The 72,089-nt window shown below is 46.5% G+C and overlaps 1 long non-coding RNA gene across 1 annotated transcript; it reads right to left on the reverse strand.

The window, feature by feature from the left end:
* Nucleotides 1-34,278: 34,278 nt before the first annotated feature.
* On the reverse strand, nucleotides 34,279-36,655 carry LOC308524206. The gene is made up of 3 exons (XR_013996388.1): nucleotides 36,594-36,655; nucleotides 35,953-36,028; nucleotides 34,279-34,291 (listed from the first exon to the last, which is right to left on the reverse strand). It is a non-coding gene; the product is annotated as an uncharacterized lncRNA (long non-coding RNA).
* Between the last annotated feature and the right edge of the window lie 35,434 nt (nucleotides 36,656-72,089).

Consider the following 72,089-nt stretch of genomic DNA (forward strand, 5'->3'; position numbering starts at 1 on the left):
GGTGGCTTTCCTCAGAGTCACGTCTATTGGTACCCTAATGTCAGCAGGGACACCCCACTCCTGTTGCTGTGTTTAGTTATTGGAGAGAAGTCACCAGGCCCAGCCTGCAGCCGGGGCCAGAGCTTGCAGGAACATGGGAATTCCTAGAGGCAGGGACGATTTGGGGCCAGTGTAGAGGCTCCCACGATACCTCTCCCCCTTCCACAGCAATTTTCAGAGACCTGGAAACATTAAGTCCTCTCAAGTCAGGACTGTGTCTTGTTCACCGTTGCATCCCCTGCCCTTAGCATGGAGCAGGCGGGGGAGGACCTCAGCTGTCAGCTAAGACCCCGCCTCATAGAGCCTAGTGGCTTGTAAGGGTGTTTATATCACAGTGGGATCCATGGTCTGAGGTCTAGAGTCATCCCTAAGCTGGGCATGGAGCCATGAACAACCGTCTCTATTTATTCATTCTGTTCATTACCTGATACTCCTCCTCTTCCAACTCCCAGCAGCTCCTTGGTGAAAGGGAGAGACTTCAGGAGGTATCACATGGCTGCAATGAATGTTAAGAAAGCAAGAAGGCAGGACTAGAAGAGAAACAGAAGAGAGAATAAAGAGAGAATCAAAAGATAAAGCACCCCAGCTGCTACCTTATGTAAAATAAGATGCAAACATTTATTACACATATACTATGCACCACTTTCTCACATTCATTCATTTAATCCTCACAATAAGTTTTCAAGGTGAGCATTTTTATTTACTTCTTATAGTTCAGAAAATGGACGTTCACAGAGGTCCGGTGACATGCTCAAGTTCCCACAGCTGGTAAATAACACAACTCGAAGTCAAGCCCAGGCTCTCAAGTCCCTTGGTGTTCCTCCCCTGCTAACGGGTGGAAGATGGTGGAGAGGAGGGAGTGTCAGTCTACTGACACCAGAGCTAATCCCACAAGGGCTGTGTGTGGTGGTGGTGGTTGTTTAGAGTTCAACAATGGCTGTGAATTACACAACTGGGGAGAGGATATGGCTAAGCATGTTCCCATTGTAGAAAACAATGACAACTAGACAAAGACTAGAAGAGACAGGCTAATTACCAAAGAGCCACACGTGGTTTGTGGTCAAAACCAATCCAATTCCTAGCAAACCTCCCTCCCTAAAGGCAGACTTGGCTCTGCATGACCTTGACTTAGTCCCAAAGTTACAGCTGAAGATGTCCGCTGAGGAGCCAAAAAGGTCCCAAAGATGGCGCGGGCAGCGCAGCCCTCGGCTGGAGACGGTGGCAGCGGCTCTCGAGATAATGAAGCGAGCAGAGCACGGCCCCTGTATGTAAAAGTCCTGGAGTGTTTGTTTCTAAAAACTCACTTTCATTACCACCGACACACATGGCTAAGCTCACGACAGGAGAAGGAGTCCCTGATTCTCTCTAGAAGGGATTGAAATAGGAGGGAGGCTGGTGGGGTTGGGGAGGAGACTGTGGAGGGAAGAACACCTTTTTTACTGCCCTGCATGCCATTTTGCATTCTACACACACACACACACACACACACACACACACACACACACCACCCACCCACATCTGAAGACTTTCTCTGTCTTTTCCCTGTGTGGTAGGTGTTTTCTTGTAAATATTGGGGTTCTTTTTCCTACACTTGCTTCCCTGAGGCCCAACAATCTGGTAGCTCCTGCGCACACCCACCCACACACACTGGGCAGACGGCCGCAGCCACTGGGCATGGTCTCATCCAAGGGCGGAAGGAGACCTCTAGTGGCCACCACCCTGCTCCTCGCCTTGCTTCCGCAGAGATGGTGCCAAGCTCACCGCAGGCAAGGCGGGCCCAGCCTCTGCCACCCTTGGTGGTGAGCTCCAGCACCTGGAAGTTATTTCTTTGGATCTCACCAACTGGAATAGAACTTCAGATGTGCTGAGGCGAGGGAGAAAGATGCATTCTTCTACAAATAAAACATAGTGATAAACACAATAAATGACTAGGGATCTTCTTTTAAAAACTTAGCAAAAGTTAGAAGATAAACTAGTTTGGAAACAATTTATACACTGAGCACTAGCTATTAGATGCACACTGAATCCGCCACTATTTGTCTCTTGCAATGAATTCTCTCCCCGTTGCCCTTGCCCATGAGCTTTGGAAGATGCAGAAGAGGACAGAGGGGAGTTCAGGAGGCCAGGGTTCACATCGGAACTTGTCTGCCATCATCCACTCATGGTATCCGCATGCCCAACAGAAGACGTGGGCTGAGCCATGGCTGAGCTGCCATTCCGCTGGTTCTAAGAATGATGCGTATGCACTGCCGTGACAAGGAGCTGAGATTACTGCAACCATTGGGTATGTCATCCCTGTCAGGGAGACGTGCCAGGCCTCACCTGGGCTGTTCAGAGAACACAGTTGGCAGGTGCCTGAGCTTAACTTGTAGCTCCCAGGAGCTGGCTGTCAAGGAGAGCTCAGTGCTACTGCCAGTCCTTCGGAACCATTGACACTGGATCGCTGCAGAACCCCCACAGAAGGCCCCTGCTGCTGGCCCCATCAGGGTCTGCTGCCATTTTGCTGGCTCATCAAGCGGTCCTGTCCAGTGCTAATGGCATTCAACACAACAACGCCGCCATGACAAACAGAGAGCAGCCCTCCAACCTCCCAGGCTCAGAGCACCAATCAAATCCATCTCAACCTCCTGCTTGCAAATCCGCTGCAGGCCACTTGGACCAGAATGCTTAGGGCTCCAGGAGAGCAGTACTCCTCCCCTGCCCCACAGGCAGATCATGTGATGACCCATCAACGAATTCCACCAGATAGTGAATGGCCAGGGACAGAGTGCTGGAGTCAAGAACAGTGTGGGAGTGGGGGCAGTGGGCACTGGTCTTCCTACCCCAATTCTTGAGGGGAAAAAAGTGTCCACTTCCATCAACGTCTGGCAGCCCCTTGAACATGTACAGCTTGTGTAAGCTAGGGGATCAAAGCTATATTTCTCTTCTGGAGTAATGAGAGACAATATACGTATCAGGATAATCAGGATCAGGTGGTCGGTGTTGTAGGGAAAGAGAATTCATCATGAAAATGGAGGGTTTGTGCCCACAAATGGGGATCCAGGACACACTGCCCACGCTGGGAGCTTTGCTGTCCTGTTTCCAGCACCCCCGGTGGTTTTGCTTCCTGCTCTTGGCCTTTGCGCATGCTCCAAAATGTCCTCTCTTCCTTTTAAATGTTATCTCCTCGTTTACGAAGGAGTGCATCCATGTACACTTGTCTATGAATCAACTTGTGGGGACTTGACGTCTTTCTCACAGTCAGTCATCACCTTTTTGTGCCCAGCACTGCACCCTTACCCACACAGTGTAACTTAACACACCCTTTTGGTTTCTGGCTGTGGTTTATCCACAGGTCATTGGGGCAGGGACTCTATGTTATTTCTTTCCCGTCCACAGTGCATACACACACATGTGCTCATACCACCCATGGACTCAATAAACAGCTGAGTGCATTAGTGAGGAGTAAACACTCTGAGTTTTTGCGTAGATGGTTCGCCCTGAGCTGTGGTCACAGCCACGTGAAACAGGGTGTAGCTGCTTGGTAACCTTGTCTTACGATGTGGGTCCAAAGTTATACCCCATGTCTTCTCCCCCAGTGTATAGTGGGCACACCAGGCACCCTCTAGCATCCCAGGAACACTGCTCTCCCTCTGGCCAGGGGGACAGTCTGTTGTCTGGCTCTGAGCAGTTATAGGACCTAGTAAACTCCCAGAGTTATCCATCAGGACTGGTTTAGGAGCGAGTGGAAGAAATACATCCATTAAGGCAGCGCTGAGTCTCAGTAACTGCCCTGTGGTTTGAATAATCGATTGCCATTGCCCAACATCCAATCACCAATGGAGATGAAGGCATTTCCTCCCCCCTCTCTTCACTTCGTCCCGTCCTGATTTAATAAGATGGCTCATGATACTCCATCTCCCCACGCAGCCCAGGAAACATCATAATCAAGTGTCGTCTCTCGTCCACTGGATGCTCCCAGTCAGATGAGGGAGATTTACAGTGAGAGCCATCTGGGGGTCTGGATCCCTGACGCAGCAGCCCACGCCTCTGTGTGCGCCATGCTGGAGGCCCTCTTCAGCACACTTCTCACTCCTCGGGAAAGCACCGCGTCAGCCATTTCTCCTAGACAAGAGAGAGACCCGTTTCCAAGATGCCTCCTGGTTTCTACAACCCACCCTCCCTCCTTCCTGAAGCCCAGTGCAATCTCTCCCCTGCAATATAATAAATATTTCACTTTCAAATCCCGATTCATTAAACGAAGCCCAGGAGGGAGAAATAATAAGGTGTCACTTTACAGCCCAAATAAAACAGTGAAAGATATATTCTATAATTTATACTTCCGACTTTAGGTTGAGATAATTCATATATCATTTTCAGTTAGGGACCCCAAATGCTGCTATGTCAGCATATCGGCTGAAAAATAACTTTCTGTATTATTTTATGCCTTTCAGTAACGTGCCCTGGTTATCATACATCAACACGAGGCTGAGTTCCTGTGTCTCAGCAGCTCCTCCTAAGTCATTCTCTTCCCTAACCGGCGTGGCTTTCCTCCCTGAATACAGATGCAGCCCCGAGGCGGCACACACATCCTCCCAGGCTCAAAAGCTGAGCTCCACCGACTCAGCTTGACTGGAGCCATTTCTCTCGCCATTATGACCACAGCCTTGCTATTCTTCACCGCTGAAGACCAGAGACCTGAACAACCCCCAGCTTTAACATGCTGCATGGTATCTTCCAACAGAAATACAATCTTACACACGTGTAGTGTGCATGCTCACAGCTAGGGGTTTGGTGGGGAAAGCATCAGCTTTGGGATGGGGGCAAAGGCATGTGCTCAAATCTCAACTCTTTCCCTTACTGGGTGCCCTCAAGCATGTTACCTTCCCCAAGCTTCAGTCTTCGCATCCATAAAATGGGAAGAATCATAATAGCTACTCAAACAGATTTTGATAGTTTTCATTGAGGTGACAGTAATAATTGAATCATGGTGGGCCTTGATTGCGTGCTTACTACGTGTGTGTATTACACACATCCTATCTAATAATAGATAATAATAGAGAAACATGGTAATTAACCATAATTTCGCTACCCTTCCCATTGGCTAATCAGCAAGATATGCAAATTAACTGCCAACCAAGATGGCTGCCAGCAGCCAGGCAGCTGAAGTGAACAGGAGGCTTGGTTGCCCCAGCAATGGAGGAAGCCAAGGTTCCCTGCCTGCCGCTGCCAGCCTCTGAGCTGCACTCTAAGAAACAATGTTGCAATTATAGAACCCAAACAAACCCCAGAAACCTGCTTTCAGCCAGCCAGGCCTCAGAGCTGGAGTTGCAACAGTGTTTCAATTATAGAAGCTAAACAAAGCCCAGATACCTGCTTTCAGCAGCCGAGGTCTCAGAGCTGGAGCCGAGCCTCAGAGCTAAAGCTGGCTCTCAGCTCCAGTGACAGCCATAGAAGGTAAATAAATCCCAGAATAAAAAAAGAAAAAAAAGAAAAAAAGGAGAGGTTGGGAGCTTCAGTCACCCGCCAGCCTGAAAACGGCCCTCAGCCCCTCACCCAGACTGGCCAGGCACCCCAGTGGGGACCCCCACCCTGAAGGGGGTGTGACCAGCTGCAAATAGCCATCATCCCCTCATCCAGGCTGGCCAGACACCCAAGCGGGACCCCCACCCTGATCCGGGACACCCTTCAGGGCAAACCAGCCGGCCCCCACACATGCACCAGGCCTCTATCCTATATAGTAAAAGTGTAACATGCAAACTGACCCTAACAGAAGAAAGACTGGGAATGACTGGTCACTATGACACACACTGACCACCAAGGGGCAGACGCTTAATGCAGGAGCTGCCCTCTGGTGGTCAGGGTGCTCTCACATGGGAGGAGCTCTGCTCAGCCACCAGCCAGGTTGATGGCTGCCAGTACAGCGGTGGTGGTGGGGCTGCAGTTTAGGCCTGCTCCCTGCTGGCAAGTGGACATGCCCTGAAGGCTGCCGGGCTGCCAGAGGGATGTCTGATTGCCATCTTAGGCCCAATCCCCCGGGGAGCGGGCCTAAGCCAGCAGGTGGTCATCCTCTGAGGGGTCCCAGACTTCGAGAGGGCACAGGCCAGGCTGAGGGACCTCCGCTCCCCCCCAAGTGCACGAATTTTTGTGCACCAGGCCTCTAGTATATATATATCGTCTTCCCAACAGTCTTTTGAAAGGCACTTGTACATCATTTTCTCAGGTCACTACATGGAGACCCACAGAGCTAAAGTGATCTGGGCTGACATAGTCAGTGTTGGCCCCAGAGCTGGAGCCCAGAACCCTGGTTCGTCCTCTCCCTTCAGTGTGCACCCTCCATCTCAGTCCTAAACAAGCCTCTGCAGCAGCCACAACAGCAGCCCTGGAGTCGGTAACCATGACAGTAGCAGGGGAAACAAGAATGACCACAGTGAGGGGCCGGAGCTGGTGGTCAGGCTCTGGTTTGATTCTCTCTATGTATTAGTTAAAAATGAGCTACCAGGCCAGGCACAGACAAGGAGGCTAAGTGCATATTGCGAAGTGGAAGCACCAATCCGGAGAGGGTACATTCTTCATCCTTCCAACCACACGGTGTTCTGAAAAAGGCAAGACTGCAGAGACATACAGTGACCGGGGGCTGCCATGGCTGGAGAAGGAGGGGGTAAACGGGTGAAGCGCAGGGCACATTCAGGGCAGCTGCTCTGTATGGTGGGGACAGAGCATTTTGCATTTGTCAAACCCACACGCTGTACCACACAAGGAGGGGACCACATTGTAAACTGTGAACTTTAGTCAGTAATAATGTACCAATATTGGTTCATCAGTTGTAATAAGTGTACACAGTAGTGCAAGATGTTATTAATGGGGAAGCTGTGGGTGTGCGCATGCGAGGGTGGGGTGGGTGTATCGGAGCTCTCTACTTTCTGCTTAACTTTTTTTGTACCCTAAAACTGATCAAAAATAAAGTCTATTATTAAAAACAAAACAAAAACAACTTTCCAAGGTTACTTGGTTAGAACGTGGGCAGCCAAGATTTAAACTAAACTTTCCTGGCTCTAAATTTCATGCTTTCAGATTTTAAGTCAAAGGATTCAACAGGCCTTTATTTTGACCTGGTATTTAAGTTCCAGTTTTCTCATCCCTAAAATGGGAATAAAAAACAATAATACTCACTCAGAAAGAACCAGCAAAATGGTTTGCTGTAAAGAGTAGGTAAACATTCTCTGGAAACTGTGAAGAGCTATGCAAGTCTAAGAAATGACCATCATTGATCTGAAATCCTGTCCACAAAGAGGATGCAGCTCTCACCCTGGCTGGTGGCTCAGTTGGTTGGAGCATTGTCCCATGCACCAAAAGGTTGTGTGTTTGATTCCCAGTCAGGGTACACACCTGGGATGCAGGTTGGATGCCCAGTCAGGGCGTGTGCGGGAGGCAGCTGATCGATGTTTCTCTCTCACATTGATCTCTCTCTCTCTTTCTCTCTCTCTCTCTCACCCCCTTCCTCTCTCTCTATAAACAATGGGCATATCCTTGGGTGAGGATTTAAAAGCAAAGAATGTGGTTCCCGGGGAAGCTGTGTGAAGAGGCTCATTATCTCCCTCCTCTTTTCTGGGACATTGGCCTTAATTGTTTGGGCTTAAAGGGAGGACCGAGTCTCCTAGCCAAAGGGGTGGAACAGCTAAGGATGCAGGCATGAGCCGTGGCTCCGAAAAGCTCTTGGAGGAGAGAGGGAGAGAGAGAGTGAACGGCAGCATCCGCAGGCTCATTTATCATAAGAGCGATTTCCCTGTTAATAAAGTGACCTTGTGTAAACAGCTCAGCTTCTCACAGCTCGCATCATTAGGAGAGGGACACCCACCGATCGATCGCGACCGCGTGGCTGCTGAACCAGGGTGAACTGCCACCATGGAAAGAATTATAGGTAACTCAGCCCGGGCTCTGAATCACAGCGAGGGGCAGAAGTGGGGGGAGCTCCTCACCAAAGCCATTGTGGGCAGAGCAGCAGACTTGATGGGAGGCGGTGGTGAGCCAGGGACAGAGACGCCCCCCAAGATCTCTGCCCTAAAGGCAGGGGTGCCCATGAGCGGGGAGCTGCCTCCCAAGGCTTGCTGTGCCCAGAACCTGTTCTGCTGCCCCAGAAAGTGCCTACAGATGGCTCTTTGCCAATCCCCAGAAACAGAGGTTCAGGGTAGGCAGGGCCCTAATTCCTGGGCCTGTAACGTGAAAGTGGCTTCGGAGCTTCCGCCTCTCTGTGTCCCCGGCCCAGCATGGCATGACTCCTAGTTGGAGGCTCCCCTTGTAGCATTAAAGCCACCGAGAGCAGTGGAGGCATCTGTGTCTCAGCCCCAATAGAGGGGAGACAGGTGAGCCAGCACCTCTGTAGTGGAACCGGGAGAGAGAGCTGGGCAGGGCCGGTGGGTGCTGTGTGCTCCGGGCCCGGAACTGCGTGTGATCTGGGTGCCTCGCTTCACCGCTCTGAGTGAGGGTGAGACCAGTTGATCTCCAAGGTGCCATCTGGTTCCAAGAGTTCCAATGTGTGTGGGGCTTCTCTTCACTAAACAGACAGATTAATATCTTTAATAAGCAACTTTACAACGAACAGGATGAGCAGCCGGAGTGGAAAGCCGTCCCCATGAATGCAGCCCTCTACTCCCTTTGCCAGTTGTTTTTCTCTGCCCCCCTACCCCCCACGGAGCTGAGATACGGTATTTGCCAATGTTTGAAATTATACAAAATGATCTTATTTCCTACACGACAAAGACATCTTTTTAACTTCCTTTTCATGACTTCTCAGATCTTAAACCCTAAGTGAGGGAAGCCTCATCTTCCAGGAAAAAGAGGACGTTATACAAGAGAAGCGAACCTCCACCCCCACCCCGATCCCTTTGAGCAGAAGCTCCATTTCCAGGCCTTGCTCGAAGCCCTGGGATTCACCCACTGTGCTGCGGAGCCGCCAGCCTGGACACCGACAGGGCAAGCAGAGGTTTTCTGATGCACAGACACGATTTGGTGAACATATTTCTTTCTTTCTTTTCAACAGAATCACTCCTCCCTTTTGTCCCAATTCTTTAAGGCAGCTGCTCTCAGCCCAGCTATCATTGAAGCTTTGCCAAGGCGGCAGTTTAAAAAAAAAAACTCGAGTTCTTTCCCCTCCCAGCAGTATCTGTATTTTAACAGGGGACACTTACAGGCTAAAACCCTCAGTGTCAAGGAATAAATCTCTAGAATTAGGACTGATGATGGGAGGGCTCCTTTGTGGCTGAGAGAGACACGGGGACAGTATCTTTTCCATCTACTCACACTGGCCCTGCTCACATGGCCCATTGTGTGACTTGGAGAGATAGAGGCTGCTTCTCACTCAATAAGGAGAGCAACCGGCTATGCACCATCCCACAGTCCTCCTCTCCTCCATCACAGGGCGAAGGGCGGGGCTGCACCTGAAGAATGCCCGACCAGGGAAAAAATGAATTCCAGAGCCGATGAGGGACCACCTCTCTTGAGAATCTGTAAGCCCATCAGGATGAGGCGAAATGGGGATGCCAGGCCTGAGGGCTGGCCTTGTTGGTGCTATTTCTTAAAATATATACAAGGAAACGTAAAAGGTGCAGCTTGTTTCAGCCAATGATCATTGAGATCCATTCGTTTAAGAGAGACGACGCCAGGTGGGAAGCAAGGGGTGGAGAGTTTTGTTTGGAGGAAGACACTATTATTGTCTCTGAGACACTCAAAGTCTAGTGGCTAAGACGGCCACGGACATGGCACAGCGTAATCCCACGTGTGGAATGTTAGGTGCAAGGAGTGCTGTGGGAGCCCAGAAAAGGGCAGCTAATTCCACAGGGCGTCGGGAGAAGTCTCAGGAGACATTCGAAATGCATACTGAAGAATGGATGAGGGAAGGGACGTGAGCCGAGTCTCTCCAGAGGTAGGAGCCATAAGCACCAAAACATGGCCAGCTCGGGACTACAGCAAAGAATCCCTTGCCTAACTAGAGCGATATTCTTCTTAAATGGGCCCTTGCAAGCTTCTCTCCTTCCTCCAGGGAAACACCTGTGCGTGTGCCACGGGCATGGCCATTGCTGTGGCAAACTTAAAGGCAGCTCCTTTCAGCTTCTCCCACAGGCACACAGCACACAGCACACAGCACACAGCGGGGGCAGCAAGGAAAACCACACACTAGTAGTTTTAGGAAGTTCTTGCTGCAATAGAAAAGCCCTCAGAGTCTTGGTTCTATCTTCAAAATTCTTGCCAATTTTGGTTCTCTGTTTTAATTTAGCTGTTTCTTTTAATACAAACAGTATTTACAATCCCTTTCTAGTGAGTAAAATGAAGATGGACCATGTTTATCTTATGGCTTCTCTTACCCTAACACACAGCCAAATCCCTTGTGGAGTTCTACTGCCAGCTCAGAGGCATGCTGTGAGGGCCAGGCATGTAACGCTCAGGTGTGAGCATTTGAAAGGAGGCGGTGGGAAGAATGAGACCAGAGGAGGAAGACCAAGAAGAGTTAGCATTGCTAAGAGGAGCAACACTGATAGAGATGAAGAGGAGAGAACACATAGAAAGGAGATGATATTTTTTTAATAGAGACTTGATTGGACTTGGTAACTGTTGAAACTTGAGTAGGAGAAACGAAATTCCCAGACATCAAGTTTTCTCCCACGGAACTTCTTGCAGTCACTGTTGCTGGGTGACAAATGATCCCGTAACTTAGCAACTTCAAACAACCGTTTTGATTACGCTCACAGATTCTGTGAGTTAGGAACCTAGAAGGGCAGAGCAGGGATGGCGTGTGTGGGTGGCAATGCCTGGGCCCCAGCTGGGGAAGACTGGAGTGACTCCATAACTGGAGCAGGACTCACCTGGAGGTCCCTCTACTCCCATGTCTAATGGTTAACACTGGCTGTCTGTCTGGACCTCAGCTGAACTGTGGCATGAAGCCTGTGGCTAGGTTTGGTTTGGGCTTCCTCACAATATGGTGACGAAGCTTCAAGAGTAAGCATGCTGAAGGAGCATGTGCACGGCCTTTTACCTGGCCTTGGAAGTCACAGAGCATCACTTCCATTGCTGGTGAAGGCAGCCACAAAGTTCTGCCCACGTTCAATAGGCTGTCAGTGTCATAGACTCCACCACTGGATGGGAAGAATGTCAAGGTCACTGTGCAAGAAGAGCATGTGGAATGGGAGATTGTGTGTGATCATCCTTGGGAAAGACAGTCTGCCACTATGCCCTATCAGGAAACCCTTCCGTTGATTTTCACTCATCGTTACAAGCCCACCTTGTACCTGTGAGCAGTGAGAAAGAATTCTTGTTGCTTTCACCATTGCCTCCCCCCACAGCATCTAGCACCACGTCTTGTTTTCAGAAGGGGTTAGTAAGAATTTGTGAGATGAATAAATAAATGAATAAACAGATGAATAAATGAATGAGAATTGGACGGCTGAAACGTCTCCACGGCCCCTGACACAGACATCTGCTTAGAGAAACTGGAGCTCCTTGAAGGAAGGGACCACTTAAGGAAAGCTGGTTTTATTGCTCTCACATCCCTCCTGTATGTTCTCGGCTAATCCAGCAATCCATTATTTATGTGTAGCCTAATTAAGGTTGTGAGTGGCTTGATCCTTGTTTACTTAAGTCTATCCCGGAAGATTGCCAAGATTAAATAAAATTACCTCCAGGCAGGCAAGCCTCTCAGGGGCTTGGGGTAGAGGAGAGAGTAGGGACTGGCGCTGCACCTCGGAAACCTTCATCTCTCTTTCCCACACAGGCACGTCACGCACCTATGCCACATTCCCCACCCAGAGGCACAGTGGACCACACACGTGCACGGCACCCATGAGCACACCTGCATGCACACAGGGCTATGCTGCTTAAATGCACTCACACAAATGTTACTGCTCCTGAGGTTGCTGCCAACTCCAGCTTCCCTAATAAAGATTCAGATAATAGAGACCCAACGAAACTCAGTGAAGTCTGAAACGAACTAATCAAAAGCGATTAGCTCCTCTCAGCTCTGACTCTACCCTTTTCTTGTAAAACCAAAGACAAGTTCTTATTTGGATGCCTGCCTTGTACATTTAATGAAGAGAGAAGGTTGGCTGGGGTGACAGGGATAGGTTAATATTTTTGAATGATTCATAGAAAATTATAAAACATTTCAAAAGGCCATTTATGTTTTTCCTCCACCCCTGAGCCTGTTCTTCTGTGGAATAGTAGTGAACCCATCAGTATCCAACGTATACTCAGAGTTAACAGGATGCCTCATTCATGGGAAAACTTGGGGATTTGCTCACAAAGGCTATAGGGGACCCCAGGGTTTCAGAGAAAGAAGGGTATCCTGCCACCACTCTTAATCCTCCAGTTGTGCCAAGAGAGCCATTTGCAATGGGTTAACCAGAGTTGAGGCCTGGGGGACAGCGATGAAGACGGGGTCGTACATCAAGAGTAAATGTACAAAAAAGAATGAGCTTTCTCGGTATTGAGGAGGTATAGACACATTTCACAACGCACTCATTTATTCTTTTGGTTAACAACCAGCAATTCCTACACCAGGAATTGTGCCAGTCTCTTTCCTGTAGTTACTCCCAGTTTAATGGGGGACATAACTAACCGGATGAGTTGATTATAGGAAGACAGGCTGCAGTGCAGTGTGGCACAGGCGGTGAAGAGAATGCACAAAGGGGCCGTCTTAGCCAGGGTCAGGTGTGAACAGGCTTGGTGACAGCTGGGAGTTGGTGAGGGCTAAGCTCTGAGTTCATTGATTTCGTGGTGTGTGTGTGTGTGTGTGTGTGTGAGTGTGTGTGTGTGTGAGTGTGTGTGTGTGAGTGTGTGTGTGTGAGTGTGTGTGTGAGTGTGTGTGTGAGTGTGTGTGTGTGAGTGTGTGTGTGAGTGTGTGTGTGAGTGTGTGTGTGTGTGTGTGTGTGAGTGTGTGAGTGTGTGTGTGTGAGTGTGTGTGTGTGAGTGTGTGTGTGTGTGTGAGTGTGTGTGTGTGTGAGTGTGTGTGTGTGAGTGTGTGTGTGTGAGTGTGTGTGTGAGTGTGTGTGTGAGTGTGTGTGTGAGTGTGTGTGTGTGTGAGTGTGTGTGTGTGTGTGTGGTGGCAGAGAGAGTGGATAGGAATAGAGGATGGGTAGGGGAATGGAGGATAGAGGGATGGTATTCTAGAGAAGTCACTGCATGAACAAAGATGTAATAATAACAATAGTAGAAGTAGTAATGGCACCACTACCATAAACCATAAATAACTGACATGATATAAAGCACCTTGTATGTATTATTGCATTTAATCTTCAAATAAATCTAAATTCTCCCCACTTTACACCAAATATAACTTAGCCACACTTAGATTAAGAAATTTTCCCAAAGTACGAGGTGATGAAGTTGGAATGTAGTGGGGCTCCAGTGTGCACACTCTTCGCCTCTGGCTCTTCTACCAAACAGTAGGGCAATTGTTCTGTATCCTATAAGCAGTGCTGTTTGTGGAAGGATTTTAAGCAGGAAAGGGACATAGTCAGATTTGTGTTTTAAAGGCCAGACTGGACGCCTGGGATTTAGAAAGGGACTTGAGGGTAGTAAAGCTGGAGGTAAAGTGACTAATTAGGAGGTTGCAAGTTCCAGGTGAGAGAATATGAGTGTCTAATGGGGTTGGGGACAAGAAGGAAGGGTCACCTTTGAGAAACGTTTGAGATAAAAACTTGAGTAATATCAGTGGCTTTTTGAAAGCGAAGGGTACATGAGAAGAAGGAACAAAGATCCCCCAATATATGGGCAGAGCATGTGGAAGCACCATTAAGCTGTATAGAAAATGCTGGAGACAGGTAGGTTAGGGGGCCTAAAGGTAAAGGGAAGCGGAGACAGACACTCCCAGGATCTGAAGTGCTGTGGGACATGCAAACTGATGCACAGAGGTCACCTGAATGAGTAGAAGTCGCCTGGATGAATAGACGTCACCTGGATGAGAGAACTGAAAGCGGAGCTGAGACGGTAGAGCTGAGAGCCATCCACACAAAGCTGGCAGTTAAACCCATGGGAGGTGATGAGGTTTTCTAGGGAGGGCAGCTGTGTGGGAAGAGAGGAGGACTACCCAGCACCTACATTTAAAGGGCAGGCAGACAAGAGAAGCTGGAAAGTTGTCTATGTGGGGAGGGGGGTGGGGAATCCAGGAATTAGGAGGAACATTTAGGAAAAAAAATAGAACCATAAAAAGGAGCAGAAAATTTCAAGAAGGAGGGAGTGGTGGTTACGTCTAATGATACAAAGAAGTCCAGGAAAAGGACTGAAAAGTGTCCCCTGGTTTAATAAGTGACCTTTGACAGAACAGTTCAGTCAGGTCATGGGGCAGGGGCAGGGAGGGAAGTAACCAGGTTTCAGTGAATGGAGTGAATGGGAGTCTTGAGAATGGGCAGGGTGGCTAATCTTCTAAGCAACTGTCTAGACTGCAAAATAAAAATACAAAGGACCCAGGATCAAGGAATTGCTGTTCAGAATTTCAGAAATCTGTCTTTTTTTAAAAATATATTTTATTGATTTTTTTTTTTCAGAGAGGAAGGGAAAGAGAGAGTTAGAAACATCGATGAGAGAGAAACATCGATCAGCTGCCTCCTGCACATCTCCCACTGGGGATGTGCCCGCAACCCAGGTACATGCCCTTGACCAGAATCGAACCTGGGACCTTTCAGTCCGCAGGCCTACGCTCCATCCACTGAGCCAAACCGGTTTCAGCCAGAAATCTGTCTCTTTATAGGATGACAAAAAGGAATAAGTAGAAAGAAGTTGGCGATGGAGGAGAGAGAAAGAACAACAAGGAAATGAGGCCCAGGGTTGATGGGAGAGGATGAGATCAAGGTGTGTTGTGCAGTGAGCTGTGAGCAGGAAGAAAGATCCTTCCTGATGGGGGGGGGGGGATGAATCAGGGGAGAGGTGTGGGGGTCTAAATGGTGAGGATGAAGAGACGTCACTTCAACTTTCGAATTTTTTAAATGAAGTGATGGATGAACACATCTGCTTAGAGGATGAAGGGAGATGGTTGGAAGGAAGTTTGAGAAGAGAGAAGGGGATGAGCAGTGGGGAGGGAAGAGTGAGTGACAAAACAATGGGCCAGCTGTGCTGCTGAGCTCAGGGTGTCCTTGGGTATGGAGTTTCCCCTTAGAGTTCTCGGCAGTGCAGGTGCAGAGGCAGCGGGTAGACACATTGTGGGAGGTTGCCAACCGAGTGGAGTAACAAGAGTCCATTAGGGAAATCAACACTCAGGCTGCTGGTGACTTGAGGTCGCTGTATCCGTTTTGCATATTAAAGGAGCTAAGGCATGTAAGGCCCCAAATACAGCAATGGGCACGTAATCAGCCCTCAATAAATATTGCCTCTTGTTAGTAGCCATTAGTTGGTGATCTCCCAGGTCATTCCCTATCTCAGATGATAAAATCTAATATTCTATTCCACCAAAGGATGGGGACACAGGCTAATCTCTTAACAGGAGAGCTCTCGGATTAAACCCAAAGAGATTTCCAACAGGACGGCCTGAAAATGCCCATAAAGGCTATGGAAGAAGATGATAGAATCCTGGATGAAACGAAGATCAAGACAGATTCCTATGCATCTGGGACAGGTGTGAGGCAGCCTCTCCTTGAGGCCGGAACAATCCCACTCATCAGGGTGGGTCTTTCTTCTCTGCGTGGGAAGAAATGACGTTGACTCGTAATGTTAAATCCACTACTAATCGGGTGCCTAGGGCACTGCCAGGAGAGGCAGGAGATCGCGGGTCATGTCTGCCACAGCTCGAGGGGCAGGCAGTGTGTTTGTTTTCCCTGATCCAGCCCGAACTTCTTCCTCGGTCTGTGAAAAAGCTGAGGTCTAGTAACGCAAAGGCCCCGTGCGTAGCTTTTTAGTGGACTCTGGACCTCCCGCCAGGTGTTTCAACTTCCAGCCCAGATTCTACCCCGCACACCGTGCTGCCATTTCCCAGACACTCACAAACCATGCAGACATGGCGCCAATGACCACTGAGGGCCTGGAGACTGTAGGGCAGACCCAGAAGCAGGAGAGTTATGAATCGAGGCCTGCTTTCACATGTGGGCACAGGGGAATCATCATTTAGCATAAATAAGCCGGAGCATAACCAGAGTAATCCTTGCAAAAGCCAAGTGCTGAGGGAGCCGGGCCCCCGCTGTGAAACACTAAGTGTGCAGTTTAAGCTGATTTGAAGCATGTACAGGCCTCAGGGCCTGCACATGGGCTCCAGTCGCTGGAAGGAGCGGCTATTTCAGCTGGAATAACGCTGTTTGGTACCTAATGCTTATCAAGCACCCAGGGTGGCAGGCCCAATTACTGAATTAACATTGCTCATATCTGCTCAGCCAAATAGAGAGTAACTGCTCCATAAAGGGGCCAGGCATGTAAAATTAAACAGGGGAGGAGAGCCCTCTAATTGCTCTCATTTTTTGCCCAGAAGCCTGGTGCCAGGCTCCGAATCTCCGGAGCAGATGGAAGGAAGGCAGGGGTGGAGAAGGGATAGAGAAATCACCTCGCTTCATCAAATACCTCCTCCTCCTCCTGTATCCTCTCTCCCCTCCCCTCCCCCCCTCCTCCTCCTCCACCTCCTCCTCCTCCTCCTCTTATTCAATCTATTAATATTTCAAGTCTTTCTACTTCCTCCCCCCAGCCCAGTCCACAGTCAGTTTGGTGAAATAAAAAGAGCCTCAGAGTCAGGAAGTCCTGAGTTTGAGTCCTTCCTTCACTAACGCAAGCTGTGTGATCACGGATGGGTCGCTCAGCCTCTCTGGGTCACACTTGGCTCATCTGGAAATGTGAACTATAAAATACTCTAATAGTTACCTTTGCTTTTGTTAATCTTCACCAGAGGATATTTTTCTGTTTATTTTTAGAGAGAGTGGAAGAGAGAGGGAAAGATAGAAAGAAACATCGGTGTGAGGGAAACACATTGACTGGTTGCCTCCTGTACATGCCCCAACCAGGGCCCGGGTCGGGGAGGAGCCTGCAACCACCATACATGCCCTTGACTGGAATCAAACCCGGGACCCTTTGGTCTGTAGGCTGGTGCTCTATCCACTGAGCAAAACTGGCTAGGGCTCTAATAGTTACCTTTTAGTGTCATTCTGAAAAATAAGCAAGATGCCAGCTATTAAAGTCTTTGGTACACCACATCTTGCCGAGTATGCATAAACTCTGATGTTAATTAGTCAGCCTTATCCTCTGAGACTCAAGTGAAATTAGCCCATATCCCCAAAACCACTTGTCAAAGAAAACACATTCTTTCCATAGGTCCTCGGAGGAGGCATTGAGGCTGCTTCTGGCTGCCTCTGAATCTGTTCAGTTTGGGACTCACTTTATTATCTAATGAGATAGCTCTCCCCTTCCCACTCCACACAATGATTGGACGCTCCCCTGAGTCCCCTGTCCCCCCAGGACTGCAGCTCTCAGACTGTGTGCAGCAGGCTTCGAAGAGGGACACATACCACATCACCTTACCTGATGAGGTTGTCACCCCCTTTTTTAAATGTCCACTCCCTCCTTCCTCTTTTACTGTCCTCTGTCCTCTCCCTTTCTGCCTGTCCCAGACCCCAAATTCCCGTTCACTTCTCACACAGAGTGGTTCGGTTATTTCCTTATTTTCCGGTGTCTTCCTACATCATGCTTGGAGTCTCATCTTTCGAATCCAAAACACCCTGCTGAAGTGTTTTCCTAAGCAAAGCCAGCCCTTTCCCCAGGAGGAACCCGTGTGTAATGCAGCGACTATGTTCTCCCTGCTGTAGGCATTCTCAGTCAGTAGAGTTAGTGACCTCTTTGCGCCTTCATTCTACACAACCTCTTCTCAAACCACCTTCCCTTCGAATTATCTTTCCCGGGTCTCATCAAGCCTCTTAGAAGAGTAAGTCGTCCTCTCCAGAGCCTGCCTTTCAGCCTCTGTTCACCAAGTTGCTCCCATCCTGACTCTGAGACTGCCCTCTGCAAGGACAGCTTTAATTCACCAAATCAATGACCTTATCCCCATTCTCTGTAGCAATTGATACTATTGACAATGAACTCTTTCCGACCCTTGGTCCACACATCACTCCACCTCTGCCCCAACTCCCGGCATTCTTTGTTGAAGGGTCCCTTCTTCTCCGCCCACTTTGGACACTGCCTTTCCACCAGTAATCCTCTCCTCGCTCTACATGGCCTTCCCAGCCATCCTGTCCATTCCCATCGCTCAACCTCCCATGAGGCTGATGGCGCTCACACGCTTTTCTTCTGCTATAATAGTTCCCCCGAAGCTCCCACACACGTGAGCACCTACTGGAAATCTCTATTGGAAGGAGGACAGGCACCTGCAACTCACAAATCCAAACCCAGCACAGTCGCCTCCGTCCCCACTGCTAAGCCCGCGTCTCCTCTGGCCTCACCCTGTTCAGCGAGGGAATCAACAGCCTCTACCTCTCTTGACACCCATGGATTCACGCAGTAAACACTTACAGGGCCTTTCTCCCGGGTGATCTCATTCGGTCCCATGGCCTGGAATACCATCTATGTGCCGGTAATTCCAAAGTTTATATCTCAGCCCACAGTTCTCTCAGCTGTGACTCATGTATCCTAAAGCCTGTTCAACATCTCCTCCTCTGACCTGTCTCACGGGCACTCAGCCTTGTTGTATCCAAAATAAGATCCTTCCTTCCTCCCCGCCTTAAGACTGTTCCTTTCCCAGTCAAACCCATTTTCGTTAACAGCACCTCCAACTATACATTTACTTCAGCCAAAAACATGAACCGCACCTTGATTTCCCCTTCTCTCACCCACATAATTCAGGCTATTAGCAACTCTCCTGATTTCTTGTCTGAAATGTACCCAAAATCCACCCTCTTTCTCCCCTTGCACGGTACCCCCATGATCTTGGCTATAATCACGTTTCCCACGGCCAGTTTCAGTAGCTACCTTCCGCTCTTTCCTTGCTTCCCCGCAAACCCACCCATAACCTGAACAAGAAAAATCTAAAACATAAGCAGGATTATGTTATTCTTCTCCTTGAAATCTATCAGCAGCCTCCCACTTCTCTTAGAACGAACTCCAAATCCTTGCTGTGTCCTGTAACCTCTTGCCTCTCCACGTCTGCCTTGGGTCTCTCCGCAATAACTTTCTTGCATTCCTCAAACAAGGAACAAGCCAAGCTCTTCGAGCCCTGGAGACTTCATGTTTCCCCTTTTCCTTCCGGCTGAGATACCTTTCCTGCAAGTGGCTCCTTTGTCTTCAAGTCATAAATGTCCCTCCTTCCGAAGCCTTCCTCATACCTCTGGGTGGGTTTGCACCCACAAACCTGCCATTATCTGTGATTACTTCACCTTGCACCTCTCTTTTATAGTATTAAGCACTTTCCAGGCTTTTGTTCTTGCTTGTTTATTGCCTGTCTCCTCCATGAGGGTAGGGACATGTTTGCTTTGTTAACCACTTAGATTCCCAGCCCAGAGAACATTGTCTGATACATATTAATTATTCAATAAATGTTTGTTGAAGGAAGGAATGGTTGTAAAAATGAATTTTTAATATGCATGAAGCGTTGGATAAGACATAGTCCTTGCTCTCAAGGGATGGTCCACCCAGTAAAGTATCTTATATAATAAAAGTATAATATGCTAATTAGACCAGACAACTGAACAACCTACCAGAAGTCATTCTGGACATCCTTCTGGACAAAGCGCTGCAGCAGGGGCCAAGGCAGAGGTGGTTAGGGGCAAGCAGTTAGAGGCACTCAGCAGGCAGGCGAGTAGTTAGGGGCGAGCAGGGAAGCAGGCGAATGGTTAGAGATGATCAGGCAGGCAAGTAGTTAGAGGCAATCAGGCAGGCAGGTGAGTGGTGAGGGGCAATCAGGCAAGCAGGTGAGTGGTTAGGGGCAATGAGGCAGGCAGGTGAGTGGTTAGAGGCAGTCAAGCAGGGGGGTTGGGGCGATCAGGCAGGCAGGCAGGCAGGCGAGTGGTTAGGAGCCAGGGATCCCTGTGGGATTGAGCCTAAACTGGCAGTTGGACACCCCCTGAGGGGTCCCAGATTGCAAGAGGGTGCAGGCCAGGCTAAGGGACACCTCCCCTCAATGCACAAATATTATGCACTGGGCCTCTAGTAAACTTATAATTATAAATCAGCATCATTTCCTCTGTGAGAGGCAAGGTTACGTGGTATGGAAATGCAGAGTAAGAGCAACCAGCCTGAGGAATTTGTAGAAGACTTCACATAAAACTCACAAATAGGCAGGGTGGGCATGACACAGAGAGGGACTTGCTAGGTTTTAATTTTTTTTAAATATTTTTTATTGATTTCAGAGAAGAAGGGGGAGGGGGGGGAGAGAGAGAGAGAGAGAAAGAGAGAGAAACATCAATGATGAGAGAGAATCCTGCATGCCCCCCACTGGGGATCGAGCCCACAACTGGGCATGTGCCCTTGACCGGAATCAAACTTGGAACCCTTCAGTCCACAGGCCGAGGCTCTATCCACAGAGCCAAACCAGCTAGGGCTAGATTTTAATTTTTATGGATAGTTGATTGAAGTGAAATTGATTCTTGCATTTTAGCTTAAAGTAAACTTAGGCAATCACCTGATGCTGAAGATAAGAGCTGGGAATTTTGCATATCAGTACTTTTAACAAGATAGTTAATTGACTGGTATGTAAAATGCATTTCCCCTTCCTCACCCTCCAAAAAGATGGTCTAAAAATTCTACTCAGTTCAGCGTACCAATACTCTGAGTTAAAAGCCACATGCTTCAGATTTACATTAATTAACTGAATGAAGGACAGAGCAAGGATCATGTCATAGTCACTACATCTTCTTGCATATACCGCAGTCACCGTAGGCTACATTATGCTGTGGTAGCAAATGACCTCAAATTCTTAGTGGCTTCCACAGCCGAGGTTTATTGCTCACTTCCATTACGGGGTGCTCGGGTCATCTTTCCTTCCTGACGTGGGCTGAAACAGCGGCTGCTGTCGGAGCATGGTCTTGAGGCAGAGGCAGAAAAGACATGGCAGAACCAGCTTAGCTTTGGAAGTAGCCAATGTCACTAACACTCACATTTCATTGGCCAAAGTTGATCACATGGCAGAGACTGACATCACTGAGTTGGGGTGAGAAATCCCTGCAATTTTTTGTGGTAAGAACACAATCTACCAAGGCATATATAATTCAGGTTCATGGCTTACATAACTTCCATTACTGCAGGAATGCTAAGAAATATACATGATCTAAACAAGAAGTGCACTTAGAGGCAATCGCTGATGCCAGTGATGAAGTGAGGCAGCAGAAAATATCTGAGCAAAGACACAAATTTCACAACCTATTGGCCTAATCCTGCAGAAGCAGAATGGAGAGTTTTCCTCCGGATTTCAGGGTGTAGCATCTATAGCAGTGGTTCTCAACCTGTGGGTCGCGACCCCTTTGGCGGTCGAACGACCCTTTCACAGGGGTCGCCTAAGACCATCCTGCATATCACATATTTACATTACGATTCATAACAGTAGCAACATTACAGTTATGAAGTAGCAACGAAAATTATTTTATGGTTGGGTCACAACATGAGGAACTGTATTTAAAGGGCCAGAAGGTTGAGAACCACTGATCTATAGGAACAAACAGCAGATACCTCTTCTAGACCAAGTTAATACAGTTTTCAATTCATAAATAAGAAGTTTTTCTTCAAGATGTGATTTTGGGATAAAGTCAGAAGCATTGTGTATACTACATGTTTTATAATCTGACAATTTTTGTATACAGAAATTCTGAGTTGGCTTCAAGAATTAGGAAAGGTTTTTTTGCATGTGGTAGACATATTCAAAAAATAAAGTTAGGGTCAGACCCCTCAGCTTCTCAATCATATCTTGAAGTGCAAATTCAAAGAGATGTTTTAAGGGGGAGCAGGGCTAGCCCTTAGTTAAAGCAAATACTAAACCACAAGCTCCTCAGTAGCAGAGAACGCCTTGCATAGCTTTGACTCTCCAGCCGCGAGCACATTTACGCGGTACCCCATAAATGCTCACTAGGTATTCCATACTGACATGCTTCTGGAGGCCAAGTTACAGCAAATTTCAAAATGTTCATTCAATTTGACCCTGAAATTCCTAGTCTAGAAATTTATCCTAAGGGGAAAAAAATGGAGATGTTCACAAAGAAAATAATTGAGGATATATAGGATGTTTATCACTGTCCTATATATAATAGCAAAAATTATTAAACACAAAAATATCCCACAATAGAGTACCAGTCAAGTACATTAATGGTATAATGAAGTATTGTACAACTATATAAAACCATGTTGTCAAAGAAAACTTCATTGTAAGGGGAAATAAAATATATTATGTGGGAGAAAAGCAGTTAAACAACTAGTAGATACAATAAAATCTCATTTTAACAAAATACCTACATAAATGTGTACACATATATGCACACACATGAATATATACATCCTATATAATAAAAGCCTAATATGCAAATTGTCCCCAGGGGGCAACGCAGAACATGGTGGGTGTTGGCGAGATACTGTGACCTCCTGCTGGCTACCTGGGGGCAGGGTGACTGGGATGGAGGTGTGTTGAGAATGTGGAGTGTCCACTGAGCTCACTCTCACTCCCCCTGCTACCCTCCCCTGAGTCATAAGGGCTCCTGCGCTCACTCCCCCTCCCCCTCCCTCTTCTCTCCTCCCCCCCCTTCCCATTTCGCCCCCCCCCCCCCCCCCCGCGCTCCCTGTACTCAGGTGCAGGAGCAGGGCACCCATGAGGAGCCCGCCCTGCACCCATGTGGTCTCTTTGGATGAGCCAGGCCACAGCCACAGGGACCATAGGGACCAGTCGGGCTCCCTGTGGATTCACGCAGGAGCCGGTCTGTGAGGCCGGCAGGGAGAGAGTACATTGCCCACCCGGCTTCCATGTGGTGCTCCTGGGCAGCCCAGAGGCCCATGCTGCACCCAGAACTGCAGTGTCCGGCCGCACTCACTGCATCCTGCGTGGGGACTTGGGCACCATGACTCAGGTGCAGGGGGGCACATGGGTGCCCAGGAGCCCAGGTGCTGCCCAGGGCCCAGAGGTCAGCTGGGACCTGCCCCTCCATGCCAGATGCTCACACTTCGATGGCCGGTCAGGCCTAGGGACTGTACCCTTATCTGAATTTTGTGCACCGGGCCTCTATACATACATATGTATCTGAGTGAAAAAGAAAAAAATGATCTGTTACAAGGAAGAACACACATGTCTTTTTGGCTCATAAAGATGGAGGATCCTTTGCCTCCAGATAGAGGGACACATGCGAGGCTATGGGGAGAGGAGAGTGCAGCAGAGGTGGCAAAGCTCCCCGTGGCAGGACTAATGACAGGCATGGAGTTGAGGCCGTTGGCAGTGGATGGGCTTTAGGGACATGGCAAAGAACTCAGATATCTACGGGAGGTTTTTAACAATTAACTTTAGCTATGCAGTATGTACTGCAACCTCCTCCTTTGCCTTCCCCTGGAAATTTGGCAAAATCTTCATTCTCTTCTACTTTGTGAAAGTCGATTTACTGCCATAGAAGTTGTCCACATGCCCACTCTCGCCAGGGGCTGAAAGTGAGGGTACCCGAGGGGCACAGCTGCATGGGGGACACCTTCCTGAAGGAAAATGCACCAACATATTCAGCAGTCAGTAGCTTTGGTTTCAGAAAAAGGTGACTTTCATTTTCTCATTGCACTTTCATGGATTTTCCAAATTTCTGGAATGAATATGCATTACTATTATAATCAGAAAAATGTTATCCTAGCTAATAAAAGAGAAACATGGTAATTAGCCGTATGTCCGCTACCCTTCCCATTGGCTAATCAGGGTGATATGCAAATTAATTGCCAGCCAAGATGGCGGCCGACAGCCAGGCAGCTTGAAGCTAACATGAGGCTTGCTTGCTTCAGTGACGGAGGAAACCAACGTTCCCCGCCTGCCTTGCCGGCCTCTGAGCTTGCAGTTTGAAACATTGTTACAAATATAGAAGCTAAAAAAACCCCCAGAAACCTGCTTTCAGCCAGCTGGGATCTCAGAGCTGGAGCTGATCGAGTGTTTTGATTATAGAACCCAAACAAACCAGATACCTGCTTTCAGCAGCAAAGGCCTCAGAGCTGGAGCCAGAGCTAAAGCTGGCCCAGAATAAAAAAGAAAAGAAAAAAAGGAGCAGTTGGGAGCTTCAGTCACCCGCCAGCCTGACAACAGCCCTCAGCCCCTCACCCAGACTGGCCAGGCACCCCAGTGGGGACCCCCACCCTGAAGGGTGTGTGACCAGCTGCAAACAGCCATCATCCCCTCACCCAGGCTGGCCAGGCACCCCAGTGGGGACACCCACCCTGATCCAGGACACCCTTCAGGGCAAACCAGCCAGTCCCCACCCATGCACCAGGCCTCTTTCCTATATAGTAAAAGGGTAATATGCCTCCCAGCACAGGGATCAGCATGACAGGGGACAGCGCCCAAACCCCCTGATCACCCTGCGGCTCTGTGTGTGACAGGGGAAGGCGCCCCAACCCCCTGATCAGCCCTGCTCTGTGCCTGATAGGGGGGAGCTCCCCAACCCCCTGATCACCCTGTGGCTCTGTATGTGACAGGGTGCAGCGCCCCAACCCCCTGATCGGCCCTGCTCTGTGTGTGACAGGGTGCGGCACCCCAACCGCCCCCCCCCCCCACGGGCCCTGCTCTGTGTGTGACGGGGTAGAGGCATAACCTCCCCATCGGCCCTGCCCTGAGTGTGACAGTGGCGGTACCCCAACCCCCTGATCGGCCCTGCTCTGTGGGTGATAGAGGGTGGTGCCCCAACCCCCTGATCCGCCCTGCTCTGTGTTTGACAGGGGGCGGTGCCCCAACTCCCCTATTGGCCCTACTCTGTGAGTGACAGGGGGGGAGCTCCTCAACCCCCTGATTGGCCCTGCTCTGTGCATGACAGGGGGGAGCTCCTCAACCCCCTGATTGACCCTGCTCTGTGCGTGACAGGGTACGGAGCCCCAACCCCCCTGATAGGCCCTGTTCTGTGCATGACAGGGGGCAGCGACCCAACCCCCTGATTGGCCCTGCTCTGTGCATGACAGGGGGTGGCGCCCCCAACTCCCCAATCGGCCCTGCTCTGAGCCTGACCAGGGGCTGCACCTAGGGATTGGGCCTACCCTCTGCCACCCGGGGGCAGGCCTAAGCCAGCAGGTCGTTATCTCTCGAGGGGTCCCAGACTGCGAGAGGGCACAGGACGGGCTGAGGGATGCCCCCCCTTCCCCCCCCGAGTGCACAAATTTTTGTGCACCGGGCCTCTAGTAAAAAAATAAATTGAAGTGAAATGAATGAATATATGGATAACTCAATGAATGAGTGAATGAACTAATTAGTGCAATGAGTGACCTGGGCAGCAGAAGCAGAGACAGGGCTCTAACTGACAGGTTTGTTTCTTATTTCCTGTGGTGGACTTAGTGAGCCTCTCTCTTCAAATAAGACATATTTTTTAAAAACCCACCAGAAAACCTCCTCAGATAGAAGCATATTTTCATGCCCTCTACTCGCCAACATTTGCAAAATGCCTCCATCTCATTCGACCTGGGTCATGCCTGATGCCTCTTATGTCCCCCCTCCCCCGACCCCCAGGGACTGTGGCAAACACCCCAGAATTCACCAGCACCCAATTCCACGAAAATCAGAGAAAACAGACAATGTGTAGAAGAGGCAGCTCTACAGAGAAGCCTGCCTGCTTGCTGAGAAGTTTTCTGGCTCCATGTTTATATGGCTTCATAAGAACAGTGCACATGTGTGTATGGCCTATACAGGCATGAAATCAAGGCTGCAAATTGAAAACATACATAACACACACCCAGACACATTTGACCTGAACCAGTGCCAAGCCACATGTGCTTAGCGTGTCAACAAACTGTCTGGTTTGTTCCTATTGCACCTGTAGACACTGTCGGGCAGGGCTGGGAAGCGGGGTGCTGTCCGGGGTGGGACCTAGAAAGGCTGCTATAGAAGCATATTGTTTGCCCATATGGGCTGGTGGAGATGGCAGCTGGGTGAGGGCCTTGCCGGCTGCACGGCCAGGAGACAAGCAGCTGGCCCCAGAGTCCCGGAATCCAGGCTGAGGACGGCTCAAGGGCATGGGGAGCTTTCTGGAATATTTGGGGAGAACAATTGTGGGGTGATTCTTAGAGAGGGGAGGGGAAGGAAGGGGAGGGGAGGAGAGGAGAGGAGAGGAGAGGAGAGGAGAGGAGAGGAGAGGAGAGGAGAGGAGAGGAGAGGAGAGGAGAGAGGAGAGGCCTGCCTGACAAAGCTGAGTTTTGTGCAGCTGCTGCTGACAAGACGAGAGTGGGAACAGTGTGTTCAGCTACATTAGTCAGGGATAGGGCTTTAATAGGCTGCAGAAGGAGCGGGAACGGCGGAGTTAGGAGCAGTGAGCAACTCAATCTGAGCGAGCAGGGCTCCCCGGAGATGACAGCAGAGGCACCATTAGTTTGTTTGACCCCATGGGGCCAGGACTGGGGTTGGGGTCACGACAGACACCGGGGCATTGGGCACTTTTACCTGAACAAACACAAGCCGGGCCTCCTCCTGCTGTGACCCCGAGACATGATGGGCGCATCAGTCATGCCAGCCTGCTTGGAAATGATCCCAAGCAGCTGGGGACAGCGCTGTCATTTATGGTTGGGGGGGGGGGGGCAGAGGGGACTGGGAAGGACAGCAGCTCCTGGGAGACTCTGCAGGATGAGGCAGGGAGGAGCCTTTTAGCCGCTGCGGTGGCTAAGGATGGGAAGGCGATGCCATGGAGGTGCCAGTGGTCAGCAAATCGGGTAAATGGACAAACTGGTGACAGAGCTGACGGGGCTCAGGTACCTTTGTGTAAATTAGAACAGGCATCCCCCACAGCCTCCTACCTGGGAAGGAGGCATGGCTGATGGAGAGAGGAAGGGGGATTCGACCTCTCCATGTGCCACCCACCCAGTCATTTGCAGCAGCTGTGAACACTGGGCCTTGATAAACAAACTCCTCAGCCCGGCATTCCCCACCCTCCATGAGCGGGCCCCACCTGGCGGTCCAGCCAGTCTCTCCTACCACTCACCAACACCCCGCTCCAGCAGCAGGCCTTTCTAGCCACTCCCAAACCTGCCCTCCTTCCTCCTGCCTGTGCCTTTGCGACTTCTCTTCTCTGTAGCCATAATGCCCCAACCCCCCTTTATCTAACAGGACCTCATGCATTGTTAAAGTCCTGCCAAATGTCACCTCCTCCAAGAGGCCTTCTCTGGTTGCTTCCAGGTCAAAGCGATTTCGGTCTAATAAGAGTTCCTGCAGCACTTTATCTCCACATCCTCATGCCCTCCTTTCGGGTCACCATTGACTTCTTCCTGCTCTGTAGTGTAGTTTTGATGTATATTTCTCATCTTTTCTACTAGCCTGTGAGCCCCTTGAGGTCAAGATTGGTTTCTTATTAATAACACATATGCCAAAGCATCAACGCAGTGGACCTGGCCCAGGACAGGCGTTTCAGGCTGGCTGGTGTTGCTAGGTGGTTAGCGTGTCAGCCTGCCCACCGAAGGGTCACAGGTTTGATTCCCGGTCAAGGGCACGTACCTGGGCAAAGCAGGTTTAGAGCCAGTTCTTGTCCCTTGAGGACAATAACAGCTAGTTGTCATCATCATTCAACATGTAGGAAGTCACAGAGTTTTCCTAACCTGTCTAACTAAGTTTGTTTTTATCTCCAAACCTAGAGCAGGAAGCTGAGACAAGCAGAGGTTAAGTATTGTGCCCAAGGTCACCAACTAGTAAGTGGCAGAGTGAGATGTGAATCCAGCCAACTGGTCCAGAGTCCACACCTGGGACCACGCGCTGGCTGTCAATTACTGGTTGATGGACCGTGGGTTTAATTTACCTGGTTCTCACCTTCTTCACCTATAAGACGAATAATACTTACATACTATATACTCTTTACAACCATTATAGGTTAACTATGCAGATTCCTGGAATGTAATCAATCACCAATGAAAGTAGTCACCATTGCCCTGACCGGTTTGGCTCAGTGGATGAAGCGTCGACCTGCAGACTGAAGGGTCCCGGGTTCGATTCCAGTCAAGGGCACATGCCTTGGTTGCGGGCACATCCCCATGTTTCTCTCTCATCGATGTTTCTAGCTCTCTATCCCTCTCCCTTCCTCTCTGTAAAAAATCAATGACATTTAATAAAAGAAAGTAGTCACCATTAATAAATATGTTTTGAATGAAAGAAATAAAGAATGTGGGCATGTAGTCACCAGAATAGTACACCCAATAGAAATATAATGCAAACCCCAAATGCAAGCCTCATAGCCGCATATATTATTAAATTTTTCTAGTAGTCACAGGAATGAAGGCAAAATAAAACAGACAAATTTAATTTCAATACGATACTTTATTTAACCCAATATATTTAAAATTTTATTATTTCAACATGTCATCAATATAAAAGATATGAATGAAATATTTTTACATTGTTCGTTATAGGAAGTCTTCAAAATCTGATTTGTGTTTTACACTTAGAGTGCATCTCAATTTGGACTAACCACATTTCAAATGTTCAAGAGCCACATGTGGCTCATAGCTACCATGTCGGATAGCACAGAGCTAGCAGATCTAAGAAAAACCCTCTAGGAAAAGTATTACTAGGAAGTCAGACTCCTGCTATTTGAGTTATGATGTATTTTCTCTTTTCAAGAGCTCATCATTAAAATGGAAACACCTCTGGGAAATAGCAGTTAATGCTGAGGCTGGGCCGGTGCTGAACTCAGATGCCTCCTCATTCACTGGTTGGAAGTGTGAATCCTGGAGTTGGGGAGGCCTGAGTTCAAACAAGGCTCTGCCTCTTACCCTGGGTGTGACCTTGGCTGAGTCTTTTAACATCTCTGTGCTGTTCCTGGTCTGTGAGAGGGGTGCCCACAGCCACCCACGGAGCTGAAGGAGGGCTGAGCAAGAGAAGGCTGGCAGGGCCCACCAGGCCCAGCAGCGTCAGCTCATGTCCTTTCCCTAGCCCTGTGTCACCATAGCTGTCCCTCTCCCTACCGCTCCTCTGCCATGCAAAAGCACTCTCCCAGCGTTGCCAGACCAGTTCCCATTATTGGGGCTCTGCTTGTTTAACTCAGACAGGATTGTTGAGTATCTACATTCCTAGAACATGGAGGCACTGAGGGGACCCCAAAAGTGCGTCCTGTTGATAATGGTTGCTTCAGCACCAGCACTGATCTGAGGATTTTCAGACCCGTGATGACTTGGATGTTCCCTTGGAGCCTGGTCTCCACCTCTGCACCCATCTCCACCCCTGCCCGGGGCCCCTGTCCCATCAGACCAGACATGGGGTCCCAATCTGAGACGTGGACTCCACTTCTGGCCCTGTCCACAAGTCCCCCTTCTGATTCTATGCCTCTTACTACCTTCCTCTCCTGGGCCCAGGACTTGTTGTTCCACTTTGTCATGGCCTGTCACTTGACATTGTCTTGTTCAACCTACAATGCAAAGGCAAGCTGTGTGAGGAGGTGCACATACGTAGAAGTGCTCTGGGGCCAGTGCACATATCAGGGTCTTATCCAAGGGCCAGGGGGGCTGGAGGGGTGGAGGGAAAAGCCAGAGTCGAGAGGAAAAGCCCAGAGAAAAGGGCAGCCTTCTTTGAGCCTACAAGTCCACTTGAGACCTAATGGCATTGGGCCTGAGCAGAAACAGGGGCTCTCAAGAGAGACAAGGGAACGACACACAGTGGGCCAGGCAGTCTGGGCAGCGAAGTGTGCACGTGAGGTGTATGTTTCAGAACAATCCTCTTGCACGCAGCCAATGTAGGGTCTCAGAATGGGAGAGACCAAAGGCCCCTTGCGTGTTTGTCAGGCCTTGCAAACACCCCAAATGCTTTGCAAACACCTCTGTCCACATGTTGAAAATACCTGCCCCTTCAACTCAGACTCATCCCCAGTGCCACCAACTACCTACTGAGCATGGCCAGCTAAATCAGCATGCCATCCTAAGCCCAGTACCTACTCCATCCCAGTACTTCCATGTCATGCCTCTCCAGTCTTGCTCTAATGTACAGGCTGTGCTCACCCAATCCTGAGGTATGGCATTAGGATAAGCTAAGAGGTGACATAGAATAGTGATGAACGACTTTAGTGTCAGAAAGACTCAAATAGAAATCCCAGCTCTATCATTTGTTGTATGATCTTAATTGAATGGTGTAATCTCAATTTTCTCTTCTGTAGAATGGACATAATAAGATCTGTCTTACAGAGTTGCTGTGAGAAATAAATGAGAATAATACATGTAAAGTGCATTTCAATACCTAGCACATAGGTGCACTCAATCTATGGTAGCTGAACTGAAATAGTGAGAACAGCTCCAGTGGCTTGCCGTGGATGGAATGCAAAATCCCTGCCATGGTGCACAAGGCCCTGTGCCAGCTGAGCTTGCATCTTCCGCATCTCATTCTTCACACTTTGCACAGGTTTTCTCCAGTCTGGCCTTACTCAACCACATGGAGGTTCAGAACCAGCCCCAAGCTCCACTGCCTCTGGGACCTCTGCACCCACCCTCTCCCCCTGATTGGCTCCGACATCCACCAATCAGCCCTCAACCACATCCTCCAAAGCCTTCCTCCACCTGAAATGCTGGGCTCCCTTTCTGGAGAGCTGAAGGCACCTCAGACCCTCAGCCTATGACTGACACAGAAAGAATCCTATATAATAAAAGGCTAATAAGCAAATTGACCAAACAGCAGAACAACTGGTCGCTATGATGTGCACTGACCACCAGGGAGCAGATGCTTCATGCAGAAGCTGCCCCCTGGTGGTCAGTGAGCTCACACAGGGGGGTGCTGCTCAGCCAGAAGCAGGGCTCTCAACTGGCGAGTGCAGTGGCTGTGGTAGGAGCCTCTCCCGCCTCCGCAGCAGCACTAAGGATGTCCAATGGATGGCTTAGGCTAGTGGTCGGCAAACTGCGGCTCGCGAGCCACATGTGGCTCTTTGGCCCCTTGAATGTGGCTCTTCCACAAAATACCGACTTATGTGCATGGGCCACGAAGTTTCAATTGCACTGTACATGCACGCCCACATGTGATATTTTGTGGAAGAGCCACACTCAAGGGGCCAAAAGCCGCATGTGGCTCGCGAGCTGCAGTTTGCCGACCACTGGCTTAAGCCCACACGGGAAGTGGGCCTAAGCCACCTGTTGGACATACCCCGAGAGCTTCCATACTGTGAGAGGGCACAGGCTGGGCTGAAGGACCCCCAAGTGCACAAATTTTGTGCACCAGGCCTCTAGTGGATAATAAGAGCAAGTATGTAGTGAGTACTTTTTTTAAAAATATTTTTTTATTGATTTCAGAGAGGAAGGGGCGGGGGGAGAGAGAAACAAGCATCTCAGTTGTCAGCCAAGTACCCTTGTAGGACACAGAGCATGGCGACGGGTCAGCTACCTCCTGCCTTTCCCTCCTCCTCCTCTTCCTCCTTCCCATGGAGATGCTCCCTGCAGTGCCACTTGCCACTGCGGAAGATGGTGGAACTCCGTGCACTCCCAGGCTCAGGCATCAGTGGCGGGGACGCCGGCCGGCCATCCCACCTCCTGAGAAGGGAATGGGAGGGAAGGAGGAACATCTGGAAGCAGCAGCATCCGTTCTGGACCTTGCGCACATGAATGATGCACTAAGACAATTCTCGGCCTTATCATAAATTCTGCAAACTCATGAACTTCGCAATCTCTGAAGCTCAGCGCTGTGTGGGAGCCACTTATCTTGTGCTGAAAGCAATATAAAAACAGATGGCAAAGAGTGCGTGGGGAGATAAATCAGCGGCCGGTGCTGGGGCTGCGGGCACACCCCGGCCACGCTCCCCGCTCTCGCTCTCGGACACAGGCCTTCTCAGCGGGGTTCCCCTGGGGCAAGGCAGCCAAGCTGGTGGAGAAGGTGACTGGCGGGAGGAGGCAGGACAGTCCCCTGGGGAGGGAGAAGCAAGGGCACCTTCACGGTTGGCCTTGGGAACGTGGCCAGCGCTTTCCCAGGGAGGAAGCCGTGGGTGGAGGACAGCTCGGGGCACCGGCCTCAAAACTGTGGTGAGACCGGAGCGTTAGCATCTGTAAGGCGCATTCCCACAGTCACCGCAGTGGCCCCTCACTGCCTATCTGCAGGATATTTATTTATTTATTCATTTACTTATTTTTATTTTTTGGTTAATCCTCACCTGAGGATCTTTTTCCATTGATTTTTAGGGAGAGTGGGAGAGAGAGGGAAAGACAGAGAAACATCGATGTGAGAGAGACACATCGATTGATTGCCTCCTGCACGCGCCCCAACCAGGGCCCAGCCCGGGCCGGGGAGAACCCTGCCACCGAAGTACGTGCCCTTGACCGGAATCGAACCTGGGGCCCTTTTTTAGTCCACAGGCCGATGCTCTATCCTCTGAGCCACACCGGCTAGGCTGCAAGGCATTTATGTTTGCAGGGAGGGAAACTGCGGTTCGAGGACTGGGAAGAGGCCGAAGTCACACGGGAGAGCCGGGATGTGTGTCAAGGGGCACGGCGCGTGCTCTGTCCCCACATCCCAGGCTCGGGTCCGACCTGTTTGACTCCCACCGTAGCTTGTGAGACGGCGGGACACACGTGGAAATCGGACTCCGAGTCCAAACGCCTTGCCTAAGGTCCGAAGGCGTGTGCAGCGGGCTGAGGAGCACCCGTCCACACTTTCCCCACCTCCCTGGCTGCAGGCCAGCCCCACACGCCACCCACGGCCCAGCTGACTCTCTGCTTTTGCCTTAGAGCAGCGATTCTCAACCTGTGGGTCGCGACCCCTTTGGGCGTCAAACGACCCTTTCACAGGGGTCGCCTAAGACCATTGGAAAAGACATATATAATTACATATAGTTTTTGTGGTTAATCACTATGTTTTAATTATGTTCAATTTGTAACAATGAAATTGGGGGTCACCACAACATGAGGAACTGGATTAAAGGGTCGTGGCATTAGGGAGGTTGAGAACCACTGCCTTAGAGCAAAAGCAGTTCCCTAAGCCAGGCCCACTGCTGGGGACAGGCCCACAGCAGAGAGGCAGGGGATGGGGGTGGGGCGGGGGGAATGAGACTACAGGAAGCAGGAAGAGTTGGAAGAGAAGGGGAACATGAAGGGAATGAGAAAAAAGAGAGGGAGAGACGAGTGTGCAGAGGGGCGAGAGATGGGCACCTGGCGTCCACCAGGACCGGAGAGACGCCTCAGCGGCACCAGATCAGGGTCGGCCCGTACTGGGAGCTGTACGGTGGAGCCAGGGGCAGGGCCGCCCCGGCCTGGGCTGAGAAGCACCACAAACGCCCTCTTCTCAGAGGAGCTCAGCAAAGAGCAAACAGCCTGTGGGTTTTCTTGTTTCTGTGCAACAAGGACATATTTAGTTGGCACCTACTCGGTGGCAGGCCCTGCTGAGCGCAGAAAGGATGGGCACTGACACACGCCAGGGTGAGGAGATGCCACGGTGGGCAGAGTCCCCAGGTTAGCACCGGCGCTCGGGAGAAGGCCTGGAAGAAGGCAGACGAGCTGGAACGATCCAGAAATGGAAAATGCTGCCGCTACCGCAGCACAACACGGATTTGGGAGGCAGCCCGAGTCCCAGCTCCACACCCTGACGCTGACCCTGAGCTGTTCTGGAGCCTCTCTGCACCCGGTTGTCTGGGTGTCACCTGGGGCTGGTGCTGCTCCTTCAAGACTTGTGGGGAGATTCTAGGAGGCGATGGGTGAGCAGCCCTGGCGTGCATCTGGCTGGGAGGCACTCAATACGTGGTCTCCTCCTCCTCCTCAGCCACCTGGCATTGCCCTCACCGGGTCTCTATAGTCCCCCTCACCCCGCCCCTCACCCACCTCTCGCGTAGCTCAAGCTTCCGCTCCGAATCTGAGTCCCGTCAGCACCCAAGTGCTTGCTTGCAGGGGTTTAGACATCCTTGCGGCTGAAGTTCCGTTTCTCTCCCTTTGGTTGAACTTTCCCAGAATAGAAACGACACCTCCCATTCCCTTCAAACCACCACAGTGAGTGCCATCCGGGCCCCTGGTCTGGGTTTGGGCTGAGTAAGTGTCCAACACAAAGCACCCTGAGACCACCGAGGGCACCCGAGGCCCCGTTCTGCCTGCCAGCTGCCTGCATCGGGCATTTCACACTCACTGGCTTGTTTAATCAGCATGAATATCCCAGGAGGGAAGAATAATATCTTTCTTACCAGGGAGGGAGCTCAAGTTCAGAGATGCGAGGCGCGTGTCCATGGCCGCATAGTAAGAAGCCAAGCTGGGGTTTCTGTAACTAACAACAACAACAACAGTAATACACACGCGGCATGGCTAACGCTCTCCTTTGGGTCTCAGTAACCTGTGAGGCAGGTACTATTATTGTTCTCAAGTGCAGAGGAGACAGTGGGCACAGAGGAGTCAAGCCACTTTCCCAAGGCCTCCTGGGTCGGAAGTGGGGAGCCCAGGTCGGCTGACTACAGCTGAGCGGACGCTCGCTGCCCAGGCTTCTGGAGGTTGAGGTCTGGCTGCTGTGACCGGACTCAAGGGATGGCACAGGGAGGGGCTGCCAGTGTCCAGGTACATGTGTGCAGGGCCCCTGTGCACCGAGGGCTGGTCTGGGGAAGGCCTCGGCTCTGCCCTGCCTGTCCGGCCCTCTCCAGGGGCAGGCCGACCCACACCAGTTGGGAAGCAAAGCGGAGAAAGACCAGATGTGGGGAGGGGCTGCGACAAGCCTGAATTTCACCCAGGCAACGAGATTGATGCCTGCGTGTTTGCTCAAAACATCCCTCCCGGCTTCCAAATGATCAGGCTCAGAGCCACGGCTGCACCGAGACAATAATCACTAATCAAGTCGAAGTTTCCTTCTAATCAGTTCAGTTGTTACAGGAAGCAATGCAGCCAGGCCTATGCTGGGCGGGAGGCCGCCCATCCCCAGCACGTGCCCGAGGCCGGGGTGGCGCCCAGGCCCGAGGGCACCCTAAGCAGCAGCCTCTCCGGGCACCACTGGGTGCCCAGCACTGCAGCTGCTCCGGCCAAAGCCCCCAGGAGCTGTCTCCAGCCTCCCCAGATCTCAGGCGAACGGGGCTGGGAGTGGAAAGAATGGAATCACAGGAAGAGCGTGGTCTCTGAAGCCAGGCCCTGGGTTCGAGTGTGGCTCTGCCATTTATGCCTGGATCCCTGGAAATGTCCCCTGGCATCGTTGGCCTTCCGTGTGAATGGGAGATTGAAAACAGGTTGTGTCTCCCGGAAATGCTACTCACCCTCAAAACATGGCCCAGGCATCCCCTCCTCTGTGACGCCCTTCAGCCAGGGTCCTGTCTCCCTCCCCGAGGTAGCTTGTCCCTCTTCTGTTTCCCAAAACAGGTCACACAAATGCCTGCCAGAGTGCTCATCGCTCTGAGGGATGTTTCATCACTTAAATTCTGTCTGTTTTCGCCCTGGCCAGTTTGGCTCAGTGGATAGAACGTCTGCCTGCGGACCAAAGGGTCCCTGGTTCGATTCCGGTCAAGGGCACGTATCTTGGTTGTAGGCTCCTCCCCAGGCCAGGCCCAGGCCCTGGTCATGGCTCATGCAGGAGGCAATCCATCGATGTGTTTCCCTCACATCAATGTTTCTCTTTGTCTTTCCCTGTCTCTTCTACTCTCCTTAAAAATCAATGGAAAAATATCCTCGGGTGAGGATTAACAACAAAAACATTCTGTTTCCTAGACCAGGAGAATGTGAGAAATTGTAATGTAATCACGACTGTGACCCACAGCGGCCACCACGATGCCTGCCTGGCACCCAGTAGTTGCTTATTACCTGTTTGTTGAGTAAATAGTGAATGAGGAGTAGTGAGTAGTATGTGGACTTACAAATCTGTCATCTGTATTCACATACAGTGCCTCCGACCTTAGCCAAGGCTGTTATCAAATGCAAACCCTTTCCCTGTCCCAGGCGCTCAGCTGCACTCACCAGCCAGACCAGAGACGTGCAGGACACAGACGCTGGGCGAGCAGCCGGCACGCAGACGCCATCAGGAGTTTTCCAGCTGCCAGCAAATCGACGTTGCTCCCTCTAGGTGACTCCTCCTCCTGGAGGGCTTCACCTTAAGTGGGACTGAATTTACTATCGTTCCCGCCCCCCCCCCCCATATGCTCATCTCCTCCACAGCTGGTGGGCTTCCTCTGTGGGCCCTGGAATTGATCTCTGTCGTCCGGAATATTGAGTGGCCCAGGCTCCCGGGCAGGGAAAGGCCGGAGCCTGCTGGTGGAGCCAGGCCCCTCTGCTGAGAGATCCGCCCGAGGGAGGGTCTGCCTGGTTCTGTGAGCCGGACAGTAGGTGCGATGCTTGTGAGGTGCTATCGCTAGCAGGGACCTGTGCTGCCATGAACAGCCGCTGCAGCCGGCGTCTCATCAAGTGGAGATGCCGAGGCGTTAGCCAGGCCCCTGATGGCTCGAACTCTCCTCAAGGGCAGCAAATGGCAGATGGATTTGCTACTTTTCCTCCCTTTCCCTCATTCCCTTCCCCCACCCTGAAGGAAGGCCCCCTGCCTCTCCACATCCCCCCCCACTACACCCCCCCCCCATGTTCCTGTTCTCCCCTTGGTGACCTACCAGGACGCCCGCTGTCTTGGCGGGGAGCCCACGCAGTGCAGCAGGCAGGGCAGCCTCCACATATGTGAGGGCGTCTGTGCGGGTGGAGTCGAATCTCCCCAAAGGATGCCGCAGTCCTAACCCCACCACCTGCCAACATGACTTTATTTGGAAATAAGGTCTTTGCAGATCAGGTTAACATGAGGTCATTAGTGTGGCCCTTAATGTAATATGACGGGGGGGGGGGGGGGGGGCGTTGTTTGTGTGAATTTTAATGTCCTTACAGGAAATTTGTAGACAGGCACACAGGGGGAGCGCCACGTGAGGACGGGGGCGATGCTGCCACAGGCCAAGGAAATGACAGACGCCGAGGGAGAGGCCAGAACAGACCCTCCCTGGGCCTCCAGAGGGAGCCTGGCCCCCCGGCCCCCTGGCACCTTCATCTCGGACTCCAGCCTCCAGACTCTGGGACAAGGCATTTCTGTGGTGAAGCCGCCTGGTCTGTGGAACTTGGTCGCGGCAGCCCCAGGAAGCCAGGACAGAGCCTAACCTGGTCTTTCCCGGCGGCGCCATCGGGAGCCATGGCAGAAGGGCCTGAAAGGGGTCCTCTAAATGTGGCGTCCGTCAGGCCCCAGGCGCGCGGGCCGGGCTCAGGCTTTGGAGTTGGAGCGTGTGGGTCCTGGTTCACCCCTCACGGCTTCACCTTCTCCACCTGTAAGAGGGGAAGGGAAACAGCTTGCATTTCTGCCAAGATCAAACTGGCAAATGACTATAAAGCCTAATTTAGCATAAGCACCTGATTCAGTAACCGGAAATCACTGCTCACTATTGTTGTTGTGATGCCGTAACTATTAGACTAACACCAGAGAGCTGGGCAGAAGGACAGGCGGACCCAGACCCTCCGTAGCTGTCTGATCCCCGGCTGCTGGGCTCTCGCACCCAGAGGGCAGTCCCACTGCCTGCAGCACCTCACCCCCTCCTCGCCGCCCAGCCCCACCCCCAGCAGGAGCAGCTCCTGTGCTGCCCACGGCCAGGAGTGTCCTTCGGGTCCTCTTTGGCGGGAGTGGGTGATGTGGCATCGGTGATTCATGGCGCGGCGCCGTAGCACAAGGACTCCGAGCAGGTTATGAAGCCATCAATCTTGAACTGAGGTCTCCGGAATGCTCCCACCAGTGAGAAAAGGTTGCAGGGCCCGGGGGCGGGGGCGGGAAAGACCTTGCAGGGAATGAGCAAGAAGGAAAAGAGTGCAAACTGGAGGTGTTAGAAATATTTTCTACTCTCATTCTCTCCGATCCCAGCCATGTCCTCTATCTCCCACCCCACCCCACCCCAAAACACACTTGCACTCAGTTCATCCCACCTCAGCTCGGTGGCCCCTGGGGATCTGCCCACTTCTGTCCAAGAAGAGCCTGCGTAGTCATTTGAAAGCTGAGAACACCTTGGAACAGGCCCCTTAAAAGAGGGGTCTCACTGTGCAATTGACACGCTCCCCATCCGGTCCCAGAATCTCTTTACAACTCTTCCTACTGCTCCTTGCCCACCCAAGACCCCTTGCACCAGACCACTCACCATCCTGGCTCACTCCCACCCCCTCTGCTCTAGCGTGCCCCCTGCTAAGAAGGATCCTGGCCCTTAGAATCAGATTGGGCCAGTCAAATGCCAGCAAGAGCAGGGCACACTGGGAACAAGGGAGGGAGGAGGGGGGGAGATTCAGTGTAGGAGCTACTTACAAAGTGTGAGAAGTCTTAGGGAAACCAACAAGAGATTTGGGAAGAGCAGGGCCAGAGGCAGCAGGGAGCCATTATCACTCCTAGGCCAGAAGGAGCAGGAGAGAAGAAATGGGAGAGAGAGAGAGAGAGAGAGAGAGAGAGAGAGAGAGAGAGAGAGAGAGAGAAAGAGAGAGAGAGAGAGAATGTGTGTGAAAAGGGAAATGTTGTGGCTTCCAGAAGAGGCACCCAGCTGACTGGTGAAAACCCATGGGAAGGAAGATAGCGACCTAAATATCCCGGCCTCACTCTCCACCAATCACCACGCTGTCAAAACCCAATTGGAGGCTGAGGATAGGGGAGCTCATTGATGAAATTCCCGCATCTGATTCTCCAGGGTACAAAGTGGGGTAACGAATGGTGCAAAGAGCAACTGGGTGAGCAAATGGAAGCTCCAGCTGAAAGCCAGCAATCAAATGCCAGTTCTCCATTTATCAGCTGTGTGACTTTGGACAGGTAACTATTCTGAGCTCAAGTCTCTCTCTCTCTCTCTCTCTCTCTCTTTTTAAGGGGAATAAGACTGGTCTGTGAGTATGCCGTTGTGAGAATAAACAAAGTAATGTATATAAAGTACTTTTTTGCAGTGCCTGGCATATTGTGCACGCTCAGTAAATAATGCCTCTTAGGTATTTTTAGTCTCATTAAAGCCCCAAGGGAATTCCTGTGTCTTCTGTTAATCTTCCTCTGGCTTCCCCTTTCTTCCTGTTCACAGGGTTTCTGCAGCATCTGCGCTGGTTCCATGAGGTGCTTTCTGTCCTCAGATCGTTGTCATGCTCAGAAAGGCCTTCCTGGCTTCCAGGTAAAACACTCACCCATGTTGTCTTCTGCTGGTAATGTTTGTGTCTGACTGGTTTATCCCCCTGGAATTGACTTTGTTATAGACAAGAGTTGCAAACACAAATGCACAGGCGGATGGCATATATGGGCCAGAAAGCTACATTCATGAATGAAAATGACAAGGTGGGGTTCAGGGCATGGTGGTGAACTGGAACGTGAAAACAGGCCCCTTAAAGGAGGAGCACTATTCAGCTCGCGCCACCTGTTCCTGAAACAGAGCAGTGATCATTCTTTAATTAACATTAAAAAATTGTAATAAACTACATACAACATAAATTTACCATCCTAACAGTGACCTTTTAGCAAATTAGCTCATATCATTCTATCGATGGCGACTTAAAGCCTGCCAGCGTCTTCTCCTCGCACTCAACAAGCAAAGCCAGACTCCGCACGGCTGTGGCCCTGCGTGATCCGCCTGACCTGCCTCGAGGTCTAGACACTCCCATCCCTCTGCGACCCCCTCACCCCTCTGCGACCCCCTCACCCCTCTGCGACCCCCTCACCCCTCTGCGACCCCCTCACCCCTCTGCGACCCCCTCACCGTGCTCCAGGCACAGGCACCCGGAACCATCCGGTCTGTGCCTGTCTCGAGGTCTCTGCACTTCCTTCTTCTTTCCCCAGCATCTCAGCTCCGAATCCACAGAGAGCTCCTTGAGCACCTTTCATGAGTTGCCAGTGCTCATGTCAGAGCTCCCAGTGGGGAAAGGTCACCTGACGCTTCTACTGTTAACTTCTCCCCCTGAAGAGCACTACGGGGTCAGGCCACCAGTCTCGAGCCAACAGGGAGACAGCCGGTAGAGCGCTGGGGTTTTCCTTCCAAATTCCTAGTAAGTGGCTCTAACCCCCTCCCTTTTTAAAGCTATCTACCACTATTTATGGGAAACGCCACCTTCAGTATATTCTAAATTTCCATAATGTATTGGGGTTTATTTCTAGACTCTGTATTTTTACTTCTAGTCCAACTCCAAAATAGTTAGAGTACTTCAGCTTCATAAGACATTTTCATTTCTGGCAGTATCTTAATATCTCTCTATTTATAAACTTTACACTTTTCCTAGCCATTTTCCACGGTTTCTTTTCTAGAGGAACTGTAGCATTATTTTGTCAAATTCCTCCTAATATTCCTGTTTGTGTTTTGATTGTGATTACAATGAAATATACTTTAACTTTGGGAAGATTGATGTAACTATGAAGTTAATTAGCTTGTGAAATATCCATATGTCTTCTTACTTATTGAACTTTTGTTACTAAATCTCATTAGAGTTTCAGTTTTTCTGCATGTAGGACCTACACATCTCTTGCCATATTTATTTGTTGACATTTTATTTCTTTGTTATTGTTATGAATGGACTTTTTCTTCCATTACATTTTCTAACTGGTTATTGTTAATATAAAATATATCTATTAATTTTTTATAGTCTGAACTTTTTAACCAGCTGTTTTGCTAAATTCTTTTTTAGTTGTTAATGGTTTTTTAAGTGCTTCTCTCAGTTTTTCCAGATTTATACTCATATCTAAAAATAGTGATTTTGCACCTTCCTTTTCAGTATGTCTTTTTTCTAATATGCACATTGTTTCTAATGTTGAATGATTGTGAGAACCGTGGGCACCCTTAATACTGACTTTAACGGAAGTGCTTTGTTAAGTTTGAAGCATGATGTTGGCTTTAATTTTGTGTGAAGGAAGTGCCCCTCTATTCCGAATTTAAATCATGAGCGGGCCTTGCATTTTGTCAGGGGCGTTCTCATTCAGCATCCCTTGAGATAATCCCAAAGAGGACTGTCCTGCCACCCCCTGCTGCAAGACCTCCCTGAATTCCATCGGGAGCAGGCCCAGAGCCGCCAAAGCCAAAGCCAAAGCCCGGCCTGCTCCCCGTGGGACAGCCTCCCACTGCGGCATGACCTCAGATTGAAGGGAAGCCCGGAGAGCTCCATGTGTTCCCGGTAAGACACCCACCCTGTCATGGTGACATTACTAGGAAGATCAATCCCCAGAGGAGGCCACATGGAGAACTGACGATACATCTTCCCTTAAAGGTTTTTGGGGCTTCTTTCATCAGAAGCTACAACCCTAGTTATCTCCCTTCCCCCTCTACTCATCCCCCCCCACCCCTCGAAAGTACATGCTACGCAATACCCACCTCTCCAAACCCAGGACCCGCGTGTCCTGCGGAAGGCAAGTTATCATTAGTGAGAGCCCGAAGGAGGATGATCAAGCTCTTCTCTGAAAGCTCCCATCACCTTCTTGTTCGCTGAGTCAGGCTCTGCCCCCAGACACTGCTTTTCGGGGAACCCCTCAAACGGCAGCCCCTGGTGCTTCCACCGCCACAGTTGGAGTGTAGCAAGCGTCCCCCTCACCTTCGCTGCTGCTTCCAGGCCGTCTCTCCTCCCCCTTCCTCTAACCCTCAGCTCCTTCCAAGGACATGTTACCTATCTGTCAGCCCCTGTTGCAGTGACCTGCCAACCATGCTGTCACCTCACTGCAATGCTGCCCTACCTCTCCTGTCTTCTTACTCCGTTCCTCACCCACGTGGACGGTTCAGCCATCACCCAGCCTCTCACACCCTGAACTCTTCACTTCCAATGATGGGAGTCGTTTTCCTCCCGCTTCACTCAGTCTCCGGCCACCAACTTCTCTTCCTCCACTCACTCACCCTGGCACCTCTGTTCCAAAATCATCTGCATCCCATCAATAACTCCTATGCATGGGCGTCTCTTTCTTCCCTTCTGTCTAAACTTCTTCCCATGTTCTCCTGTCCTCTCTACCTAGTTACTCAGCGCAGATTCCAAATCTATATAATCTCTTAGATTCCGAATTTAAATCATGAGTGGGCCTTGCATTTTGTCAGGGGCGTTCTCATTCAGCATCCCTTGAGATAATCCCAAAGAGGACTGTCCTGCCACCCCCTGCTGCAAGACCTCCCTGAATTCCATCGGGAGCAGGCCCAGAGCTCCAGCCGCTAAGAAAGCAGATCGCAGAAGTCTGCTGAGTTCCTCCCCCTCTTGCCCTCTTCTGTTTAACTCATCTGGCAAAACTCCCTTCTCTCTACACACATGCACGGACGTGGTAAGATATGGCTACTCAAAACCTTTACTACATTTCCTTACTTCCTTACGCACTCTCCCAGTTTACTACTTCGCATCAGGGCAGGTATGCATCCCGTCCAAGCTGTGCTCCTTCTTTAGCAACAGGATTTTCAGTTGGACACGTGGCTGCCCAGAAGTAAGACTACATTCCCCAGTGTCCTTCAAGGTCACATTTGGCCCAATGGGATTTTCATGTGGCAACTTTCGGAAACTTTCTCTAAAAGACTGCAGAAACCCAACCAGTCTCCCCCTTCCCTCTCTTCGTTCTGGGCCTTGACTATGAATGTGACAGCAGAGCTTCATTTCAGACCTTGAGCATGAGGGCCTTATCCCAGGAATGAACAGGAATCAGAAGGAACTAGTCTCCTAGAGCTTCATGGCATAGCGCTTCCAGGGCTGGGTGGCTAACTTCCAAAATTTTAACTTTGGAAGTCACTGTTTTTATGAGTGTTCATTACTCCTAGAAGAATAAAACCTTAACCAGTAACCACTCTCTCCTTAAATCTCCAACAGTCTTTACCCTTCCCACTCTTTATTCCCAACTGATGACCTTGTTCCTTATTTTGCTGAGAAAATAGATACAATGAGAACAGAATTTCCACATCCACCCACCACCAAACTGTCAACGGCCTGCACCTCTGTGTGCACCCTCTGGGGCTTGCTCCTGATGGTGATGAGCCTCCCGCGCCTGCGCCTGCGCTCTGCTCTGGGTCCCCCTCTCTGTTCGCTCAAGGGCTTTGCTCCTGCAGCTGGCCTCTCACTTGCACCATCACTGTTTCCATTTCACATGATCCCTCCAAGTGACATAAAAGCTCTCCACTTTCTTCATATTTAAGAAAAGAAAGCAGATTGCAGAAGTCTGCTGAGTTCATATCTTTCTCCAGCCATTTTGCTCCATGGCTTTATAATAACACCCGGTTCTCAAGGTCTCCTCTCCTCCCCGTCTTCTTGGACAGAAGGTGTCCACAGCCTCTACCTTCCCAATGCAAGTTCTCAGTCCTCATGCCACTGGCATCTCAGCAGCATTCAGCACAGTTGATTCCACCGCCAGCTCCACACATTCTCTCAGCTGGTTTGGGGACCTACTCTTCTGCATTTCTCCCCATCTGCTCCTTCTCGGCCTCTTTGCCGGCTCTTCCTAATTCCCCGGACCTCTAAGTGGTAGTTGCCCTCACACTCTGGCCACAGACCTCCTCTAAGCTCATCCAGCCCCGTGGCATCAGTTACAGTGTATACTGATTGCTTCTCATTTTCAAATCTGTAGGTCTGACCTCTTTCCTGAATTCCAGACTTTATATCCAGCTCTCTAGTCCAGTGATGGCGAACCTTTTGAGCTCGGCGTGTCAGCATTTTGAAAAACCCTAACTTAACTCTGGTGCCGCGTCACATATCGAAATTTTTTGATATTTGCAACCACAGTAAAACAAAGATTTATATTTTTGATATTTATTTTATATATTTAAATGCCATTTAACAAAGAAAAATCAACCAAAAAAAAGAGTTCGCCTGTCACCGCTGACACGCGTGTCATAGGTTCGCCATCACTGCTCTAGTCTACATTCCCAATTGGATGACTAATAAGCATTACAGTCTTAGCACAGTCAAAATCAAATTCTTGAAAAAGCTGGACTCACTGAAGGAGGAAAACTTGGGCTGCCCTCAGCTGGACGTGTCCACACCAAGGGGTAGTCCTCTTCTTCCACACAGGTCCTACCTAACAATGCTTTCTCCATTCATCTGGCTACCCAGGCCCCAAACCCTCTGAGTTATTCTTGACATTTCTTTCTCTTCTGTGAACCCCTATCTATGTGTGTCTTTTGTTTTGAGGTGGGTCTCTTGGAGACAGCATATAGTTGGGTCATGTTTTTGTATCCATTCAGCTACCCTACGCCCTTTGACTGGAGCATTTAACCCATTTAAATTTAGGGTTATTACTGATAGGTACTTATTTATTGCCATTTTAATTCTGTATGACTAGGTTTCTCTCTCTGTTTCTTTTTCTTATTACAGCAATCCCTTTAGCATTTCTTGTAATGCTGGCTTGGTGGTGACGTACTCCTTTAGTCTTTTTTTTTTTTTTTTTTGGTCTGGGAGGCTCTTTATTTGACTGTCTATTTTGAATGATAGCCTTGCTGGATATAGTAATACTGGTCTCAGATCCTTGCTTTCCATTATCTTGAGTACTTCATGCTATTCCCTTCTGGCCGGTAGAGTTTCTGATGAGAAATCAGGTGTCAGCCTTATGGGAACTCCTTTGTGGGTAACAGTTTTCTTTTCTCTTGCTGCCTTTAAGATTCCCTCTTTGTCTTTAATTTTTGGCATTTTAATTATGATGTGTCTGGGTTTGGGTCTGTTTGGGTTCTTCTTGTTTGGGGTTCTCTGTGCCTCCTGAACTTGTGTGACTTTTTCCTTTACCAGGTTAGGGAAGTTTTCTGCCATTGTTTTTCAAACACCTTCTCTATGCCTTTCTCCCTTTCTGCCTCTTCTAGCACACCTTCTATTCTAATAGTTTCATGTTTCACATTGTCCCACAGCTCCCTTATGCTGTCCTCCTGGTTTTTAATTGTTTTTTTTTTCTTTTTGGTTCTCTGATTGAGTGATATTCTCAACTATGCTTTCTAATTCACTGATTTGACCCTCAGCTTCCCCTAATCTGCTGTGTATTACTTCCAATGTGTTCTTTATTTGTGTTATGTCATTCTTTATCTCAGACTGTTCTTTTTTCATAGTTTCTATATCTTTTTTTCATGCTGTTGAGCATTTTTACAATCATTACTCTGAACTCTATTTCAGATAAATTTCTTATCTCTGCTTCATTTATCTCTTCTTCTAGAGAATTCTCTAATTCTTTCATTTGGGAGTTGTTTCTTTGTTTCCTCATTTTGGTTGTCTGTTTGGGTTTGTGACTATGTATTAGGTAGATCCTCTCCACCTCTCAGTTTCTAGTGCAGGACAGTGTTAAAGGCTGTTTCTGACTAATTAGATCAGGCAAAGACTCAAAGCTTCCAGATACCTCCTCTGCCTACAGACTGATAGGATTCCAACTTGAATTGCCCCAAACAATCATACTCAGGTGTAGCAAGCTTTTTTCAACATGGTGGGGCAGTTCCTTCTACCTGGAGGCTAATTGTTATTTTTAATCTCTTAAGTTAGTGGTTCTCAACCTGTGGGTCACAACTATCGGAAAACACATGTAGCATATAAGATATTTACATTATGACTCATAACAGTAGCAAAATTGCAGTTATGAAGTAGCAACAAAAATAATTTTATGGTTGGGGGTCACCACAACATGAGGTCAGCCTTCTGAGCTCTATCCCCTAAATCCCCAGTCCTGGCTTCTGCTCTCACAGCTCCAGTCCACTTCATCCTCTCTCTGCCAGAGCACAAGGTGGGTGGCTCCATGGGGAATTTTTTGCATGTGCCCTTTAAGAGGGTGCCTGAATTTTCAACTGTTACTTCCTGGCTGACAGCACCCTACTGCTTTTCATAGCCAGATATTATGTGAGTACCCTCCTCGGGTTTGGTGCTCTCTACTGGGGGGTCCAGCTTTGAGATTAGATCCCAGAGTTTTCACTGGCAACCCACCACAGCTGAGATATCTCTCTGGGACTTCAGTTGCTGTCTGTGGGCACGCAGGGAGCCCTTTCAAGCCTCCGCCCCTCCTACCAGTCTCTATGCCGTCTCCACTTTCGGTCCTTGGGTGTCAGGGTTCTCTCCTGCGAGTCTTCTGTTGATTACTCAGGAAGTTTTTCTGTAGTTTAGTTGTAATACCAGTTTGCTCCTGGGAGCAGGTCCGTGCAGCATCCACTTACTCTGCCACCATTTTTTCTGTACTTCAAGTGACTTCTGAAAAAATAAAAAGCTGTACTTTTAAAAAATGTCAAGGTCAAGAAAGACCTGAATCCTTATCTAAGCTGTCAGAAAATCCTGCCAACTCTACCTTAAGAGCAAGGCCGGAAACTAATTATTTCCTATCTCCATCACTACTAACATGTCTAAGCCATCACTGTCTTTTGTTGGGACAACTACAAGGGCACCACAACTACCCTGTTCCCTGGCTACCTCTCTGACCTCACTGGTGACTGCTCTGCCATCTCCCACTCCGCTATAGCCACATGGCCTCCTCCCTGGTCCTCCCATCTGCCCAGCATACGCCTGTCTTAGAGCCTTCGCACAGGCTGCTGCCTGAAATGTTCTTGCCCCAGACAGTCACATTCCCTCCCTCCCTTCATGTCTGCTCAAGGGCACCTTGTCAGAGAAGCTTTTCCTGACCATACCATTCAAAACAGCATGCCACAGCCCCTCCACCATTCTCTAGCCCTTACATTGTTTTACTGTCTTTTTAAAAAATATATATATTTTCTTGATTTTTTACAGAGAGGAAGGGAGAGGGATAGAGAGTCAGAAACATCGATGAGCGAGAAACATCGATCAGCTGCCTCCTTCACACCCCCTACTGGGGATGTGCCCGCAACCAAGGTACATGCCCATGACCGGAATCAAACCCAGGACCCCTCAGTCTGCAGGCCGATGCTCTATCCACTGAGCCAAACTGGTCAGGGCTGTTTTACTGTCTTTATAACACATCTCACTGCCTGATATTGTATTATTTATGAATCAGTTGTTTGTTTATTGTATGTCTCTCCCCAGGGGAAATATAAGCTGCACAAATGCAGGGACTTTGCCCCCTCCCTCCTACTTATCTCCAGCACATAGAACAGAGCCTGATAATACAAGCATCGAGAACATTCCTTATTCCTTTTGCTCTTTAAACTGAGAGCCATGTGGACAGGAATTTATCTCAGCAACAGACAGCGGGGGGCAAGAGGAGGATGCTGATGACTAGTCAGTGCCTTGTGAGGAGGCCGCCCCAGGGTGGGACACTGGGGAAGGGAGCTGTGCTCTTGTCTGCACCAGTTCAGAGTAGAGTTCCTGTCCCACTGGGCTGGGAGGAGGGAGTGGGTTTTCAATAAATGTTTCTTCACTTGCTGTGTGACCATTTCCAGGCACTTAAAATGATTTCGTAAAAATCATGTTCAGTTTTGTGGGTGACCAGTGCGTGGATCTCCCACACCATCATGTCAGAGTGAAACTCTGTTCCAGGTCAGTCATCTTGCGTCCTGCCAGGCTGTTTCTCTTGCTAGTTGTTTTTTAAAAAAGGAGTAGAGAGTTGCTGAGTCATGGTCCGAGTGGATCATCATACTTTCATCTGTGCAGGACCCCTCTATGGTGACATAGCTTTAAAAACGTAACTCCCTTTATTCCATTCCTCACCCCACCACAGTTCCAAACTCACAGGTATTTTGCATTTTGTGTCATGTGAAATGTATGTCGCATTATATATATTTTCTTTTCACTCAGCACTGTGTTTAGGATCCATCAATCAATTTATATGATTTGATGCTTTTAAATGCTGTGGGGTACTTTATGCTGTGCACACACACACACACACACACACCCTTCACACCCTTCACACCCCCTGTCTTACCTGCCCACATTCCCACCAAACAAATACACAAAAATTTATGAATTACGATTGTGGTAAGAGTTGTTAAGAAGTATAAGTGGATGCAATCAACCAAGCTTTCCCAAAAGAGTGACCTTGAAGTTGAGATGATGTAAGAGAGAGAGAGACGGTGGTGAAGTCAGAGTCCACGAGAGAGCACAGTGGTCCCCTTTGTCTGCAGTTTCACTTTCCATGGTTTCAGTTACCCATGGTCAATTGCAGCCCAAACAATATTAAATGGAAAATTCCAGAAGGGAACACTTCATACCTTTTAAATTGCATGCCATTCTGAATATTGTGGTGAAATTGCACAGGGTTCAGCTCCTCCCCGCCAGGACGGGAATCACCCCTTTGTACAGGGAGTGTCACTGTAGGTACTCCTGCCCATTAGTCACTTGGTAGCCCTCTGAACTGTCAGATGGACTGTGGTTTGCAGTGCTGTGTTCAGCTCACCCTTAGTTTACTTAAAACGGCCCCAAATGCAAGATTAGTGATGCTGGCATTTCAAATACGCCACAGAGAAGCTGCCAAGTGCTTCCTGTAAGTGAAAAGGTGTGTATGTATAGGAAACATACTACATAGACACTAGAGGCCCGGTGCACTAAATTCATGCACTGGGGGTTGGGGCAGGGCAGGGTCCATCAGCCCGGCCTGTGCCCCCTTGCAGTCCTGGTCCCCTCGCTCCTTACCACCCACCTGCTTGCTGCTCCCTACCGCTTGGCTTGCTGCTCCTTAGTGCTGCTGCGGAGGCTCCTGCCACTGCCGCTGCACTCGCCAGCCCTGAGCCCGGCTTCTGGCTGAGTGGCGCTCCCCCTGTGGGAGCTCACTGACCACCAGGGGCAGTTCCTACATAGAGCGTCTGCCCCCTGGTGGTCAGTTCATAGGGACCAGTCATTCTACCATTCAGTCGATTTGCATATTAGGGTTTTATTATATAGGATAGTAAATATAAGGTTTGGTACTATCCACGGTTTCAGACATCCACTGGGGCTCTTGAAACTTACTCTCTGTGGGTAACGGGGGACTACTGTGGAAGCCCCAAGTCAACAAAGTCATCAGGGAAGAAGCAAGGATGGTTATTAAAATCACTGCTGCAGACAAAACTGAGTCTAGAAATTGATCTTCTAAACATAAACCTTGTAAACACATACAAGGATGTCATTGCCACAGTTGTTACAACAGTAAAAACATTTAGAAAAAAAATCAAATAGAAGAATGAGTAAATTGTGGTATAGTCACATACAAAGGAATGCAATACAGCAGTTAAAAGAATGAACTAGATCTATTGTATCAACATGAAAATATCTAAAAAAAAAAAATATTTATACAGACGTCAAAAACCCAAAGCAATACTGTATGTATTTTCCATAGATGTACTTTTTTAAGTAGAAAAAGTATAAAAACAAGAACTGGAATGATATGGAGAAAATTCATGATGAATGCTTTCTCTGAAAAAGAGGATGAGAAATGAGAGATGAGAAAAAAGGAAACTTTAGTTTGATCCATATTATTCTATAAAAAACATTTAAAGCAAAAAATACAAACTGTTAGCATTTTAATTCTGGATGGTGGGTTCACTGATATTAGTCTTATTTTATGAACATTATTTTTTTCAATATTAAAAAGAAACATAAACACAAAAACAAATGACCAAGTTTAGCCCATTACAAATGGCATAATATTTAAGATGTTAATATTTTATGTTGAAGAGTCTGCAAGAACAACTTTTCCCAATAGTAATTTGATTGTTACCGATGAAACCTTTGTATAGGCCAGGGTATTAAACCTGCAGAAATTAATCTTTGGCATTTGTTTCAAAAGTGATATTTAGGTTGTCTCAATGACGGTATTTATTTTTCTAGAGAAAGTAAGGAATGAAGAATAAGGCACTTGGTAAGTCTGGTTACAACACAGCGTTAGCTCCCTGGGCACAGGGTAAGTCTAAGAGGCAGCATCTGTTACTCTCTCTCACCCCTCCACCACTATTAGGCTGTTTTGACAACCAGGATCCATTCCCCTGGTAGGATTAGCCCTTGATGTGTTGCACTAAAATAGAACAATAGTAAGCACCATTTGTACAAGTCTTAGGAAATGTGATTGATCATGAGGCATTCACCATGCTGTGAAAGTTGGGCAGCCATTGAGACCAGGTTGGATTCAGAAAGGGAAAACTAGCAACGATTTTAAAGCATGAATATTCCAGTAGCTTCTTTCGTGTCCTTCCAACACCGTGCACTCTCTCCCACCAGATATGCCACAAGCTATCTTATCTCATGAGTATGATTCGTCTTTGATGTGTCAAGATCAGTAATGCCCTCTGATGACCCCAACTCATTCATAAGTCACATAAACCTGGATCTGAGTCTTCTATTGGAGGAATTTGAGAAGTAACCAATGTTCTAAAGCAATTAGCTAGGAATAAAAAGGAAGAAAAGAAAAATCATTATCAAATATATGGTCATTCATAGTTACTTTGTTTTAAGAAGATAAAGTTGGTGGTTGACAGGAAACTAGAGATGACAAAATTTTGGTCCAGCAATTAAATTTCTACCCATAAAGCCTAAAGTCACTGTGACATTTGTCCCTCAGTAGCTTCACAAGCTGCATTGGGTAGAGCTATTGATGTAGTTTGTTGTTCTGGGATAGTTTATATAGCACAAAGATTATGTGCTATTGAAAGTTGAAAGTATCCACTGGTAAAAGTTGTCGGTTTAAAAATCTTATGAGAAAATAATCCATTAATCAAGACTTCTTGAAAAATCAAAATAAGTTTATGTACATAATTCTGAAATAATTATAAAAATTAATCATTTTAATTTTCCTCGTGGATTTAAATTGTTTAGGATACAGATTTGAAGTATATGTTTAAGTAGTTTTGATGCTTCTAAGGTTCTTTAGTATAATGGGTTCCCTTTTCATGAATTCACACATTTGTCCCATCTTTTTACATGAGGAACATCCTCAAGTAGTTGTGTTCCCATGAAGAATATCACTGTTACTGTCAGCTATACCAATAGCCAACAGTTGAAGGGCCTATAGATATATAAGATGCTTTACGTGGATTATATCTTTTAGAATCAAAATAACTCTCCATGACACTGAAATTCTATATGAGGCACTTGCCATTATCCCCACTTTGCACAATTTACAAGACCTTGACCACCTTAGACCATGAACAACGAGCCAGAGTATATAATTCTTGAGTCAGCAAACTGAAAACCACTCTGAAAACCCAAATTGAAATTTCTTTCTTGGCTTTCGTGTTTCGTGTTGCTGAGAAGTCAAAGGTCAGCAGGATTTTCAACCCCTGAAAATCAGCCTGTTGTGTGGTTGCTGGTGGGTGGTGTGTTTTGTTTTGTTTTCTGCTGGCAGCAGCCTGGGGCGCTCCCCATGATCCCTTTCTGGACCAGAGGAGCCCTGTGATCTGCATATTTAAATTGTTCCTCATTTCTGGAAAGTTTTCTTGATTCTGCCTTGTTTACTGTTTCTGTTACACTAGATGTTGGTTGTACCTCAAAGACACCTGCAAACCACTGTCTTCCACACCTAGACTATTCTCTCCAAACTCCTCTGCAATAGAGAAGAGTTGCTGTTTTCATTTTAAAAGCAACAGCATTGCTGTTTTAACTGTCCACAGAGTCAGAGCTGCTCTTCATTACTTCCAGTGGGGTTTTAATTCTTCCACTGTAATTCCAGTGCCCTTCGACTCCTCCCTCACGCAGATGTTTTCTCTTGACTTATATCCTCCGATAACTCCCTCATTCCAACTTGCTCTTTCCTGGCAGCTTTCTGTCCTGCCATGTCCTTGCACCCCAATGGGAACAGCTGCTATTACTTGGGATGCTTTGGGTTACAATACTGGTGAAACCAGCCTGCACTGTAACGAGGCAGCCAGGATGGTTTGGGGGAGAGCTCCAGCTCCCCATCTCAGCCTTCACCAGGCTGGCTCTCCAGAGGGGTTGCCACAGGCAACCAGAGCAGCTGGCTCATCCTGTGCATCCACACAGACCAAGAGCTTCACCGCCTACCACCTGTGATACCTGAAGAAAATCCCAAGCTCGACTCTGATTGGCCACCTTTGAACCAATCACTGTGGCCAGGAAATGCTTGCCCTGACTGGCTTAGGTCTCAGAATAATCAGTGTGATATGAGAACAGAATCACTGCGCCTCTGGGTGAAGTTGAGATCAGCTTGGGGAAGACATTGAAAGCCTAAACACAAACCTGAGTCTGGTTAGGAAAGGAGAGAATCAGTGGGGTGAGGTCTTAGTTTTCTGTGTCATATTGGGGGTTTTGTTTGTCTGTTTGATATATATGTAGGTATTTTCATGGAGAATCACAGGGAATTCTTTTTTTCCTCACATCCCCCAGACCCCATGCATCAGGAAGACCCATCAGCAACAACTCCAAAACATTTCCTGAATCTGACCAGTTCCTGCCATGGCCCCTGCTTACCCTAATCCCAGCCACTGTGGTCTCTCATCTAAATCATGAAGACAGACTCTTTGACACTCCATTTTTCACCAGGCAGCCAGAGTACTCTTTTAAAACAGTATCTAATATACCCACCACATCTGGAACAAAATCCAATCTTAATGGTAGTGTACAGGACCCTCTGTGAAATGGACCACTTTTCACTCTATTTTAGCCACCATGGCCTTCTTTTGGTGCCAATTGATTTCCACCTCTGGACCTTTGCAAGAGCCATTCCTTTTGTCTCATGGGTTCTTCCACCAGGAAGTTAGAGACTTTTCCTGACAGCTCCACATAAAATCATGCTCACCCACTCACCCTAAGACATTTCTCCCTAATGAAATTGTCTTACTAATGTGTTTAATTTTTATTCCCCCACTGTAGTGAACGCTTTTGGAAGGCAGACCCTAACTTCTCTTCTCCACCATTATATTCCCAGCACCTACGATAGTGCCTAGCATTTAGCAGTTACTCAATAAACATCTGTTGAGCGAATGAACAGATGATGGAGGCCAGATCCTATGAGAGAGGCTATTGGCTATGGAGCCAGGTGTTAGTAAGGGTTGGAGGGGGGTGGGATCAGGGAGAGGGAAGTAGATTATGGTTACACTTCAAAGAAGTCTGTGACACGCCCAGAGCCACACAGGGAGGCAGGAGACAGGTGAGCTGGAGGGCAAGTCTCTTACTTGCCACATTTCCCCGTCCTGCTAGGAGAGGGCACCCTGCCGAACATGAAATGATCTGGATTTGTCCAGACACAAGAGACAAAGATGGCTAGAAAGGAACTCTGATTCTTAGAGCTCCTTTTCCAAGAATACATGAAATATATAAAAGAAATTGATATGAGGCTCTCTGGGGGGGAAAAAAACAGTTACAAACAATTCATATAACAAACCCTGAAAGGCTCATATATCTTCCTAGATATATTAAATTTCATTTCAAAAGTTGGTTATAAATCAGCCAACAAAACCCCTTTTTTAACTGTCTCCAATATCCTCCATTACTGTTATTTAGAACTTTAACTGCCATTTTCACAAAAGACATAACACTTTCCAGGGCTTTCGACAGCCAATAACACCAGCTGATTTAGACTCCATTTTGTCAATGGGCTTGAATGAGCCCCAAGAGAGCAAGACCCAAGAGGCTGAAGGATGGGTGGGGAGTCTGGGAGGGCTGCGGAGAGGTGGGAGAAGGCAGGGAGAGCGGGCAGCACTGCTGATGTATGCGGAGAAGCAGGCAGGGCACCCCTGGGTGTCCCACATGCACCACATGCCCTGTGAGAAAGATCAAGAATCTCACCACTGGAAGGTCTGAGCTGGAACCTGCCTGGCTACTTCTTCCAAGCGTGGCTCAGTTGGATTATGAAGCCATTTGGAAACTTTGTGCGTTTGTCTGAAACACGGAGCACCGTTTCATTGTGTTATTGGAAGCACCAAGTGAGATCATGCATGTACAGCACTCAGCTGAGTGCCTGGCACATGTGAGCCCTCAGTGAATGCAATGTATCAGGGGCCCTCCTTGCACCACACATCTGCTCTCTCTTGGGAAAGTCTGCCTACTATGCCCTGGATGAATTGGTAGTAAAGCCTCATTAATCTGAACCTTACTCACCTACAATTTATGATAATTCATCAGTGGCCTAAGCTGGAATTTACTTCTATAAATGCTGTTTAAAAAACTTACAGGGAGGTTTCAACACATTTATGGTGAGATTATTTAAGTTAGTGAACCACTCACTATTACTTTAGGAATAGACATTTACACCCAAATAACTGATGTGCTAATTACGCATGATTCTTAGCTACACAGAAATTAGGTCTCCGATTCGAAGTATAGTTCAAATTATTGAAAATATAAAAGTTGTTCTAAAATTTAGTTTATTAGATGCTTTTGAGAAGTTGATATTATAAGGCAACAGTGCAGTGCCAATTTTCAATATAATATCTTGTGGATTCAAGTATTGGTCATATTTAAGAGAAGGTTTAGCCCAGGCCTGTAAGTGCATACCGAAAAGGGAAGAAGAAAAGGGGAGAGAAAGCTGTCCCTCCACCTCTTTCCCGTCGCTGGTGTCACTTTCTCTTTGCCATCGGAAGAACACTGGGCCCCACAGTTCAGGGCTTCACAGTAAACAACAGCCATTTCCCACTGCTTGAGCCTCTAATACATGCTTTATTGTTATTCTGATAAAAACTGACATTATTGTAACTAACCTTTTTTTAAAAATTCATTTTTATTTATTTCAGAGAGGAAGGGAGAGGGAGAGAGAGATAGAAACATCAATAATGAGAGAGAATCATCAATCAGCCGCTTCCTGCAAGCCCCACACTGGGGGTCGAGCCCGCAATCTGAGTATGTGCCCCCACCAGGAATCAGACCATGACCTCCTGGTTCATAGGTTGACATGAAACCACAGCTGGGCACTAGGCTTTTTTAAGAAAATAATTTACAATTTATTCTTTGAGTTAAAGTTGTTATGATTAAACTAGGTAATGAATACATGTAACACTGCTCATTTAAACGCACTGGTTGGAGTGAGAGGAGTAAGGAAAATATTTTTTTAAAGGTTCAGTTGAAAGGAAGTATTCTTCAATTTAGAGAAAATGCAATCCTATAGCTTCTACCAAAGGCAAAACAAATTATAATTTTTTTCTGACTTTAAATAGAGAGCTCAAGAGACCTAGGAGTGCAAGATACAGGGAACACATACATTTCAACAAAACTTTTAGGCATGGTAAACCTAAGCTGAACTAATAGGATTGGATTGACCCGCCCACTTGAAGCAAATTTCAAAAACAACAAAATATGTGTAACAATAATGTTCAAGAAAATAGACAACAGAGAAGGAAGTACAGTGATACCCAAGAGATGGGGCACAACCAAGGTGAGCCCTAGGATTGCCCCAGGCCTGCCTGCAGAGATGTAAGGCCACAGCACAGGAAGGGGGACCCAGAGGACTCAGAGTTGAGGAGTCTGAGCTTAGACTCTGGGACATCAAGGCAGCTAGAGTTCAAGGGCAGACTACCAGGGAAGAAAGGATGGCACAGGGAGAGAACCTCAGAGATCTGCAGACGCCCCCTTCTGTCTTCAGCTGAGCACTGACCAGAACACACATGTAAAGGAACATCCCAAGGCCCCAGGTGAGGACAGGGGCTAGGGACTGGGTCTCACCCAAAAGGCTAATAACCAGGGTAAACTGTGAATGTCACCAGAACAGAGGCAGAAACATAGTCCAGAAGCTCCCAGTTCTAACTGGGAGAGATGAGATGTGAGGTTCAAGAGAAGGAGCACTGTGGTTAGACAAAGGGGCAGACACAGGACCATGTGTGGCAGGTGCCCTTTCCCGTGGTCCCTGCTGTGTCACCGTGCTCTTCTGCGGGATCATAAATGGCTACTTGAAGGTTTGCCCTGGGCTACATGCCTGGAAACTTCTCATTCTTAAAATGGTCTTCCCTATGTCTTATACAAACCAGTTTCTCTGTGTAGCAGACAATTATTGCTTTGTCTTCCAGCACCCCTCCCTTTTGTCTTCTGATCAACCACATCTCCCCCGCGACCCCCCCCCCCCCCCCCGCCTCCTACAACCTGGGGCCTGAATGGGCGTGGCCATCTCCCTACCGGAGCCTACAGAGTGGATTCTGCATCTAGCTAGGCTACTGGGCCCTGGTCACAGTGACTCCTCAGGAGGTGGACATGGGGCTAGTCCAGGCCAACCAGCGCTCTCCCTTCAAACTTTATTTTTAACCAGGAGCTAGGAGAACTTTCTTTTTCTCTGGTGGTGGCCACGTTCTGAAAGAATATGCTTTTTGTGATTGGAAAGGATGAAGATGACATGGAAAGTGGTAGAAATGAAGAAGTCTTCTGAGATTTAAGTCACTCGGTTGGGTCATTTCTGATACCATCATTAGGTGAGATGATAAAACCCCCCTTTTGCCTAAACTAATTCAAGCTGGTTTCTCTTATCTGCATCAAAGGAATATCTGAGGAATGCACTGTCATTTCTTATATCTAATCTCTGGAATAAGAGAGAATACATTTAATCCTTATTCCCATGCATTTCCTTAGATATTGAAAAATAAGTATTATGTCCTCCCTAAACCACATCCACTCTTTTCCAGGAAAATACTCGTGTGTTTTTTCCCAAAGATTCCTACTACGCTATGGTTTCCAGGCCCTCCCTGTGGTGGTCAGTTGACTTGGGTGTTTTCAAGTTGCCTGTGATTATCCTGTGTAGGCCTACTAAATAAGGTGCTCCCAACGTGGTCTTATCAGTGACTGAACCACTTTCTGGGCACAAGTTCTTCTATTAATACAACCCAAGGCAAAATCAATATTTTAGGCAATTCTGGTTTCCTTGACTAAATCTGAGATTGTGATTATTCTGAATCCCAAGTTTTCACGTGAATTACTACAACGCCACATTCCAAAACCCTACAGTTGTTCCATTAACTGTTTAAATGAAAGACTTCATGGTTTTCATTGTTCAGTTTCATCTCACTTTGTTAACCTCATGCCCCATACTATTATGATAATTAAAAATCTGATTCATTTGTAACATCAGTTATCAGTCTTTAATATGGGAGAATCAACCTTTCTTGGCTAGGATCATAGACAGAACTTTTGGGGTACAATAGACATTCTCTCCGCTTGGTCACATGAGCCTTTAATAGGTATACCTCTGGAAGATCAGCAGAAATGGCTGGTGTCATCTCACCACTCCAGTTGTTGAAAACCAGAGCTGCCTGATAGTGTATTTAATTCTATCCACTCTCTATTAAAATTCACTAAAGCTTGCTAAGCCTCATTTCCTTGAAAGCCTATCAGGTTTCAGTTTCATCAAAGTCAAGTGTATTTAATTAACACAATCTAATTTATTCTGGAAGTGGTCAAGTTCTCCAAAGGTACTCAGTAGAGCTACTGGTGTTTCATAAGAATTAAACACATGTAATGATAGGCAAAAATAAGTGGGTTTTATACATGCCATTACTACCACCTCTTTTGCATACAATTGACTAAATTATCTTTTGTTATGAAACATTAATCCTCTTTGCTAAGTGGAGTAATTCTCATTTCAGAGTCAGCCTGCTAAGGAGCACCTCGGGAATCAAACCTTAGCCATCTTGCACTGTCATGCTGAGGAGGGCACAGAGTTCTTTGGAGAGAACTGCCCATCTTCCCCGCCCCCCCCCCCCCCCCCCGGTTTTGTGTTATGGGAAAATCCATTCAGTACTGGTTTCACAGTAGGGCTCAACCGGAATTGGTCCCTCACCAATGTGAGTGTTTAGTGTTTGGCAAGTTTTGGGGTGTGATAATTCACTACAGAAATGCTCAATGTATTACCTTGCTGCCGACTGTATTTCTGACAATTCGTTTGTTTGCAAACAAAATGTAGCACTTCTTCTCCAAACTTAGAGGTGTGAGAAAAAGGGGGAAAGATCCATCATATTTTAAACTTAGAAATCAGTGAAATGTTTTTATTTTGAAACCCAGATTCCCGAAAGGAAATTTCACCACCAGATCACACACTTCTCAGCCTTTTCAAGCCGAGACTGACTGAAGATTGTCCACAGGTCCTAAGATTTAGCACATATACAAAAATAAAACTTTATAAATTAAAAAAAAATTTGGTCAAAATTTGGTCGTTCTGGCCCAACCTGTCCCCTCACTGCGTTGCCCTCCCCGGTACTCTGAATTCCAAGAAGAGCTCAGACGTGTACGCACAAGGCTGCAAGCAGGAAGCCCAGGCCATTAGTCAAATTAACCCTGGAGGCCATGGTCAGCAGGAACTGTGTACGGAATCGGTGTGCACATCTCAGTCCCACACTTCAAGGAACTTCTCTGTAATGAGTTACGTGGAACCTGTGAATATTACCTTATACATTATAAGACTGAATCACCTTATTTGGGGAAAGGGTCTTTGCAGATATAATGAAACTAAGGAGTTTTTTCTTTTAATTGCATTTATTGGGGTGACATTGGTTAATAAAATTATACAGGTTTCAGGTATACAACTCCACAACACATCATCTGTATATTTTGTGTTTACCATCCCAAGTTCAGTCTCGTTCCATCACCATTTATTCCCCCTTTACCCACTTCTACCTCCCCCACCCCCTGAACTAAGGATCTTAAGATGAGAAAACCATCCAGGATTATCCAAGTGGGTTAGGACAAGTGTCCTCATAAGCGAAAGGCAGAGGGAGCTAGGACTCAGAGAGAAGGGAAGACAGAAAAAAGGTGAGGTGAGGGTGAAGGCGGAGGCTGGAGCGGTGCAGGTACCTGTGGAGGAGCACCTGGAGCCTCCAGAAGCAAAGAGGCGGGAAGGACTCTCCCTTGGAGCCTCCAGAGGGAGTGAGAGCCTGTCCACAGCTGAGTCTTCTCTTCTGGCCTCCAGAACTACGAGGAAATAATGCCTATTGTTTTAAAGCACTAATTGTGTGGCAACTTGGATGGGAGCTTCGGGAAACTAATCCAGGCTCCACAAGCAGCTGAGTAACAACTGAGGAGAACATAAAATGCCCCCAAAAGGACACATTTCATAATCAGCCAAAAGCTGCCTCACTATTGCCAGCAAGTTTAGTGTTCAGCTGCACTTCACCCTTTTTCCTGAGTTTTCGAGGGTGGCCAGGGCCATCAGTGACCTTCTCCGCTCGGGCTGTTTGCTGTTAATATTTATGTTAGCCTGATTTTCTATAGATACTGATTAGGGGCGAGTATAATGGTGAGGAGATCCTTGAGGGAGTTTCCCAATTCAACAGGCTCTGGGGATGGAGAGAAGCATCGAATAAGGCTCAGCCAGCCAAGCCACCTGCTGCCCAGAGCTCTATTCAAGAAGGGCCCTCAAAACACAAGATGAATGAACTGGAATCCTGGGTCATTTAACTCCGGTTTTTCACACTTAACTCTTCACATATGTGCCAAAATGTAAATTGGTTCCTCTGTCACCAGAGTAGACAAATTCATCAAGAGGAAACCACTCAAACTTTATTTCCACATATCTCTATTCAGATTTTTGTTTGCTTGTTTTTCTTTTTTTTTTAAAATATATATATATATATTTGTTTTTATTGATTTTTTACAGAGAGGAAGGGAGAGAGATAGAGAGTTAGAAACATCGATGAGAGAGGAACATCGATCAGCTGCCTCCTGCACATCTCCCACTGGGGATGTGCCCGCAACCCAGGTACATGCTCTTGACCGGAATCGAACCTGGGACCCTTCAGTCCGCAAGCCGACGCTCTATCCACCGAGCCAAACCGGTTTCGGCAGTTTGCTTGTTTTTCAATGCATACAAGCAAATAGAGGCTGAGCCAAGCCTTCTTCTTCTACCTCTTTTTTTTATTATTATGTCAACACTCACTTTTTGAGTTTCAAAAGTTCTTTTCTATTTTTCTGATCACTCTTTCCTCATAGCACTCAAATCCTTTCAATAATGATATAACATTCATTATCTTGACTTTATCTGAGAGACACTAAATTTTGAAGGTTTGTTTTGCTTTGCTTTTAAGAGAATCTTCTACTTTTGGGATAATCTTTATTTTCTCCAAGATCTTTAATTCTTTATTTATCTTCGCTTTCTTGAGTTGCAGACTTTTCTCAAGTGTTCAAAGTAGTTAATGTTGTAGATTATATTTTGCAAACATGGCCACAATAATATCTGACCTCCCACATGCTTTTCTACAATGAAATCTACCCCCTTCCCATGTAGTGCCGTCTCTGTCTCCACTCCTTGAATATGGGAAGACCCTTTATTGCTTTGACTAACAGAGTAAGGCAGGTGCACTGTGCCAGTTCTGAGTATACTCTTAACTGGCTCCGCATCTTCTGCTTTCTTTCTTTTGGAAACCAACCTCCACATATTAACTGTGACTACCCTGAGACCGACACACTGTCAGAAGAACAGGCCGCATAGAGAGAGAAAGGCCACGGAGAAGCAAAGCACCAAGCATGTGCGTGAGAAGCCAGCTCGGACAGCCTTCCCGATGGAGCTTCAGATAACTCCAGACTCAATGGCCATCTGCCTGTAACTGCATAAGAATCTACGAGTAAGAACCACCAGGTAAGCCCAGGCAACCTAGAAAAAACCATGGAGGCCATTAATGCATGATATTGTTGTTTTAAAAAGTATTAATAAATATAATTGTTTTCAATAAAGAAATTGTTATTTTAAGCCACTGAATTTTGGAGTGGTTCTTCAGGAAGCAAAAGATCACCAGAACACTTGGTTTCCCATTTGTATTAAAAATGTGGCAACATGAGAGCAGATTGGAAGCATCAGGGCTGGGCATATTGCATTGGTGGACTTCCTCCTAAGGATATTGATTGAACCTTATTTTTGGGAACTGAAACACTACAATGGAGGGCTTTTCTTCAGAGCACCATACTACATGAGGTGCCCTAGTTCCTTCCAAATGGTTCTTTACCAAATAAACCCTATCGTTTTTTTCTTAGCCTGAAACTAAGTGCCTGATTTAGTCTTATCTTTGGAGATATATATATATATATACTCTGAGTGGCCAGATTATTATGACCACCTGACGTTTGTAGGCAAATTAACTATAATTTCACGCTGAAGTTGCTAGAGGGCCAGACCATTATAAATAGCGAAGCAGGTTGTTTACCACGCCAGTAGAAGAGATTTTTTTTCTGAAGATATGGATAAATCACGATTATCACAGCCTTTGAACATGGGCTATATTTGAACGTGAGTGGCCCGATTATTATGACCACCACATCAGTACTTCGTTGGGCCACCTTTTGCCTTCAATACTGCAGCAGTTCTTCTGGGCATTCACTCCACGAGATGTTGAAAGGTGATGCGAGGAATCTGACACCATGCCTGATGAATAGCACTGTCCAGTTCTGTGAGATTTGATGGTTGTGGAAACAGCTGCCTGATGGCTCTTTTAGCTTCGTCCCACAAATGCTCAATTGGATTGAGATCTGGTGATTGTGGGGGCCACCTAAGCAAGGTAAAGTCTCCCTCATGTTCTTGAAAGCACTCCTGCACAATACGAGCACCGTGGCATGGCGTATTGTCTTGTTGGAAGAAACCATCTCCATTGGGATACGCCATCAACATGATAGGATGAACCTGATCAGCAATGATACTTAGGTATGTTGTGCTATTCAGACGTTGTTCCACATGAATTAAAGGGCCCAAATCATACCAGGAAAACATGCCCCAAACCATAACACTGCCCCACCAGCTTGAAGGGTTGTACTCATGCATGTGGGGTGCATGCTTTCATGCTGTTTCCGCCAAATTCTCACTCTGCCATCTGCATGATGCAACTGGAAACGTGATACATTGGACCACATGACTTTTTTCCAATGCTCGACTGTCCAATCCTTGTGTTCCTGTGCGAGTTGGAGACGTTTTATCTTGGTAACTGCAGACAGCAAAGGTGTTCGAACAGGCCTTCGGTTTCCATATCCCATACGATGCAGTGTACAACTAATTTGCCTACACATGTCAGGTGGTCATAATAATCTGGCCACTTAGTGTGTGTGTGTGTGTGTGTGTGTGTGTGTGGTGTGTATGTGTGTGTGGTGTGTGTGTGTGTGGTGTATGTGTGGTGTGTGTGTGTGTGTGTATGTGTGTGTGGTGTGTGTGTGTGTATATATATATGTGTGTGGTGTGTGTGTGTGGTGTGTGTGTGTATGAGTGTATAGTATTTCCAGTTGTAATTCCCAACAGTCTGAGCATGAAGACTCTCTGGGGAATGAATGGCAGATATACTACCTTCCCAACTGCAGTCACTTGGGTAGGTTTTCTCAATTTCATCTTCCCCTTTTCACTTTCATCTAGCTTTCTATCTTTCAGGAATTTGTTGAGATCTTTCTCTGGTTAAAGGAACTCTGTTTTATTCTTATGTGTGCATGGTGGGGGTTGGCCAGTTATTCATTGCTTTATGCCTTTAAAATCATACTTAATTTGGTTTTAGATAATTTTAAAATTAGATAAACATAGTGTTCACTCTACATTTTTGAATCTATGTTTTTTATCTAAATTTAAAACATTTTAATATGTCTCTTAAGAGAGGCTTTGGCCTGAATATTTCAAAGCAATTTTTTAAAAACTAGAATATATAGAACAATATATAGAAAATTTTTATTCCACTTTCAGTGTGGATGTAGACTTGTGCTAAAACATTACTCTCAGCATAACCACCAAAGAGGCCAGATAATTTACAAAATTATATATTTTAAAAACACATCAAAGAACAAAAAGAAATACAAATATTTCATGATAGGATGAACTTGATCAGCAAAAAGTAGGAAGGAGGAGCCTGTTATAGGAGAGAAAGGATTTACTGCTATTCTTATTACTGATAAAACTGCAGGAGGATGATAAATTCACCATGGTGGGGTGAGGATAACTTTGAAAGAAGGCCTAAAGAATGTACTAAGGTCATGTGTAAACTGACATAATAAACCAGAATCCTGAAAAGCCATAGTCACAGAGCAATCCTACACCCACAAATCCCTGGGTCTTCACAAAGCATCTGGAGATAGTATGCCAAAAGGAAGGGGCAAAGGAGACCTGAAAGAGATCTACTATGAAACAGATGGGATCACCATCAAATGCAAGGCACATAACATCTAAAATCAGGAGTGAATGACAGAATAGGAGAGCTGAGAGAAATGCGACAGAAGCACTCTAAGCTCTCAGGCTCTAGGGAAGGAGAAGAGCTGAAACAACCAGAACCTCAGATACTCCAGATGTTAACCTAAGGGAGATTGGAATGGAGAAGAAAAGCCAAAGAAAGGCCTCAAGACTCTCAAAGCTTTAAACTACCAAAGACTGGCAAGAGACAGAAATTCTAAAAGAAATCCCTTTACTTATTCCAAGTCTTCACGGAGAATAGGAATGTTGACCAGGGTTGGAGCAACAGGACTTTAAAAAATCCCTGGGTTCAGAAGAAGGGAGATAAACTCATAAGCAAAGAAGACTCCTCAGAGAATCAAGAGACAGGCAATTGAACTAAAAATCAAGGAGAAATCTTGCACAGTTCGGCAAACTTATATCAGTTCTCAGATCTCAAACAATATTGAAAGAAATGTCATGATTTCATCCTCAAAATATTTGAAGTCAATGATGAATTAAATCAAACTAAAACCTAAACAAAGACTAGACCCAGTTCAACTACAGATCTAGTGGCATGACATAAGAAAGGGCATGTCCTGCCCTAAAGACAAATATTATTTGTGTTAGTTCCTATTTTATTTTATATAAAATATCCAGAAAAAATAAAAAAGGATGACAATGATGCCCTGGTCAAGAGATGAAACAATTACAGAAGCAGACACAGAGATGACCCAGAGTACAGATTTCAAAATAACTATAATAAAAATATTTTAAAATCTAATCTAAAAGATGGATAAGATAGATGAAGATATGGAACATTTTAGCATAAACATGGAAAATACTAGTATAACATAGATTATAGTAAGATGCTAGAAATAAAAAGATATTATAAAACTGAAGGATTCATAAGATGGGCCTAACAGCAGAATGGACATAAAAAAGGAAAGGATTGGTGAACTGGAATACAAGTAAAAAGAAACTATACAAACTGAAGTATAAGGGGGGGGGGGAAGAATAGGAAATGAACAGAAGAGGACATTCAAAATCAGTGGAACAATATCAACACTCTAATATATATAAATGGACTGCCAGAAGGAGAGAACAAAGAAAATGGAGAAAAGGAAATATTTAAAAATAATAATGTCCAAAAACATGTACCTGGAAAAATTGACCCGTAGCAATCAACTCTAGGACACATGCTATTAATAGTACATACACCCAGGTTGTATGTATATGGGAGGCAATCAATCAATGTTTCTCTCTCACATTGATGTTTCTCTTTCTCTCTCTCCCTCTCCCTTCCTCACTCTCTAAAGCAAAAAGTTATTGGTATAAAGGTAGATAATAGAAAAAAAGTTCCTAAATAGCAAATAATTATAAAAATAAGAATAAAGAAAAAGATGAAATCAACAAGAAAATGGCATACAACCCATTTTTTAAAAATTTTGTAAGAACATATATGCATAGCTCATGAACATAGACAATAGTATAATGAAGGCCTGGGAGGGGGAGGGCAGGGGCTGGGTGGAGGTGGACAAAGAGGGGAAATGGGGGACATTTGTAATAGTGTCAACAATAAAAAATAAAAATAAATTTAAAAATAAATCTAAACTATATTTTTTAAAATAGACAAAAGATTTAACAGGCACTTTGCAAAAGAATATCCAAATGAGCGGCAGGTATATAAGAGATGTTCTACAAAAATTACCTACCTATATACATGTTTCAGAATAACAAAAATTTAAAACCAACATAAAAAATGTTGATGAGAATGGGGACTAAATTAAAATTGTGTACGTGGAAGATGGCTGTAGACATTGGTACAACTACTTTGAAAAACTATATAAGAGTATCTACTAAACCTGAACAATTACATAGTTTGTGACCTAGCAACTGGGCCTCATGTATAAATCTTACAGAAATGTATGCATATGTGCACATATAGATATGAACAAGAATATTCATAGTAGTTCTAGTAAGAATGAAAATGAAAGTAATACAAACATCAATAAACTATAGAATACCTAGATAAAAGGTAATATTTTCATAAAAAGGAATATAATATAATCACAATGCATAGCTAAAGGCAGTCATCTCTGGGACATAAATTTTGAGCAAAAGGCATGATATAAAAGTACATACTATATCAGTCCATTTACATGAAGTTCAAAAGGGGATAAAAGTAATTTAGTGATAGAAGAAGAATTGGAAAAATATCGACTAGAGACAACATACAGGGTGATTGTGGGGTGTTAGTCAGAGTCTAGATCTTGATCCAGGTAGTGGTTACCAGGGTTTACCCACTTTTAAAATAAAGTCGTATAAAATTTATCTATATGTTATACTTCAATCAAGAGTTCCTTAAATTAAGACTAAAAATAACTAAATAAAATTTCCAACTCAACTGGTAAGAAAATAATAACAAATAGAACAAAAAGAGTTCAGAAGGAAATAGTAGTGATAAAGCCAGAAACTGAGATAAAAAATAGAAAACAGTGCAAGTAATAAATGAATAAATAATGCTTCTTGTTTAAAAAAATAATAATAACAGTGTTTTAGACAAACCATAAGTTAATCTAATTAATAAAAGGGGAATAAAGCATAAATGTAAAAATTAATGATTAAAATGTGACGATAACCACTGAAAGAGAGGAAGTAAAAGCATGAGACTACTTAGCATAACTATGCAAATAAATGAAAAAGCTAAATGAAATGGATAAATTCATAGGAGAATGCAGTTTGCTAAATTTGATCTCAGTGGAAATAGAAAGCTTAAATAAACTAATTCCCATAAAAGAAACAAAGAAAGTCATCACAGAACAATGCCACAAAAGAAGCAACAGGCCCAGATGATTTCATAGATGAACTCTACCAAGCCTCCGAAGATCAGAAAATCTGAATGTCACTTAAATCGTTTCAGAACACTGAACAAGAAAGAACATCTGCTACAGACTGAATGTTTGAGACACCCCCTACCCCCCAAATCCATGTGTTGAAATCTTAACCCCCAAGGTGATATATTTGAAGGTTGGGCCTTGGGAGGTGATTAGGTCATGAAGGCGGAACCCTATTGAATGAGAGTAATGCCCTTAAAAAAGAGAGCTCTGAGGTCCCTTTTCCTATACAAGTAGATGGTCATCTTTGAACCAGGAAGCCGGCCTTCATCAAACATCAAATCTGCCTACACCTTCATCTTGGACTTCCCAGCCTCCAGAACTGTGACAAATACGGTATTTTGTTAGAGCAGCCTGAGTGGACTAAGACACATCCAAATTATTTTTATAAAACAAATATAACATTTCTACCAAAACATAAAAATAGTACCCCCCAAAATTATAAGCCAATGTCACTTATAAATATTGATGTAAAATAATAAATAAAATAAGAGCAAACAGAATGAAAGATCACATTAAAAATAAAGAGAGGAGAACCATGATGGTGGTATAGGTAAATGCCTGTACTCACTGCCTCCCACAATCATGTCAAAATTACAGCTAAAAACAGAACAACCATCATTCAGGACCACCTGAGATCTGGCTGAATGGAAGTCCTACAACTAGAGAAGTAAAGAAGAAAGCACATTGAGACTGGTAGGAGGGACAGAGGCATGGAATGAGCTGGTCCAACACCCACGTGGGCCATTCTTTTAATCACAGGGATATCACGAAGGCCTCCCTTGAGAAGCAGGGGGTCCCAGTTGCACACCAGGCCCCAAGCCCAAGGTTCCAGAGATGGGAAAAGAAGTCCCAGTAACTTTGGGCTTTAAAAACCAGCAGGAATTGTGTCTGGATGACACAGAGGCTGCCGGAGTCCCAAGTGTTCCTCTTAAAAGGCCTTTGCATGATCTTACATGGTCTCACTTCCTCTGAACTCTAGCACCAAGTAGCAGCTTTGAGGAAATGCAAGGACATACAAGGAGTAACTGGACTGTCTGGCATCGGGGCAGGAACTCAGGGGCAGCTTTCTCCCAGATAGGGGTGCTCACTGGGGTCCTTGTTCCTGTTCCTCCATCACAGAACTGACTGGCAGCCATATATTAGTTTCCATCATTAGGGCCCACACTGTTCACTCCACCCTGAGATGCTGCCCCATCCAATCTGCAGCCCCACCCAAGCTATTTTGCAGTCACTTTTCCATATGAATGGCCTGTCCTGGCTCAGCTTTACAATTTGCTAAAAATATCTTAAACAAGCAGTAGCTGGAGTCGTGTGTCCCAAACCTATCAATAAAAGGCCCAAGACCCGGCACTAGCACCAGCCTGCCTACTTCACAGCTGGACCTTACCTGGGCACTTCCTAGCCCAATACAAGTAGCAGCCATCTGCAGATCTCTCTGTAGCTCCTGCCAGGTGGCCCCAGGCAGTGGCTGACTTTGCACTCTGTGGGAGGCCCCAGAGCCAGTGCACCTGGTGGATAGCTTCAGACCATACTAGATTACAATTCTACACATCACAAGTAACACACTCAAGGGGCAGACTCAGTGAGCACCAAAGCCCCACTGAAGCAAGTCCTGCCCCATAAGGGTGTCTCTTGCACAAGAGCTCTTCCATTGTAGACACAGCTGGTCCTCACATCCAATTGGCCTGAAGGTCAATTCCTCCCGGTGATGCCAACAGCAATCAAGGCTCAACTACCACAAGACTGTGCATAAAACCCACACAAGGGTGCACCTAGAGTGCCCAGCTCAAGTGACTGGGGAGGCTGAGCCACTGGGCCCTACAGGACACCTAATACACAAGGCCTCTCTACCAATTCCAGGAGACATAATAGCTCTATCTAATACATAGAAATAATCACAGGGAAGCAGCCAAAATTCCAGACAAAGAAATATGTTATAAATGAAAGAAATGGAAGCAAGAAAACCACTGGATACAGAGTTCAAAACAATTATTATAAGGTTACTTAAGGATCTTAATGAGAGCTTCAAGGCAATTAATGAGAGTGCCAAGGGACTTAGTGAGACTTTCAAGGATCTTAGTGTGAATGCCAAAGACATGGAAAAAGACCAGTCAGAAATTAAGCATACGCAACTGAAATAAAGAATAATTTATAAGGATCCAACAGTAGAGTAGAAAATTCCAAGAATTAAATCAATGATTGGGAATATGAGGAGGCAAAAACACCTATTCAGAAGAGCAAAAAGGAAAAAAAAAATATCCAAAAATATGAAGATAGTGTAAGGAGCCTTTGAGACAACTTAACTTCAAGCATACCAACATTTGCATTATGGGGATGCCAGAAGGAGGAGTGAGCGAGCAAGATATTGAAAGCCTATTTGAAGAATGACAGTAAACTTCCCCTACCTGGTGAAAGAAATAGACTTACAAGTCCAGCAAGCACAAAGAGTCTTAAGCAAGAGGAACCCAAAGAGGCCCACACCAAGACACATCATAATTAAAATGCCAAAGGTTAAAGACAAAGAGAGGATTTTAAAAGCAGTAAGAGAAAAACATTAATTACCTATAAGAGAGCACCCATACACTATCAGCTGGTTTCTCAACAGAAACTTTGCAGACCAGAAGGGAGAGGCAAGAAATACTCAAAGTGAAGAATAGCAAGGACCTACAACCAAGATTGCTCTACCCAGCAAAGCTATCATTTAGAATTGGTAAATGCAAAGGACAATGCAATTTACTAAATTTGCAAAAAATTTAGACAAGAAAATGCTAAAGGAGTTTTTCACCACCAAACCAGTATTACATGAAATGTTGAAGAGTGTTCTTTAAGAAGAGGAATAAGAAAAAAAGTAAGTAATAAATATGAACAATAAAATGTCAATAAATACATATCTATCAACAATTGAATCTAAAAATCAAAATAAATGGACAAGAAATATAATGAACAAAATAAACTACTGAATAAAATAGAATCAGAGGCATAGAAACATGGAACAAACTGATAAATCTCAGAGGGAGGGGGTAAGGTCGGTGTGGAAAGAGATTAACCAACAATCTTAAAGGCATATGTGCATTACCTATGGACACAGACGTAGGCCTATGGCAGGGTAGGAACTGGGTGGAGAGGGGCAATGAGGGGAAAAAGGGGACATCTGTAATACTTAACAATAAAGATTTAAAAATAATAATAAATAAAGAGAGAAAATGTATTGAGACTAAATAAGATTCATATCAGTAAGGCAAAAATAGGTTGAAATTAAGAAATCTATATGTTACCATATTAATAGGAGCAAATAGAAAATGAATATGATTTTCTCTAAAGATGCTATAAATGCCTTAGGCAAAATTTCACACATAGTCCTAGTAAGAAATGATGGTACTTCCTTAACAAGATAAGAAAAATATACGTTACTCCTGAAGCTAGACTCTTACTCGTGTGGAAGTATGAGAGGCATTCTCTCTAAAGTCAGGATCAAGGCAAGGTTGCCCACTATGTATTGAAGGCATTAGCCAATGCAATCTTATAGATGATTGAATTAGACCCATATAAGTTAGAACAAAAGCATATCTGTCTGTATTGATGTGAAAGTATATGTCAAAGAACAATTAATACAAACAATAAAATACTTAGTAAGATATCAGGATATTAAATTAATATACAAACCACTAGCTTTCATAGAGCCAATCAATTCTAATATATAATGAGTAACAATACCCAATCTAAAAAAAGCAATGAAAAAAAAATAAGAATTGGACTTAATAAGAAATGAGCCAAACCTATATAAAGAAAACTTGAAAACAGTCCAGAAATCACAAAAATAACCATGGACAATAGAAAGGCATTGTGGTAGTAGACAGATAATGTCCCCCAAAGATGTCCATATCCTAATTCCCAAAGCCTATGACTATGTTCTTACCTTATATGGCAAAAGGGGCTTTGCTGGTGTGATTACATTAAGGGTATAGAGATGAGGAGATTGTCCTGGATTAACTGCTGGGTCCAATATAATCACACGGGTCCTTACAAGAGGAAGCAGGAGGGTCAGAGTCAGAGAGGCAACAGGCCCACAAAAGCAGAGGGTGGAGGTAGAGAAAGAGAGAGATTTGAAGATGCGATACTGCTGGCCTCCAGGGCAGAGGAAGGGGCCATGGCCCAGGAAGATGGAAAAGGCAAGGAAATGGGTTGTCCTCCAAGTCGCCAGAAGTTAGCACGGCCCTTCTGACACCTTGACTGTAGCCCGGTGAGACTGATTCTGGACTTCTGTCCTCCAGAATGGTAAGTCAATAAATTTATGTTGTTTTAAGACACTAAATGTGTGGTAATTTGTTACATTAGGAAACTAATACAGATGTAATGACTCAATGCCTTAAAAATGCCAGTGTTCCCATATTAATACAGATGTACTATTATCCTAATAAAATAAATTTTATTTTGTGGAAATAGACAAGTTGCTTCCAACTTGTTCATATGAAAATATATATGTAAAAATAACTAGGAGGAAAAAACCTTGGGATAAAAGGAGAAGTGGGGGAGGTGGCCATACCAGAAATCGAAACATATTACAAAGCCACTGAAATTATAGCATCATGGAAAGGGAGCACGAGTAGATGGACCAGTGGGAATGAGTAGAAAAATCAAGAAATAGACCCAAGTGTTTCTGGAAATTTAGTGTAAGAAAAAAATTACATCTCAGTGACTGGGATAAAGAATAAATGATAATGAGAGAATTTAGATTTCACTGGAAAGAATAATAATAATAATAAAGGATCAGATCATACAATAAAATAAACTCCAAATGGATCGAAGATCTAAATTTAAACTATTTAAGTACTAAAAGAAAATACTGTATGGGTAAATTCTTTTATAACATACATGTGGAAATTTTTTTCTAAACTATAATTCAGAATCCAGATAAAATAAAGATAAACTCAATACAAAAAGAAATTTGCATGACCAAAATAAAAATCAATCAAAAAATTACAAACTAGTAAAAACAACTGCAAAATATATTATGTAGAAAGGGCTAATGTCACTCATATATAAAATATTATTTAATTGTGAGGAAAAACACTTTTTTTAAAAATATATTTTATTGATTTTTTACAGAGAGAAAGGGAGAGAGATAGATAGAGAGTTAGAAACATCTATGAGAGAGAAACATCGATCAGCTGCCTCCTGCACATCTCCCACTGGGGATGTGCCCGCAACCCAGGTACATGCCCCTGACCGGAATCGAACCTGGGACCCTTCAGTCCGCAGGCCAACGCTCCATCCACTGAGCCAAACCGGTTTCGGCTATTTTTTTTTTAAGTGAGAGATGGATTACCCTGGCTGGTGTAGCTAAGTTGGTTGGAGTGTCATGTTGTACATCAAAAGGGAGTGGGTTTGATTCTCCATCAGGACACATACCTAGGTTTTGGATTCAATTAGTGTGGGAGCAACCAATCCATGTTTCTCTCTCACATTGATGTTCCTTTCTCTCTCTCTCTCCCTCCCTTCTTCTCTCTAAGATCAGTTGTAAAAAAATGAAATAAAAATTTAAAAAATGAGAGATGGGGCAAATGCATGAGCAGACAGTGTACAGATAAGGATATACAAATGTCTTTTAAACATATAATAAATACTCAACCTCACTCAAAACAAGAGACACAAAATAAAATTATATTGAGACACCATTTCTCACCATCAGATTGCCAAGAATTCAAAAGCTTGACAACATTCTGTTAGCAAGGCTGTTGATAAACCAACAATCTCACACATGACTGGTGGCAGTACAAAATAGTATGAGCCAATGTAGGGGGAATCTGGCAAAAGCAAACAAAATTGTGTATATCTTAACCCTTTGAATCTATAATATTACTTCTAGGATTTATCCTTAAGATACTCTATGTGAAGTGATGGATGTTAGCTGAGCTTATTATGGTAATCTTTTCACAATATAAGCATACGTCAAGTCATTACGCTGTACACTTAACCAAATGCGATGTCAATAATATGTCATATATGACATATATCAATTATATCTCTATAAAACTGGGGGTGGGGAATACACCTCCAGAATTTATATGAACTTCTGGTTTTCAGTCTGACACATAAAAAGCTTGGATGCCATCACTCTTATCCTCACAACAAGAAAAAATGCTGAACAAACTAAAAATCAGTAATTCTGCTCATGTTCACCGGAGGAGTGAGGTCAAGGAGAAACTGCTCTGAAAACTGGACAGGAAATTTCAGAAAAGCACCGCTGGCTGGGAGCAGAAGCCACTGTTGGAGCCAGCACCTGGGAGGAAAACAAAGGTAATTGACTAATCGATGGGAATTGAGTGTGTACAAGCTAAAGACAAAAAGCTTGAGAGCAAGCC

This window comes from Myotis nattereri, assembly GCF_964212035.1.
Source record: "Myotis nattereri genome assembly, chromosome: 9".
Taxonomy (NCBI): Eukaryota; Metazoa; Chordata; class Mammalia; order Chiroptera; family Vespertilionidae; genus Myotis; species Myotis nattereri.